This window comes from Galendromus occidentalis, unplaced genomic scaffold, assembly GCF_000255335.2.
Source record: "Galendromus occidentalis unplaced genomic scaffold, Mocc_1.1 scf7180000077471, whole genome shotgun sequence".
Lineage (NCBI taxonomy): Eukaryota > Metazoa > Arthropoda > Arachnida > Mesostigmata > Phytoseiidae > Galendromus > Galendromus occidentalis.
This window is the reverse complement of record NW_003805459.1, coordinates 1103917-1162223: the sequence shown is the minus strand read 5'-3', so window position 1 is coordinate 1162223 and position 58307 is coordinate 1103917. Positions and strand designations below refer to the sequence as shown.

The following is a 58307-nucleotide window of genomic DNA, read 5'->3' as shown; positions in this document are numbered from 1 at the left end:
ATTCCAGGAGTGGAGCTGCTACGACCGGGCTCGCCGGGAGACGGATTTCTGTCGTTGGGTTTGCCGTAAGAGGAATTTCCGTCGTCGTGCTCGCCGGGAGAAGAGCTTCAGCAACCGAAGTCACGGGAATCGGAGCTCCCACTGGTGGACATTCCAGGCTTGGAACTGCTACGATTGGGCTCGTCCGAAGAGGAACCTCGGCAACAGTCGGACTCGCCGGAAGAGGGATTTCAGCCGTTAGGTCTGCCCGGGGGGGAACTTCGGTTATCGAGTTTGGACGAGGAATTATGTCAGTGATTTCACTCGCTCGAAGAGGTGCTTCAGTGATTGAGCTCGTGGGTATGGGAGACTCGATCCTTGGACACTTGAGAATCGCTGCAGCGATCGGGCTAGCCGGGAGAGGAATCTTTGTCGACGGGTTCTCCGGAGGAGGATTCTCAGTCGTTGGGCTCGTCAGAAGAGGAGCTCCTACTACGGGGATGGCCGGAAGGGGAGTCTCAGTGATTGAGCTGGTCTGAGGGGGAATTACGGCGATTGAGCTCGTCCGTATAGGCTTCCCGGGCATTGTACTCGCAGGAATAGGAGCTTCGATTATTGGATGCTCCAGGAGCGGACTTCCAGCAACCGGGCTCGCCCGAAGCGGGATTCCAGTCGTTGAGCCGCTCGCCGCAGAAGAAGCCGGAGCTACCTGGCTCGCCGGGAGCGGTCTTCCAGTCATAACGTCCGCCGCAGAAGGACTCTCAGTGGTTGTGCTTAGCGGGGGAAGAATCTGAACCGAATTCCTCACTGGAAGAGGGTATTCAGTCGTTGGGCTTGCCGGAACAGGAGTCTGAGTCGTCGGCCTTCGGCGGAGGGAGATGTCAGTCCCCAAGCGAATCTGGCTTCCTTTTTTGGAAGCCCCGGCCGCCAGGCTCGCCGAAGTACGAGTTCCAGTGATGGTGTTCCCGTTCGTGATCGGTGCTTGCTTCATTCCACGGATGTTCGTGGACGCGAGCTCAACCTTGATGCTTAGTGTCTTGGTTGGCTCTCCGGTGGGCGGACTCTGCGCCGCAGCGTCTTGTCCCGAATGGACTTGCGAGTCTTTGACGACACGGCTGATAAAGGAATTCACAAAGTGTTGCTTCAGATAAGCCTTGAAATCACGCGTCTTCTGTCTGCCGATTTTGAAAATAGACCCTACAGGTGGGAAAATCCGTCTGTGCGCCACTCCGGTCGCTGGTCCTCCGAGTGAAATCAGGTGATTTGCGGCTCCCTCAAGCAGATTGGCTGCAATGAATGTTCAGCGGTCATCAATTATCAATGAATCGGGGACGCTCCGCGAGCTTCGGGACCAACACTTGGAAAGAATATTCTCTCAGTGGTAGAAACAAACCGGGAAGCGTCAGGGTCTGGTTCACGAGCGGTACCAAGATCGTCCGCACTAGTTGCAGCTTCCTCGCCGGCAAGAGAGTAGCCATTCGTAAAATTTCACCGCTCTGCTGCGCAGCGTTGGGGCGAGGTTCTGTACGAACCGTCGCCGCTGTCCCTGGAATCAATTTCCTGTGATGTTTCGTTCCGAAGAGTCTCGTAATCTGACCATCCGGTCGGAACGATCCTGGGTTGAGCGAAACAATTGATAATCGTGATCTTACTCATTGGTGCTCGATTGTTGGCAGCCTGTAGATAATATGCCCGAGCGTTCGCGGAACGATACATCGGAGCACTCAATGCCAAGGAATAGAGACACAAAAAGCTCAAAATTTTGATGAAATCCATATTAACCACAAATACATGGAGAGCGCTCGCTCCAGCTGAGCTACGTTCGATTCCCGACTTGTCGCTGTCGAATCATGTCGCTAGATATCCGGGACGTCGTCTCGCTGGGAGATGCACGTACGGATCGAGAAGCACAGCCTTCAGACAGCTTGGTTGAACTTCGGAATATGGATGGTTGTCTTTTGTGATGAATGTCATTATAAGCTGCCAAGATGAGCCTGGTCCGATCCTGAGAATCTGGGGGGCTCCCATCTCGCAACAGCTAGCAGCATTTTGAGAGCAAGAGTAGTCTCAATCAGCCTGACCATCTGCTGGGACGAGGTTGTCAAGAGTTTGGTAACTCCATGCACGATCGGCCCCTCGGACTCTCGGGCTGCTGCGGTGCGCCGACTTCGCGTCTGAATCTGCGAACTCTATTGAGACTGTTGTGAATGAGATTGGATATTCTTCTCAGGATTCGTTCCCGGAAGAAATCTCTCGTCTCGCTTGAAATATCTATCGTCATGAAAGTCGACTGTGAGAATGCTCGAGAGGTTTCTTGGGATATTCACACAAGAATAAATTGATTATTTATTGTCGCAGACTTGCTGTCATTAAGAAATGCACAATTCAGTGACTGTCAACAGTTCATGGAAGCTTCACAACTTTTCTCACTTCCGTATAATGCAGGTTATTCATGCAACTATTAAAATCATGCGAGTGTTTAGACTCATGAGGTTTCCAATATCAGCCCGTTGGGCCCACACATTCAAGCAGGAACTACTTCAGGCTCAACGAATGCGCAGATCGGGGGCCCTGCTACAGCGAGGCTCGCGGGGGGAGGAGGCGGAGGGGGTGGAGGAGTAGTGATTATTGGAGGTTCGGTCGTCAGAGGCTCCAGGATAGGGGGGTCAGTTATCGCTGGTGGTGGAAGTGGAGCTGCAGTGGTCAGGAGATCGTCAGCGCCTGCGGACTCCAGGCCCTCGACTGCAGCTGGGGTTGTGGTTTCCGCAAGGATCGGAGCTGGCGTGGTCGTGAGAAGCGGATTGGCAGAGATTTTGAGCTCGAGGCTCGCTGTTTTGAGCGGCGTTTTGATATCCAGGGTTTTCGTCATACCGTCCGGTCCCACGATGACTTCCTTCTTCTTGTAGAAAGGGCTTGCGAGCAGGCCTCCCAACTTCCCGAGGTGATGCTTCAGATGAAGCCCCAGAGCATGTGATTTGTGCCCGCCGAATTTGAGCACTGCCCCAATCGGTGAGACGATCGTTTTGTGCATAACCGCGGACGCTTGGCCTTCTACTGCAGATAGATTCAGATTGGGGTTCGCGACTCCTTCGAGCAGGTTGACTGAAATGGGATTCGAAGAGTCAGCACAAGCTCGATAGAAAAGCGAGGAACGCTATGTGGCGTTCCGCTGCGCCCCGCGCACACCCGTCCCACCGACAGGTCGGATTCGAGAGTATCACTGAAAAAGAAATCCCTGAATATGTCTCGTCTCTTTTTATTTCGATGAAGACGCACCGGGTAGCGCGAGGGTTTGGTCGACGAGTGGTACCACGATCATTCGGACCAGTTGCAGTTTTTTCGCAGGCAGCAAAGTGGCCATGCGCAAAACTTCACCAGTCCGCTTAAGAATACCCGGGTGGGGTTCTGCAATCTCAATCTCCTTGTGGATGACGACCGCTGACCGTTTCTCAACGTGGTGAACCGGTGGAGCGGGAGCCGCATCTCCTGAAATTAGATTTTGGTGGGTTTTTCCGTCGATTATTCCGAGGTAACTCCGAACATTTTGGCAATCCGGGCAGTCATGCTCCAGCTCGTGAGAAATGGTCGGAAAATCCGATCGGATACATCAAACAGAGTATCTCACCCGTCCCTGCTCGATTGTCGACGTCCGAGTGTGAATCCCGCGTGATCACCGATCCGAGCATCGGTGCAGCTGTCGCCACGGAAAGGAGACACAAAAAACACAAGATTTTGATGGAATCCATGGTACGCGTGACTTCTCCACAGCGTACGACCTTCGCGAGCGTCTTCCGGCTTCTGACTGGTCGCTTGCGAGGCATGTCGCGAGATACTTGAGCGTCAGATGCACGTCGCGACAGAGAAGCACGTTCCTCCAAAGGTCCCGGGCAAACCGTGAATAGAAGGGTGGACGCAATTCGGGCGGGAAGTCTGTAGCATACACTCCCGTATTCGTCGGATCCCTGATTATCCCTATCCGCTCCGGAACCTCTGGTTTCAACCAGCCGCTCCCTCTTGATTCCTCCGCGGAAGATTGATGAGCAGAGCTCCTCGAAGTCTTCGAAACGACGAAGTATGCTGGACGAGACATATCTGAGTTCCACTACTACGCCAGGTATCCGAAGTGTCGAGAGAAATTCCTGCTGAAACTCATGTGCGGATAGGTTGAAGCTTATGGAGTGATAATCGCTTTCCGCGGACGAATTACCTCGCAGGTGTTGTGAATCGTAAATCGTCGAATGTCAAGCCATCGACAGCGAGGGGGAACTCAGCCCCTTCTCAGGGCAATGCTCAACAGAATTCGACATCCACGGAGCCATCTGGCGGATTCAATCAAGAACTCTTGACTGAGGAAGCGGATGCCGCCCGTGCCTATATGAGGAGGTGTGTGGATACGGCTAGTATTTCCCCGAGCGATCCGCTTGGGAACGGAATTAGAGGGAGAGTTCCCTTGACGAGGCGATCTTGTCCGACACTGACAATCGCATCGATATTCACGTTCCGCTACACATCTTCCAGATATGTCCTCACCCACATACTGCTGAGAATTTTTTTCATATCGCTCTGCTTGTTCGCCTTCGATAAAGCCGATCCGGAAACAAGGTTCTTGGATTTCGTCCGGAGGGCGGAAAGGCCGAAAACATCCGCACCCGGAGTAGCAGCTCGGAACGGGACGAGATGGATTTATTACAAGATCGGGGAAGGCTAATCCCTCATTCCGCGTCGGTCCGAGCATGATGTACACATGGAGCACGATTCAACAGCTCTCACGGACTTCCCTCTCCCTACTAATACGAGAGGATTCCCTCGACTCCGCCGTCGCGGCGAACAATCGAAAATAGACATGCCTTCATTCATTAGTATACCGCGCTATGGATAGTGGAGGAACCGCCGCGTAAATTTGAGCGTGAGCTATAATAATTCGGAGGAGTTGAGCTCAGTTCTGCATTCGTCGCCAGGTACAAAATACAGCGTATGTCGAAAGTTTTCCCCGCGCTAGAAGGTAGTCCGCCCCCCCCCCCCACCCCCCGTTGGGGGAGCTGACACGGGAGTTGAGAGACTGAACGATAGAACACAATGATCTTCGCGTGAATCGTTAACCTTCCCGTAGCATCTGCAGAGAGAATACAGTGCTTACAGCATTATTGACCTTCTTGGGATCACTTCGCGCAATCGGGCCTCTTTTGGAGCTCAGCCGTCAGGCCCGAGGGAGCTTTAGCTTGTTGTTACTGGAAGTCGGCGATTCTCACTGCGGAATTCGGTACGAGATTAGTATCTCGAGACGCCAGCGTCGCGAATTCTCTCCGAGAGCCTCTGAGAAGCGAAAGACATGTTTTTTTTCGAAATTCAATGGAACGAACCTTCGGCCAGGTCCGAAGTTCCCATTCCCGAAACCCGACGCTTTCGAAGCTCTTGGATGGGAATCGAATTCACTCGGATCCCTGAAGAATCGATGTTTCTCGTCCCGCACCTTGAAGTTTTCCGTCAGAACTTCTGAGCTCTCGCATTGCGTGTCAGCATTCCCGACCTTCCAAGTCTTCCTGAAACGTCAGCTCCGGAAGCATCTGAATCCTATTGCTACGTCAACGTCAACTCTGATTCCTCTCAGCCTTGAGTTCCGCGGGTCCCTCCTTCCTGGAATGGACTCAGGCCCTAGCTAACACGTCCAATTCATAAATCACAAGTAGCCTATCGGACCTCTGACTGAGAGCTGGGAGATACCTCCGCATGGACACGGTCGACCAGAGGAGCACTCCTGAAATTCCTTAATGACAGACCTTGCGCCGAGCGCGCGAAAAAAAACTGTCACTCTGCGATTTTGCTACCGGGTGGGGCTCTGGACTTCCGAGGCGGAACGGCGTCTGAAGAGCCCTAACGCAAGATCGAGTACTGCTTATTCCAAACGGGACGAGAATAACGGGGTTCCCGACGATGGATGTCAGTGTTCAAGGTGAATAAGTGGCGACGGCCACGCCGGGGAATTCCGGATGAGAACTTTCTGTCCTATGTCGATCAGGTGATCTCCACGACGAGGATCTCAAAACTCCGCGAAGTATTCGATGCCGCCCCGTCGGGGGGGGGGGGTCCCAGTCTATGTAGCTCTATCTACACTAGGGGAGTCTGGAGTATCAGGTTCCGCTCGGGGAACGCCATAGCTAGACAAGGTGCTGCTACCTTCTCTGGAGAGAGCATATCATGAATCACCATCAATACTTGCCACAAAATCGCCACTAGCCTCTCATGCTGCGCAATTAATTGCGTGGCAGCAGTCCTCGAACTCCTCGACTGGGCCGCGTAATGATATCAGTCGAATCCTTCTCGGTCTTACGGAGCGGCTCGAAAGATGTAGTGGAGCGAGACAACAACATCATTAAAGGACTGCGTAGATGTCTTATTGTTTATTTTTCAGGGATCAGAGTCGAGCGCTCTCGGCTGCGTCCGTACTGCTAATTCGAGTCTTTCTCCCTGTGTGAGCGCTCCAGATTCGGATCGTCCCGAGCGACTCCTTTTGATAGCGCTCTCATCCGCACTGTCCAAATCTCCATCTTGTAGTTGATTCCTAGGCGGAAATTTAAAAGTCAGAATGTCCCGATGAGTACATCCACTGATTGACTTACTTTCATCTGCTCCCCGGTATTCACCTTTCCAAGAGATGATCGAGGGCCCTTCTCCTCCTCCTGAGCAATCCGTGCTCATCGTTTGGATTGTGGTGATGTATTTGCTGACGTAACATCGCATGGCTGGGCTGAACGTGAACTACGCGACGATGAACTTCAGTCACAGGGAACGGAGCGATCGGGAGCAAACCACTCGGTGAAAAGTGACGCATCGCCGCCGGGGATACGTGTCTGATGTCGGACGGAGCTACGGGATTCCTCTTCCGATTGTACGAGGAACTAATCGGAATCGCAACGATTCTGTCCGGTAGATGATGTTTGTGCAAGCCCTAAGGATATGGAATGATGGGGAATCGATTGATTTTACAGTTCGAATAAAATGAGAGATCCATTTCTCTGGGAGGGATTCGCATCCATCCAGAGAGGCTATTTCGGTTCAGAAACCCAACCAACTTCGTGACTGTGATGGTCTGCGAATTCGACGGAGACCGGCTGGAATACCGTGCGGCAGCGTGAAAGCGAGATGAAGCAGAGTGCGATCTGGAAACGGATAAACTTGAGAAAAGAAAAGATATATTGAAAATCTCCTAGCTTGCGATGAGCTCCGCAACATAGAGCTGAACGTTCCCAAAGCAAAAAATTACCAGACAGCCGCGTAGCGTAGACATAATCATGATTGATACTCCTCAATCTGGAAGCCAATATATCCGACACTTAAGGCGAGTGCGAAAACTGATCAAGCGAAAAGCAGTCCATGGTCAAGTGTTCGCCGGTTAAATTCCCGATATTCTTCGATTGCGCACCGTCGGAATTCCATTGCAAAATATTCTGTCCGACGTCGCCCTAAGCTTCAGCAATTAGAACCGTCTTGCTTGATCGGTTCACTGGAATCAAGAGCTTCTTGGTTTCTCATCGCGCCACGACTCTGGACCGCGTTGCTCCAAATATTGTTCCGGGAAGCTCCGGCCCTGACGATATGGGGAGAATGCATCTCTTGTAGTCGGCACGAAAACGTGATACGTCAACCGCTCTAGAACGGCACGAACTCAGAGCGCGTCTTCCTGAGAGCTCGGCTTCGGGGAAGATACGCGCGGTCCTTTCAGCAGAATGGCGAGAGATTGCCGTTGGCATACCTCTTAGTCGCAGTTGACTCATTTTAGTGGAAGTACTTACCCCAAGTTGCTGCTACTGCAGTTACTGTTGAAAGCGAGATATAGCCCCTAACAAGGCTCACCAATTACCCGTCTTATGGCATCGGCAGCAAATCGAATCATGTCAAGCCATTACCGGTCATAGACTCCTCCTCGAAGGCGGGCGCATCTGTCGTCCTGACTCCGCCCACGGCCGACTCCTGAAACTGTCGAGGATGATCTCTTAGAGCTCAGAGGCCCCAGCAAACATACGGACTCCCGCCATGGATCTACGGACGGATCGGAGTGACAGTCCCCAAGAGGTTCCTGCTCGGAGTGAAGAGCCGCCGAAAACGTCGTTCATGATAGAAGATATCCTAGGAGAGCGACAATTCAGTGACGTACCCTTCCACTACGTCGACTTCCGTCCGGGGATTTTCTACCCGGACTGGTTAAGGATTCCCAAATCGATGTCCAACTCTCCGCCTCAACTCAATTCGCCCGGTGAGTCGGTGCATCAGGATAATCCGAAAGATCAGAAGAATGTTCCCATGTATCATTAGGCTGAAAGCGAATATCCGTCGAGGACACAGAGCCGAGGTTCCTCCGCGGGATTTCCCACGGCGGAATCAGCATTCGAATATGATGAAATGCCTTCAATCCCAAAATCGAGACACTTCGATGAGCAGTCTGACTCGACGATATTTCCCTGTGGCGCGGAAAGTCTCGAGTTCATATTACGGCGTGAGAGCCTGTGGTGGGGCACGAGTGGAATGATATCCTGTGATGGGATAACCTGTTCGAGGCTGTCGTGTGGAATCGTGGAGCTCCAGGTGGAAACCACATCGATAGAACTCTTGATTCTAGTCAGCCATGGATGAGTCTGTGAAAATGATGCTGCGGGTCCGAACGGAATTCGCGAGGTCATTTCCTCGAGAGTTTCCGCGGTACACCGCCCGCCATCGATCATTGTCGGAATCCTCTGCCGCGGAGAGAAAGGGAGCATGAGCAGAAGCTCCTCCGATAATCAGAACCACCCCCGGAATCGATTGGCGCATTCTGAGACGTATGTATTCCCCTCTGCTGCGCACAGAATCGTAGTCGGAATCTGATTCCCAAGTCAATTGCGACGCTGTGAAGGTCTTGAGTCCTGCTTGACCTCTTGATGAGGTCCCAAGCCCATCGCCCGTTGATTGCATGCTATCTTCCGGGACTCAGTCATCCAGAACTGGGCTCTTTGGTCGAGCTCCATGCCGCGTCGCTCACCGAAGGAATTTCGAACCGCTCTGATCGCGGGATCCAGTGTTTCCGATTCCACTGAAATGTCCCGGTCGTGCCGTGAGGAGAGCAGTTGCACCCTCTTTCATGGAGCACTCGATTCTCTTTCGAAGCATTAGAATGCTAAAGTGTTGAGGTCAGACTCCCTTTTTGGATGATGTCCGTCAACTATTGTGAAACTCCGACCGCTACAGTTAGATCCTCTGATCTTTTGAGAGCTGCTATTGATGCCTGGTATTCGGCTCCGCATCCAAAGTTCTCCTGGAAAAAAAGGAATGCAAGCGCTGGTTATACATCACCGACAAACGGGTGGACATTGCTCTCATTCATCTAATCGTAACTCGCTCCGAAAACTGTGTTTCTCTACAGGGGTCTTCTAGATTGACCCTCTTCATATCGGCAAAAACAAGCTTGTCCAAGACTTCGGGAGTGATACAGGCTTTTCTGTTCTCTTTTTTCCCCTCTCGGTCGTCCTTCACACACAATAATCAAGGCGATCACTGGCCCGGTCTTTCGGGCTTGCCTGGGATCGGAATCGTGAGCAGACATGTATAATTGAGCACCGGCGAGCAGAAAGGCTCTGACACTGAGTTGTCGATTGGACTCACCGCATGGACATCGAGTGGGAATGTACGACTCGTACCGGGAAGCATATCGTGGTATCGGGGAGGATCTCAAATCTTCGTGACCCATTCGATTTTCCAGAACGCAGTATTCAATTAGTTCTGTGATGGAAACAACTGCTCTGCGGAGGAAAGCTTGCCTTATGTGCCATGATCTGAGCCGCACATATCGTTTTTTTAGGGAGGGGGAAGCAATTCGAGCCCCCGTGCCTCCCGACGGTCGCCTCTGACCATGATTCTTGTTTGCTGCCGCCGAACTCCGTCCCGTATACACAACTTTCACAACCGAGCTCAGAGTAATAGCGGAATCGAGCATCGGGCTAGCTTCCAAGATAATTTTGGTGGCGCTCCTAACATTAGACAGTGCAGCGAGGAGAGCGATTCCTGTATCACAGTCAAAATCAGAATTCATCACAGCCCTAGTGCTTCCCAAGAGGTTCGAGCGTTCAGAAAAGGCCGCGATTCGACAGGCCACGAACCGGGTGAACTACGCCGGCCTTCAACAAAAAAATAGAAAGGACGAAAAGAGCACTCTCGGGAAGTAGAGATGGTGAGGAGCCGGGTGCGACCCGACGCAAGACACACCGTCAATGCGAGCTGAAGAAATGAGAGCTATACGCAATGCGGACCGCTCTCACCTCAGGCTCATCTGTCGATTACGATAATTGACCATCATGATGAGCAGGTTCCATACTTTTTGGGAAGGATACTCCCTAGTGAGCTCCCTCGGCTCCACCGGCCTGCTCATCCGAAATGAGCGAGGTTGCCGTGGATCTCTATCATGACATTCTTCATGCATCTCGACGGCGGGCGAGGCAACCTCATTTGAATCATCAGCATTCGAATCCTACCCTCAAAAATTTACTCTACGAATAAAGGGCGAGAGCGCTGCCCACTAAGCAGCCATGTAGTGGGCGGAACTGAAGAGAGGTTGGAAGTCCTCTCTTTCCCCGATTTCCAACGATCGGCGGGCCATCGCATCGCTTCGGCAGACCGAGAGAAACGCGAGCAGGAGAGTTTCGAGACTTTAAGTACGAGAGGCTCAGGAGGGCAGTCTGGTTCATCAATTCCGTGGGCCTCAGCTCCCTCGAGCGATGACAAATTTCGGGATGCATGCTTTTACGCTCCGGAAAGACCGAGGATGCGAAATTTGCGATTCCGTAGGGGAAATCTTGCCGCTCTCTACCGGTTCCATTTTTCGGGGTTGAATGCACAATCTACCTCCAGCTGATTGACTGCTAAGGAGGTCGATGTAGAAATCAGAATTCGGTGATAGAGACTCCGATTCTCCTGCTACGAGCTCCGAGAATCGAGCTGAGCGCGGTGCTACTGCGGAATCATGGGAGTTATCCCAAGCATTCAGGAACCCGATGGGGGTATATTGCACGGCGAACGTTCTCCATTCAGCGTAGCCACAGTTAAAAGAAGGTTCCACCGAGATTTGAACTCGGATCGCTGGATTCAGAGTCCAGAGTGCTAACCAGTACACCATGGAACCACTTATGCGTTCCCGATGGCGAGAACAAACTTGATGAAACAATCAATCCGAGCCTATTCATTCCGTCGGTCGACCTTCTAGGAGCAATCTGCGTGAAAGAAGCTTGGGCTGCGCTAATGAATGAACGTCTAGTTCTATCAGGAACTCTCGATCATCACGCGCCCGAATTATCGAGGTCTGTCGGCAACTACGGGGCGACTGATATGCCGCTATCAGTGACGAGGAAAGGTGCTCGCTCAGCGCCTTCTCCGATCACCGTCAGAGGAGCCTATCGAATAAACAGATGGCACCAAGTATCCAGGGAAACGCTTTCCATTCCAACGGAGCTTTTTTGAAAGAAGCTTTAGTCCTCTTTTCAATTTCTTCCGGAATGAAGTATTCGTACCCGTAGGGCAAGGTAACTGGACAGCTGCCCCACGCGGGGAGTGGATGATTCTCGCCATATCCTTGCAGACATGCTTCGTGTTGCAGGTTGCCCGAGCTCATATGGGTTCATATTTTTTGAGCTTGTCGGGAGTGCTTTATTCTCAGCACGTGTTTCTTAAACACAATATCCTTGGGAAAAGCTATCTGAGGATGCCTATACGTAAAGGCATCAACTCGAACAAATTGGCTCGAAAATTGCTTCTTTGCTGTGGGCGGTCCGAAGTGGGAGACTCTTCAGCTAGCTGCGCGATGGAGCTGAGAGAGCTCTTCGCAGACGAGCGGGCGGGCGAGCGAGCCAGCGAGCGAGCGAGTCAGTCAGCACAGGACTTCACCAATATGCTTCCATTTCTCATTGTTCGCCATGATTCGATTTCGTCACTTTGCGAGAATGTCATTCAGCTGTACATTCACTCAGTGAGCTATCTCAGCCCCTCGCTTGCTCCGTCCCTGAGTGTCGTCTTCATCTTCGGATACTTCCCATTTTTTCGCCTCCCTCGAATGAGACAGCGTATGGTACGGGGTAGAAACGAAGTCCATCCGGGGCTTAGACCAGCGAGGTAAAATGGTCGGAGCTAGGGAAGAGCGACTCTGGACGCTCCAGGCGAGGCATCTTGTTATTCATGCCTGAGAAACTACTGCCCTGGAACTGAGGGCATCGTTTCCGGAGAGCAGTCGAAATTAATAATTTGTTCTGAACATCAAAGACCCTCCATGGAGTCGGATCGGAGAACGATTGGGTCGCAATGGAGTTGCGCCATTTGTCTTCGCACTAACAGGTAACTCGACACTTGGCCGTTATTTAGAAGGATCAGGCTAGCTGATCGCAGGCCCAGGGTCGGGAACGAGTCTGTGACGATAGATCGAGAGGAACACATGGAAATATCGGGGAAGCTTCAAAGACTAAGACTGAGGCAATTGAAGGCGGCAGCGACGGCACGTTGTGTTGAGATAATGAACATAAGAGGATTGGGATCATCTGGGATTTGCTCTGACTCTCAGGAGCGCAGTCGAAACACAAGAACATTGGGTGGGCTCACTCCGACCAGCCCACAGCCCACCGTTGAACATAATCGGCGAGTGAGAGGTACTCACAGCAGTGGATGCTGGCGCTAGAAAGCTTCGCAATCAATGTGTTTCCTGCCGGTGAGATGTTTTTCGACGACAGGCCCCCTCCGACTGGCTTCTACTCTGACTGTCCCGGGAGAATATTCCTCTCCGTAAACAACGACTGGGAATCGACTCCGATCGACTCAAGCTCCGAGGGAAAACAGCTTTCCAAACGAGCCCGAAACTTCAAAGGACTTCGAGCCTCTCTTCCTCCGAGACCCTGTCTTCATCTTACTTTCACTACGTGTTCGACTGGCTGAGTCTCTCTCGTATCGTTCGGTCGCGAGTATTTAAGTAAGCTGTAATGAGGTCACGGGCTCGCGCCTGAGTTCTGCGCGGGACTCTGAAGATAAGTTGGTCGTCTTTCGATCGAGGTCGTCGTCGACGTATCGGGCGCCTTCATTTGAACGTTTCGAGGCATATCTGCGCGGGGCGCGGGGAGACATCGGCTCCGAGGCGTCGAGCTCTCAGCCCAAGGCTCAGACTTCAACACGCAATTACTTTGGCATCCCTTGTGACGGCTGCGAGCAATCCATGCCTCCAGTGATGGCACCTCGTTCAAACCCTGATCCCGGGATGCTGACAGAAAAGACAACATTTTTCCTCGCCTCTAGGGGAATTGTCCGCTGGTGTTCCCAGCGATCGCGTGTTCGAGCATGTAGCGGAAACGGGCCCCGCAATCACTCCGGTCGGAAAACATTGACGTTTTTCCGACGACGTGATCGACTCAGACAACAACAGACTCAAGAGAGAGCAGTCCCGTAAAGCGCGGCGAACGATTGGGGCAAAAACAATTCTCAAGAGGAGTCGATTGCGTCTTTGAGCCCAACCGACCAACAAAGACGTTGGGATGCTCTCCGATGCTTCCCAGGCTTCGATTCACTCACTCTCGCAGTCAGTCATCTAGCTTCATAGACTGTTGGCACCTGCGGGTGTCGGGTTGCAAGAGTCCCCGGTCCCCGAGGCGGTCCTCGTTGAGAGAGCCATTCAGTTTTTAATGAAGCGGAAAGTTACTCAAAGAGAGAGGTTGTTAGCAGAGAGACACGCGACTTGATTTGGTCCTTGTCTAGGAATTAGGAGCGAAGCTTCCCGACCCTTCGGCCGCCTCCCTTCGGCTTGCCCGCCGCACACTTACTTGTCGTCTCGCTTTGGAATCGTTTAGGCTCGTTCGCTCGACTTTTCGTCCGCCTGCGTCGGGCTCAAATAAACAGTCGAGTCGTTGAACGAGTACTTTTCTACGCTGAAAATTGAATTTGATCCTTAGCTTCTTGAATGTGACTGATTCAATAATTTGCACCGCGTTCGCAGGGATCTTTCTATCGAATAGAGGTTGGGAACGAGTTTCTCCGGGACTAGGTCGAGAGAGACATCAGAACGCTGGCCATCGATCTCAAATATCGGCCGATATTCTTCAATTTGAAACTTGCCGAGAGCTCGGCGATCCCCTACGGACCCTTGTTCAATATTGTCGACCGGAAATCTTTCGGTATACCGGAGGACAGACTCAGCGAATACACTGTAATACTGGCGGATGAAACCGTGATTGGAACGCTGAGAGTTCGAAAACAAGGGGGCTCAAGTGATGTCCCGAGCCTGATTCCTGGCTACGACAGCCGAAATTCCCAGAGAAGAAAACATGCGGAACCTCGAACGCGGTCGACAGAATTATTAAAACTTGTGCGCGGAGACCGAAAGAGATTCCTAGTCCGTCGCCTTGACCGCTCGGCGCCGACTGCATACATCGATTTCGACGTCGCCTAACTCTGGGGATTGCGTATGTGTGGGATTCCGTGGAGATAGGGAAGTATCCTCAATCTCCATGTCGGGATCTGGCGGGGAAAGACACCACGAGGCCGATCTCTGCGCCGCATCGCGCATTTGCTCGGAATCGCGGTGGTCTGGAATTCCTCGGATCCAGCAGGAACCACGCGACCAGGACTCGCGATTGTTAAACCGTAAGAGAAGCTATCACCTTGAGAGATTCGAAATTTCCCCGCAGACTGACACGAGAGACTAAGTCGTAGGCTCGACGCCAAGCCACCGAAATTAGAATCGGGGAACATGTTCCGCGCTTCAAGCTTGTAGAAAATCCTCAAAAGGTCACGTGGAAAATTCCGGATTGGGCCAACTCTGCCTTTATGATCTCGTGGTGACTCAGGATCGTGATCGTCGGGGAAAGATTCGTTTCTCGGCGTCCGAGCGAGTGACGCGGTTCTCATAGGAACGTCGTCAACAGGGAGACCTCCAGGACAGGTTTCCTAGAAAGAATTCCGTCTGCGACCAGCTCAATCCAGTTTGGGAAAACTGCTGACAAGGGGGAAACGATGGAACTTGTTAGGAGCTTTCGAGTGCTCGAGTCTTGAACGAGCTTGTCTATTTACCCTTTGGCTGCGGATCTCCCTTGTTCTTGCCATCTCCCTCACTTTCGCCACTGCGTGGAGAGGCCAATTAGAGGCCTCTATTTTCCCCGAGGCACCTTCGCTGAAAGGCGGGGCTACGTGGCTTATCTCCTTCCGACTGAAGTCTGTAGTCGTCGTTCATGCCGACCGACCGACCGACCGACCGATGGAACGAGCGGCCGGTTGGTCGGCCACCCGCTGACGTTGTCCATAGTCTCCATGAATAGATCGGGCGAAGAATAATTGGACGACGAGGCCGCTGCTATTGCTCGCGCCGCCGCTGCTGAGTGAGCTGATATGAGAAACATCGGAAATATGATCACTGTTGTCACGGGGTCGGCGAATGCCTTCTTTTCGATGTTGGTAATGAGGCTAGTCACGGAAAGAATTCAGTGATGAGTGTTGCTGGTCTCTCTTTCCGCCCTGGTCGCATCTCCATCACGTCCTCGCTGGGGTGAGCGGCTTTTGGGATTAGGTGTACTAATCTCGAGTAGCCAGACAGCTCTGTACGAACGGAACGTCCCTGATGGGGCATATAAATGATTGAGGGCGTGTCCGAGCCTCATCGAGGAAATCGACATCATCCTTTCCCATTGTCGAGTTCCCTCGTTCCTGTTGCGGGAACTTCTCCCAGACCCCGTGGGAGAAATCCTCATTGTTGACGTGGAATTACGGTGCTAGTCTCGAAATGCTCAAATTGTTATGGAGCCAAGAAGTCGGGGACAAAAGACTCGGAAGAGAGATTAATATCGACTTTTTCACACACTCCGGCGAATCCTTGTCATTGCACGAAAGCCAATCGACTCGAAAGTATACCGAATCAATTTCTGATAGGCTTCGTTCCATCGCCTTCTTCTTATCCAAAGTCTGTGACGAACTTGCTCCACAAAAAGGGGGAAAATGCTCAGCTAACGTCCTGAGCGTGACGAGATCGCTCAGGAATAGAGATCGCAAACCGTTTCCGTGCAGCCCGGTTCTCTGACATATGGGCGTGACTAGAGTTACCCTCTGAAGTCTCTGAGGATGATTGGGCTCTGATTGAGTTCCCGACTTTCCATCTGATCTCCAGCCGTTAATCTCCTGCCCTCTGCAGGAATCGGAGTCACCTACTGCGGGGAAACGATAAACTCGCCTATGCTACATAGAGATCTGCCTTCTCCTTCGTTACGATGTAGAGGACGAAAGGCTCGGACAGTCTTTACCGATCGCCAGCTGGAAGGATTGGAAGCTAAATTTGCCACTCAGAGATACCTCTCGACACCGGAACGTCTTGAGCTTGCGAGTGCTCTAGATCTTTCTGAGACTCAGGTAAGCCCATCAGTGCACCACCCGAATCGAGCTTCCCCAGAGAGGATCACCCGACGCCGAGGGCTAATCGATGGTTTGTCACCGTCTGCAGGTGAAGACCTGGTTTCAGAATCGTCGGATGAAACACAAGAAATTGCTGCGGAAAGTCCGGACTCCCACCCACTGAAATGACTGGAAGGAAGGGAGGCAGCGCTTGTGCAATAACGTGGAGCTACCAAACACAGAGGAACACCCAAAGACTTGCAGAACTCGATCGATGGAGTTTGTCCCCCCGCGGAGCTTCGGTAATGCTCTCAGAGTTGATTGAGCGTCGAACATCAAATAAATAAGCATTTTCTTACGCTAGCATCGTCTCTCCCGGCTCTCGATTTACCGCGCATCCACAAGAAGATGCGGCAACTTGTGCTGGACTTTAATAAACGAGTGACTGGATTGAGTATTTTCAAGAGATTGACAGAAAAGAGGTTTTCACTGAAAGTCGAGGGAGAGCTGTCCTGGGCATCGATTGACTTGTGCTTTCTGCGATCCAAAAAGAATCGATGTTCCAGCCAGATCAAAGGTATGAATGACTCAGTGTTTGCGAGAGAACTCTCGGAATCCTCTAGATCGACGCCATGTGTGGATCCCGCACTTCCGCCCGCAAGGTAAGATTCAGCTGATCGTGAGATTATCAACTTACTGACAATTTATTCATTTTGGGCAAGGTTACCGTTCACTGCCGTCGGCAAGGAACTGTGGCGAAGCGTTGCCTTTTGGAGCTTCTGACGCTTCTGAGCTGGACCCATCCCGAGTTTCAGTCTTGGTCGTTTCTGAACTTGGAAGAGACTTTCTGCTCCCCAGATTCTGCCCGAGTTCCATTCCTGGAGTCCCTCCCTCGGGCTGAGCCCGGTGAAACGAATTTCGGCGCTCTGAACTTGTAGCGCCTCCTAGCGCCAAGCGGTTGATTCTCTGATGCTCTCTCTTTCTCAAACTGGGGCGGGTATCCTGTTCTTCTGTTGAGACGGGAAGAAGCATGTGGACTGTTGAACGTGATGTTGATTCTTCGACGGAGGCCGCATCTGTGTGATTCCGTGGCTGGTTTTGATTTTGTTGTTCAGTGCAGCGTCAAACTGTGCGTAATGGTGCGGAAACCGGTGCAATAGTTGGAATGTGGAACGCTCTAGATGTGAAACTCCGTGTGTCCCGTCCGCTGTTAACGGTGCTTCTCGATGTCCACCTCCTGGATGCGCAAAATAAACTTTCTAGATATCCGAAGAAATGTCTCCGAGCTGCGTGAGGTAGCCGCAAACGACTGTGCTGTCTCGGCAGCACATCTCCAGAAGGTAATTCATACAGCTTCTGCAGTTATCAATTCTTGGGTGCTTCTCTACCGTCGACAAGGCGCTCTAATCCGCAATGCTCCCTCGTCTTCTTGAAGTTTTCCGCGAGACGGTGCTGACCCTACATTTTCCTACTAATGTTGAAGAAACAGAATCGAACTTCTCTTCTGTCGTTGCGTTCAGAGGATGGTCTCGGATCGGCAAGCTTTCAATTTTCGGTACATCTCCGGTCTTCGGCTCAAAGGTAGAAGAGGTCATCCTTCAAGTGGGAGAGAGAGTCAAAACAAATAAACGGAGTTGGCGCAGAACGAGAGGTTCAGGGCTGGCGATGTCATTCTCGAAGCGAATTCGGAGGCATTCAAACTCAGTACCTTCAAGGGAATGAAGAGTGTCGAGGAGCTTTTGATCCTCTCTCATATCCATCCTGGAACCAATGTTTCTCGCAGAGTGGCATTATCATCATCTGAACAGAAGTCACGGTCGAATATACAGTAAAATTTCGTTGCAAGGAACCGGCGGAACCTGTTCGATGCGGTGAAAATTCGCTATAGCGAAAGTTGTTCAGCATTATCTCGATTGAGAGCTAGCCACGGGAAGGGGAAGGAAAGTGCTCGTTTAAGTCAGAACTCGCTACGAGGGTTCTCGTGGTGACGAGACTTCACTTCACCACCGCCGGTAGAATCTCGAATTCCCCGTGGTCGCTTTCCCCAGTCAGCAACCCCTCTCCGAGAAAATTACCCCCTGAACAAACTCGGCTGTTTGGACTGGAAAAGGATAATCTCGTCCCGTCTTGACGGGAAAATCCAGATCGATACTAGGAATGAACACCGCAGTGCGTTGTCGCGCTCCGAAAGAAAAAACTTCCGCTCGAGATCAGCCGAGCGTACCCTCTCGTATTCCGACTTCTCATCTGGGAATCGAGTCGCCGTCACGCTTTGACAGCGACTCCCAATTCATTACCGCTACGTTTGTTCCGGAAATGCATCGATAAACGAGGCTTCGAGTCTAGAGACGGAATTCCGCTGGGTTCGGACGGACTGCGAAGGTCTCGCAGTTTTCATGCGCAAATATTCTTTACTCGGGGCTTGGCAGATTATGAAATCGGAATCATCTCGCCCGATGTGCGATGATCCCGGGATTTTGAGTTAGCAGCGTGCATTCGATAAGGCAGCCGTCGACGGAAAAGATGTTCTTGATGTGTCACCGCTGCTAATCCGTTTCATGCTCACCGTTGATGTTATCCGAATTAATCTCGTATTGCTTTTTCTGGATGAGCGACAACGGTGGCGGCGCTTCGACCGACCACCGGACGGTCTGTTAGCCATCCACTGAACCCGCGAGCGGACAGTCACTAACCGTGACTCGGACATACAGGTGTTATTACAGACCCCCGGGGGCCCTGCCTACCCTATCTGACTCTATCTGACGACTGATCTCACTGAAGATGGGGCCGTGCGAACTTTTTGACCACGAAATATTGCTCGCCGTGCACTTTCTGAGACTTTCGGACTCGACAGTTCGTGTCTGTCCGAGACGGCGATATGAGGAAAGAAGAAATTCGCCCAGAATACCTGGACGAATTCGGTAGACTGACTGACTGACTGACAGACCGACCGACGCACGGACTTGCCGTCGGGCCGCTCCGCGGGTTGTTCGGTTGGGTGACCGAATCGACAGGCCCATGAACATCAGCAAAAGTTTATTGTTCCTAACAACATGCTCTTCTGATTTATTGCATCTGTCGGTCCTCTCCGAGCATGAATGACTGTTAAGGACCATTGTGCTTTCGACGCTTCAGCCAGCACAGCGAGGGGTGGCTTTTAATTTGCCGAAAAGCGGGTTGACGGAAACTTCACCGCCGTCGCGTTTTTCTTCCTCTAAAATATCATGAGGAGCGGGAGGATGAACTCTCCTCCCAATCGCTCCTCGGTAGAGTTCGGTATACCACAATCGAAGCTCTGGTGTTCCTCTTTATTGAATCATCGGATTCATCACTTGTGATCTAATTCTGTCGATCGGTTGTCGAGCCTCGCTCGAAAATCCATCTCAATTCGGATGATCTATGGGTAAGGCGGACAATGTGAGAGAAAAATTTATACCGGAGCTAGATATGATTGGACGCGTTACGCTCCGGTGGCTGATGTCTTCGATGTTGTTGTTGACGCTACCGATGCCGACGCTCCATTGGGGTTTGGTCGGCGAGCGCCTCCAGAAGCAACCCTGGACCTCTGTGTGATCTGGCGTTCCTTTCACCGACAGCAGAAGCAACACCAGCAGCGGCGGCGGCTGCAGGAGCCAAACGATATCGCCAAACAGAAGCCGGATCCAGAAATCATCTACCCAGTAGCCGGAGATGCTTCGAGAAGAGGCGAGCGAGCGGCTCTTCGGCCGACCCTTGTCGGGCTGCCTGTTCGGCTGGCTGGCTGGCTGGCTGACTAACAGGCAGCGTGGCTGGTTTTACTTTTCTCCGTGGTCCCTCCTTCTTGGTTTTCGTTTTCGCCGTCATCCGATGAGCCAACGAAGCCCGTGCTCGTTGTGGTCGCTTGCGGTCACTTGTTCGCTCGCTTGTCTGCGTGCCTGCCCGGACGCTTCTAACGCTTGACATGGAACTTTTCGACGTCAAGTAAAACGCATGACCGCGACAAGCCCAGAGTCTTCTCGCCAGGAGCCCTGATCCACGAACGAGATATTTAGAAAATTAGAAAGGCCACGGAGCGAAAAGAGTCCCACATAAATCTCGAGGTATTTTCCTTGCTCGGAATCAGTCTCCGTGCAGGTACTCTGGTGGATAAGAAGAGTTCGTCCTTCCCGAAGATTGCGCTTCAAAATCGAATCAGCCTCGAGGAGCCCGACTCCATTCCAAGGAATGATTCATGACGGACCGGATCTGAGCGGCGAGAAATTAACTCAACATAATTCTCGGAGAGACCTCAGGTGTAGATTCGCTCCGATCACAGATGAGTGACTAGAACAGGGAGAAAGAGATCAGCGCACCGTGATCGCAGAAATTCTAGATGGAGGGCGGTCGGAGCGAGGGGTGTCGTTCGAGATTGATGCTCAGCTCTCCGGGTCGTCGGAATCCTGTTCCTTCTACAAAATATGCCATTTTTTGCGGTATATTCTCGGCGATCAGCTCCAACACTCTGCCCGGTCAGGTTGTTGTCGTCGTCGGCATCACGCTCGTGGTGAAAGAAAGCGCGACGCTTTTCTCCCTCGTTTCGGTCAGATTAGACCGATGGACAGACTATAATGGTATAATGATGTAATGAGCTGGTCGCCTGCTCCGTGACGGACCGAAAGAGTGTCCATCAGCTTCAAATGCGAGTCGAGAGAATTTTCGACACTTGCAAGACTGTCTCGAGCGTCGCGTCGTCGCCGCATCGTGTACCTCAAAGCACGCATTTTGAACACTTCGACGCTGAAAAGCTCGGCCCAGGATCTCAGTTCTGCCCGAGCAGAAATTGCTCCTGTATTCTTCTTTGATGCTGCCCCCGTGGAGTCTTGTGGTGTAGAACGTGCCCAGAAAATATCGGATTCTCACATGAGTGCTGCAGTTTCTCCGGCATACTCTTCCTCCCGCTGCCGCCTCATCGTTGTTCATGCGAAGAGTCGGCTAAACTCTGGTCTTCCATGTCTTCGACGGCTCTAGTCGAAAAGAATCCGCACGCTCTTCCTCTTTCCTTTTCAATTTCGGAGAGCTTCTCGAGAAAGTCTATAATAAATTCTTGCCGCCTCTACGATTTCTCGCTGCCATAGCACGTTGTCCTGCATTATGGCCGAATGCTCAAGGCGTGAACAGAGTGCTGGCACTTGTGGTTGGATTTTACGTTGTGTGGTCGTATATATCTTCAGATTCCTTCCACCGAATCCCGCCGTGTCTCGGTTCTCCTCTTTCTCGTATCCCAACGGTGCCGACGTATTCAACTCATGGTCTCGGCGAATAATAATTTGACGCTCTGTCTCAACATCGTTGACATCGATGACGGAAGTTGGAACAGGGGAGAGATTCGACGCAAGAAACGGAGGGAGGGAGCGAGCGCGCGATGACAGAATGAAAAGACGCGAGAAGGTGACACCTTCGACAACGTCTCGGGCCGACGTCTCCTCCGGGCACAAAACGTCCCGCTGAGTGGCGGAATCCGAGACAGCCGAGTGTCAAGACTTTAGCGAAGGGGCTAGGCTCGAACTTTCCTCGACTTCCTATCGATCTTGAATTAAAACGACCCTGCATTTTCCGTCAGTAGACTCGGTCTCTAAGCATGTATAGTGGTGGATCGGGGTTCCGAAGTTGAGTCTTCGGCACCGGTAACGAGAAGTTCTCTCGCTCCCCGTCTGACTTCTTATGTTTCCGCGAGTTGTTTTCGATCTCTTGCACCACTGATCGATCGTCCGCAGTTGAAGGCTCGAGCTCTTCATCGACGACGCCGCCGCCCGCGCAGCCGGAACTGAAACCAGACTAGAAGGTTCCTGCCATGATCAGAAGAAGCCGATGCCGATGGAGGCGGCGAAGCCAGCGGAAGAGGTGTGACTTCTCGTACTTCAACTCGAACAGGGACCCCGTGCGTCGCGGCGGCTACGGCAGCTGTGTGTGCTATACCTACACACACCCAGACAGATTATTGAGTAAGGCTACCTACTCGTCGAGTACCTTTCCACCGACTCTCAGTCAGCCGCCCGAGTTCGCCCCAGTGGATGCGTGTGGTCTGTGGATTCGTGCGCGATCACGGAAAAAACAAGCGTACGCCTACCACTCGCTGCTTGTCGGTGCATTGAAAATTCGCAAGCAGGTCTTCAGGGACTCTCGGTCTCACTCTCTCCTCAGTCAGACATCTTCGGTAGGACGGAGTGTCGCCTCCTAGTTCTGAGAACCGCCATTGGGGCTGTTGTTCTTGTTCGACTCGATGATGGTTTCGTGCACGGACGAATTCATCGGTCCTGGTCGCTTGCTCTGGGAGTAATGTGGCGCCATGGCGCTGCGGCCATGGAGTTCTACGATCGAGCTTATTTTTCTGCTTCAATCCTGAAATCTCTCCTTGAGCGGCCAGACCGATGGATCTGGGAGTCGGTGGAAGACATCTTCAATACTTACTCTGATGCTAGATCTTTAACTAAGAACTTCGGCGATGACGCTAGCCGCCGACAGAAGCCGTGACGACTTGACCCGACGTTGCGTGAAGCGACGAGCGGACCAGCGACCGAAAACGCTCTTGTTGAATCACCCGACGTTGAATCATTTTCTTCCCCGGGTAATTGAAGGACTACTGAGCGCCGAACGTCAATTACGTATTGTTTAATGCCAGCTCAAAACAAGCTCGGCTACCGAAAGAAAAATTGCCGTCTATATCGATAGCGGGGAGTCGGGTGGCTTGTGAGTCGGTTCGAATCCGACCGAGCGTCTCGAGCTCCTCACGGCGACGGAAAGCAGAACCGCGACAAAAACAACAACGAGATTCTGCCGATGATGATAACGACGACGATGATGATGATGGTCGGTCAGTTGGTCGGTCGACATTGGAAGCAAAATGATCGATTCGTCGCTCGGTGGCCTCTCCTCTCAGTTCGTGATGGAAGAATCTTCAAGCGGATGTCAGAACAGACACCGACATTGTTGCTGCTGTATGCTGTGTCTGTTGTCATCGTCAAGGCGATCGTCGTCGTCTTCACTGACGGTCGACCGGTCTCTCGGCCGAGCCGGTCGACGTTGTTATGGATCCGCTCGAGCCATGATCTGACGGATTGCCTCGTCGGATCAGAGGACTCGAGCGGCAAAAATCCGTCGGCGAATTCATTCTCCAAACAACGTACGAAGTCAGTGTGCACACTCGACGGTGCTCCAGAACTATGAACAGAACATGCAAGCTTCACGTAAGGGAATCTCTCCGATGGACACCGTTCTCCAAGAGATTTCGACGATTTCTACTCGGAGCTCGAGATCTCATTGCCCTCATGATCCAGGAATTCTCGTCCCTTCTGCGATTCCGTCCCGATCCCGTGTATGTTTTCCTGGCGAGCCACAGCCCATCATTCCACCTCGCGTAGCGGGCTGTGCCAATTCCCTCGTCAAGCAGCTCGCCACAGTCATCATCAGCTTGACTGAATTTGTCGCCTTGGAAGTAATTTTTATTGTGGTCGAATATCAGTGGGTCGTTTTGTTGACCCAAATACTTCGCGACCAATGTGGTATCGACGAGCGCGCGCGAAGAGATGATGCGACGGAAAGCAAACTTCTATATTCGGCGCCTCCGGAATGTCATCCATGCTCCTCGGGAACGCCACCCAATGGAGCTTATCTGGCAGAATTTTCCATAATGGCATTTGGATGTGTCTCTGTCATGACGTCCGTGATCTGCGGTGTTACCGATAAGCAGCCAGAGGAGATCGGAATCCCATTCGATAATCGGAACGGCTGGCGATACACTCTCCCTCTGTCTCTCCCTCTCTCTTCCGTTTTCTCGATGAGATAAGCCACCGTTCTAGAGCGCCGGACAGAGCAGAACCCAACTCCGGGGTGGCCTGAATCGAGGATCCGCCAGGAGTGCACGTCTGATAAGAGTGTGTATGTATTGCTCTTCCATCCGAAGAGATCGAAACAAAAATCCCAAGTCTCGAACAGCGCCCCGCAAAGAGGAAAGGCTCTCCGATTATTAATCCGGGAGAAATCTCTCGTCGGGATCGCCTTCTGTCTTCGCCGAACCGACGGAGACGGCGGGAAAACTTCGTTACGCTATTGGCGACCGTCGCAATCCGAGCTCATCGAATCCTATTACATGAAGAGCATTTGAGATGCGCCCGATCCGATCGATGAGCCATGCGACGGCTCCACATCAAGAAAATCTGATTGTCATGAAGAATTACATTTCGAATAGCGAATTGCTTTTTTGAGTGCGCAACCCGGCTCCCTTAGACGATCATCGGCAGCTCGGGAGAGAGGAAGCCGAAGAGCAACGAAGATACGAGCGAGTTGCCGAGCCGCTCCGGACGACGTTTCCGTCCGATGGTCGCGCGGACCGAGACCTCCGAGGCTACTCTTGTTCCGCATTACCCGAACAAGATAGGATCCGATCATCGTCTATCCCTGGAACCCAATTCCGGATTCGAAATCCACAGCATTTTCCCGTAGTCCTCCGATGAGTGCCGCTCTCGGTCCGACTAAGGAAAGATCATGTCCGACGAGCCCCCGACGCCGAAGGAACTGAATTTTCGGATTCGCTCATCGCTCGAATTGAATTCTGGAGCCGTCACCTCTATCCGCACCCAGCTGGAAGATAGAGCGAGAGGCTTTGCCCATGAAGACGGACCGAGAGCTCTTCCAGACTTCAGTCTGATTACGATCGTCGGCGTCGCTTCCTTCGCCAACTACATATTATCATGACTGTGGGAAGAAGCGACGGTGAGAGACGATGGATGACTTACGAACCCGTGGACGTAATGATAGAAATTAGTTTTATGTCCTCAAGAGAGATGATACCAACGGCTGATTTTTTTCTGTATCGTTGTCCCAACGTTCTCTTCGTCTGTTTTTTTTTTTCGATTTAACGATGCCATATATGACAAACAGGAAAGAAAAACTTCCGTCGGCGCCGTCGTCGCGAGCTCCGACGCGCGGCTTATCAGCCGGCGAGGCCGTAAAGTTGGCCGAAGTCAAATTCCGTCGTTCGTTCGTCGGTCCGAGTAGCCGACGGGTCGGCCATTCGGCCCACCGCTCTTCGGAGACAAGCGACCGAATTCCCTGCCCAGTGATTTCGTCCAGCATCGAATCACACGCACACAGAGTCGAACTGACAGAAGAGAGAAAGCCTCAAAAGTTGCTTTTCGTATCTCCCCAGAAAGAAGGAGGAAAAATGAGACGAACACCTGATAAGATGATAAGTCTAGTCATAAAATTTAAATCAGCCGCATCGACTTCTTTTATTCGCCTATCGTGACTTCTACGAGGTGTCCGCCGCCCGCCACTGTCTCGAGGTGATTCTTTCATTCGGCTATCGCGGCAAGCGACGTCGCGTTGGAGAAGCCCTCGGCCGGCCGGCCAGCCAGTCAATCAGTCGGTCGGTCGGTCAGACGGTCGATTCACTCACGTCCCGCTCTCCGGTGTCGTTACGGATTTGAGAGCTGAGGACGGTGACGCGTTGATTTGACTTCGAGCCCAATTAATCAAAGCGATTCCCGCCGCGCCGATCTCCTTATCGTAGCTTGTCGGTCCCATCACGGCAATCTGTATAGATTGCGTTCGGAGGACGTCGGAAACCGTCATTATACTTCTTACAGACATCGTGAAGGGTCCTTCTTGGTGGGAACTTACGACTTGCGTCGCCGGCGGGATCTGCGGGTCTCCGCCTGAGAGATTCGTTGCATCTTGAGAGCTCGGCATTGAACATGCTGGGAGGGTTCAGCCCGAGGGATTGATTTCTGACTATTGTCAGAAAACAAGTATCCGGGTCTCTCGACCCCTCAGATAGCGTCGTCTCGCGCCCACGGGAAGACGAGCCTACGGGAATTCGCTAGCGAATGGGGAAATTATTGGGGAGTCTCCACGACTTCCTCGTTCTTCTCGGAGAGGCGAAGATTCGGGAACTGATACTGCATGCCGACGAATTCATCTGCAGCGCTTGTGCCTCAGCCGCTACAACGCTATCTGATTCTGTAAGCGACGAGGACCCGTGTGGCGAGCGGTATCTTCTCATCATTGTTGAGTTGTGGAAAAACAAGAATAAAAAAACGGCGTTCCGTGCTTCAGATTGGAGTTCTGTGGCGAAGTGTTTTTCCCCGTGTCGTCGCCAAGACGCGCCCGGGTCGTGACTGAGCAGCTCCTCCGATGATTAATGATCGAATAGATGAATGGATGGATGAATTTTGAAGATTGATGTTCCCTACCGAATAACTTAATGATAAGCGCTCACGATTACCGTGACGCTTTCTGGTCGCGGCAAACAACGTCAACTGAGTGAGCAGCGCCGACGGCAGTACCGCCGGATTTTTCAACGAAATTGTGACATAAAACATCGAGCTCAGTCGAGCGGATGCCAATCCTAATTTTCGTCGTTGAGAAGGACGGCATCTCATTACAAAGTCAGGGGAGGAATTTCACGGCGCTTTTCGTGGCTCAGCTAACGAGAAAATAAATAACGGAGCGTCTGGTGTTTGAATTATTGTTTCTCTTCTCATTTACTCAAGTTCTCCCCTTTTGTTCCACAGCGGTCGGAAATGCTGGAGATCTCAGATCCGGACCTCGGTGATGGAGGTTTGGACGGTAACGGCTTTTCGGAGCTTTCTCAGGACGACAGCGCTCCCGATTCGGCATTGCTCGCAGCCTTCCAGGAAAAAGTACACCAGGCCGCGATAGCTTGCAGTCAAGCGAATTTCGACACCGCGGTGCGACTCTACACAGCTGCGCTCCAAATAGATCCTCGGTAAGTAGGATTGAGGGGGAGAGCTTTCTGTCCGAACCTTAGGGATCTAGAGAGGGGTTCAATCGAATAATCCTGTAGTAATGATAATCCCAAAAATAATCGAATAATTCTGCCAAGTGACCCAGACGATGTCAATGACGGCGAGGGTCTTTTCCATCAACAGCAATCATGTCCTGTACAGCAACCGATCAGCCGCCCACATCAAAATGGGCTCTTTCCATGCGGCTCTGGCCGACGCCGTCCGCGCTAGGGAGCTGAGTGCGACATGGCCTAAAGCGTACTACAGGGAAGGAATAGCGCTCCAACATCTCGGTCGTCATTCTGAAGCTCTGGCAGCTTTCGCATCGGGTTTGAGTCAGGCGAGTGAAGTTCCATCTGGGCCTCCCCGAGGGTCTTTTCACCTGAGCTCCAATAAAAGACTAAATTTTTCATCCAGACTAATTTTTCGCTACTCATCTAAAATCTTTTGTCTTCCCCGAGCAGGATCCCAAGTCCGAGCAGATGTTGGACGGCCTTATAGAAGCGGCGCTGAGCTCTCCGTTGAAGACTACATTCGAGCCCATGTATCGTCAGCTGCAAGCGATGCGAATGGACCGTCAGGCGTTTGTGATAACCTCTGTGATAGGTAAGATCGATTTTCCACGAGCCCTCCCACAGAAAATCCCTGAATCCCACCGGGAATAAAGTTAATAATGCTATAAGATTCAAACTGACGTGACTTTTGGGATCCCTCTGACCCTTGGACATGACTCGATTCTAGGCCAAGAACTTCTTGACGCTCAAGAATTCGCTCCGGGCGCCATCGTCTTGGAAGCGGCGTTACTCGTCGGCTCCACGGCGTCGCTGAAATTGAGGGGATCCGTCCTCTCGGCTCTCAGCTCTGCGTATTGGGCTCTGAACGACGTCGATAAAGCCATTTCCTACATGCAGCAGGATCTCACGGTGGCGAAGGCTCTCAACGACATCCCTGGAGAATGCAGAGCGCATCATAACCTGGGATCGGCGTTTTTTTCCAAAGGCTTCCTCAACGAAGCCCTCCAAAGCCATAAAAATCAACTAGTCCTCTCGATGCGGGTTAAAGATACAGTTTCCGCCGCTCAAGCTCTCACCAGTCTCGGACACGTGTACACGGCCCTCGGAGATCTCGGTATGGCGTTGGCGAGTCACCAGCAGTGCGTACAGCTCATTCGGGAAAACGGTGATCGTCTCGAAGAAGCTCGCGAGACGGGGAACGTCGGCGCCGTCTATCTGGCGATGGGCGACTTCGACAACGCGGTTCAGTGTCATTTCACGCACGTGGCAATCGCAAAGAGCATCGGCAACCAGACGGAGGAAGCGAAGGTGAGGAACTTCGATCCTGGTTTCTTTTCCACGATCGATTCCATCCGTCCACGAGACTCAGGGCGACTCATGATTCCAAACGTGATGATCCTCAGGCCTACTCGAACTTGGGATCCGCGCATCATTTCCGGAGGCAGTACAACCGCGCAATAGAATTCTATGAGGAAGTTCTGCGTCTTTCCGTCGAAATCGAAGATCGAGCGTTGGAAGCTCGAGCGTACGCTGGTCTGGGACATGCCGCTCGTGCGTTGCACGATTCGGTGAATGCTCGACGCTGGTACGAGAAACAACTCGACCTCGCGTTGGCGAGCAAGGACAGGGTAGCAGAAGCACGGTGAGTTTGAACGGGCGGAATTTTCCGGAGCCTCCGGAGGAATGTTCGAAACCTTGATCCATAGACTGCAAGCCCGCGAAAGGTTGGAAAATGTCGCACCCTTTGCTGGCGGCGTCCAGCAAATTTTCCATTGTCGAATTTTCCAGGTCTCTGTCGAATCTCGGGACCGCTTTCCACATGGCCGGCGAGTACGGCGCGGCTCTCAAGCTCCACCAACAACATTTGCGGCTCGCTAGAAGTCTGGGCGATGTCCCAGCCATGGGGAAAGCTCTCGGGAACATAGGGAAAGCATTAGTCGGACAACGATGCCATAAGCAGGCCATAAAGTATCATATCGAAGAATTGCGACTCATGCAGGAACTCGGTGACCGAAGTCTCGAATCGACGACTCACGGACATCTAGCCGTAAGTTCTCCGACATCCTGGAAACTCCTTCGACCATGGCCGATAGAAACTTCGTACCTTCGCGGATAGAATTGTTCCTCGAATTCTTCCCTGACGAGTTTCAACTTTTTCAAGGGGGCTTATCAAGCGCTCGGAATGCATGAGCAGGCATTATCGCATCATCACGCACAGCTGAACATCGCTCGCGAACTCAACGACGCTCCCGGCGAAGCTTGTGCTTTGTGCAACCTCGGGAACTGTTACAGCTCAAAAGGAGAGTTCGCAAGAGCGATCCCCTACTACGAAAACTTCCTCCGGCTATCCCAAGAACTCGGTCTGACCACTAACGAAACGAGAGCCTGTCATTTCCTGGGGTACGCTCATTTCTGTCTGGGAAACCATTCTGAGGCCATAATCCACTACGAACGAGCTCTCTGTTTGAGCTCCGAAGACTCGATCGACTCGACAACACCGAATTCTTCACCGGACACCACGGTGACCACGGTCGATTCCGGCAGCGAGCACAGGCCGGGCAGCTCGAAGAGCTTCAGGTTGCTCAGTGAGAAACAGGATCTTAGTCGAGCCTACTGTAACCTGGGCCTCGCCCGAGCGGCAGTTGGGGACTTCAAGCTTGCCTTGGAGTGCCAACGGAGATTCCTAACCATAGCTCAAGCGACGCGTGACGTACAGGGTAAATTCCGCGCTCTGGGGAATATCGGAGACGTTTTCATGCGGATGGGCAACGGCCAAGAAGCGATCAAGGTGAGTTCGAGCGCCGGATCGTTCCCGATCGTGACATCGTTGGCCATTTGATTTCGAGAGTTCCGCATAAGGCTTCCGCATAATGAGTCCTGAAATTCTGAAGCCGAGCGTTCTCTCCTCCGAGTTCTAACACGATCAAGTGATTTCCAGGCCTATCACCAACAGCTGATATTGTGTCGCGAGGATCCGAGTCACAAAGATCTGGAAGCCAGCTCCTATTCCTCACTTGGGAACTGTCACCGGGAGATGAAGATTTTCGACAAGGCGCTCGTGTACCACGCCCAAGAACTGCAAATTCACAAGGAACTGGGGAACCTACAGGGAGAATGTCGAGCTCAAGCCAGTTTGGGTCAGACCCACACGATACTTGGGAACTTCGCCGAAGCCCTGCGATGCTTCCAGGCTCAGCTCGAGAAAGCGAGAGAGCTCCGCAGTTCTTCGCTGGAGTCACAGGCGCTCACCAATGTTGGGATTACCCGACTTCGGTTGGGACACTTCGACGAAGCCTTGGCGACATTCCAACGGCAAGCTGCTCTACTCGACTCGGTGTGTATCCCGCCTAATCGTTCTCGATTGCCTAACTAATCTGAGGTTCACCGACCCCTCTGGCGGATTCCCATGGGACAAGCTCTGAGGCTGGACTTTTTTTCCCAGATGGAAGGTCCGAACATGAGCTTGGAGCAAGCTCGTATCTCCGGCTATCTCGGCGAATGCTATCTAGGCCTCGGGGACTTCAAGGTTTGTTTGAACATTTTAGAAGGAATTCCTCTGCGGCACGAGTCTAGGAACGAAGTCATATCAGATTATCCCGCAGGAGGCCATCACACGTTTCCAACAATATCTCCGATCGTCGATACGCCTCAGTTCCCCAAAGGATCAGGAGCAGGCCTACCGAGGGGTCGGAAACGCGTACAAGAGCCTCGGTGACCTATCTCAAGCTGTGGTAAGCATCCTCAGTCCCAAGATGGGCTCAGGGCTCGGGACTCACGACTTTGACGTGCAGTGTGCAGTACTTACTTTTTGGGAATGGCCCGCTGAGAGAGAACTCCATTGATGGATTTTTCCTTTCACAGATGTATTTCGAGAAACGATTGGTGGTGTCTCACGAAATTGGCGACCCAGAGGTCAAATGCGGAGCCTACGGTGATCTCGGTGCCCTTCACGGGGAAATGGCGAACTACAGCCAAGCCATCTCCTGCCTGGAGCACAAAATGAGGCTGGCTGAGGACAGTGGAGACTTGATCTCCAGGGCTCAGGCAGCTGCTTCCCTTGGGAAAGTTTATGCCAAAATGCAAGAATTCGATAAAGCGGTCGAATGTCATCGGATGGATCTCCTCATATCCGAGGACAACACGCAGGACTTGCAGGGTCAAGCTCGAGCTCATTGCAACCTCGGGAATACTTTCGAGTTGATGAGGCGCTTCGATGACGCTATCCGCCATCAGGAGGTGCATTTGCGTCTGGCTTCCCAGCTCGAGGACAAGGCTGCCAAAGCTTTGGCCTTCAGTAGTCTAGGACGGATCTACCACGCCAGGGGCGACCTGGCGAAGGCAACCGAATACCTCCAACAGGTGAGGAGGATTATGAATGGGATCAGCAGGGAAGTCGTGAGCGTTTCATGTTCCTATTGTCAGGATCGGGCGAGCAGTTTTGGAAACGAAATCCTTTCCATCGCCAGGGTCTTTCGATGGCCGAATTGCTAGGCAAGCAGGACGAAGAGGCTCAAATCCGGAGACGTCTGGCATTCGCGCTCTGGGCCCAAGGGGATCTGGATGGAGCTTGCGTGGAGCTCGGGAAAACCGCCGATCTACTTGAAGCGAGTCGATATCTGCCTCACAGCGAAGCGGACCAAAGGGTAAGAGACAGTCGGACATGATATTTGTTTGCATTCGCCCGGCTCCGAGAAACGAGATCGGTTTTGCTTCTAGTCCTAGTTGCGGAGTGAAAAAATCCGTCTGACTCGGATTCGATTATTCTCCCGGTAGGCGACGTACGCTGCTCTTCAGCGAGCTCAAGTTCTGATGAACCGCCACGAGGACGCACTGACCACGGCTGAACGCTTGCGGGTCCGTTTCGACAGACATTCTCTCCGACACTCCAACACTCACGCGTTTCCCTGTTCCCAAGTGACCACCGAGGCGATCGTGGACACGGTCGACCGTCAAAAAGCTGCGGTTATCTACTTCAGTGTCGTGATGGGTTCGTTGTACTCGTGGCTCATCGTCCCGCAGAAAGGCGTCGTGAAGTTCGCCGAGACGACCATTTCCGAAGCGAGTCACCTTCAATCTGGAATCGACATTCCCGATATCGAGGGCCGCACGAACTTTGCCAAGAGGGACGATTTGATTCTGAAGCATTTGAACAGCGTCAAGGAAGCCCTGGGCGTCGGCTCCGATGGAAACAGTGGGCGCTCGGACGAAGATGGAACTGAATCCGATTCCGAAGGTTTCGGACGCTTACGACGGAATCATCTATTGAACAGCTCGAGCTACAGCCTGAGTAGTGTTTTCTCGGTGGGGAGTGTGAGCGTCGCGTCGGCGAATATCAACCGGAACGACACGATCAACCGAAATCGTTCTCCCCGCCCGCAATGGACCGGACCCCCAGCCCTACATGCGCTCTACGACATTCTGATCGCACCGTTCGAAGAGGAACTTTCGTGCGTGCACGAGATCGCGGTCGTTCCAGATGGCACCTTATATCTGGTTCCGTTCGCGATGCTCCGCGGTGAGAACATTTCCTATTTGGGAGAAAGGTTCTCGATAAGTATGGTTCCCTCAATAACGGCACTGAAAAGCGGCCAACGCGCGAAAGTCATCCGCCACGGAAACAACAACACGGCTAATAACCTGAACGGGGGGACCTGTGGGCCGGAATCAAACACCGCTCTCGTTATTGGGAATCCCCGTCTCACGCCCGGAATGCAAAAGATGTTGGATCTGGGCGATATCCCGCGAGCCCACGAAGAAGCCGAACTCGTCGGTGAGCTGCTCATGACCGAGCCCCTCTTGGGACTCGAGGCAACGAAAGAGAACGTCATGTGTCGCCTGGAAAAAGCAACTATCATCCACATCGCCGCTCACATCTCGTGGAAGCTGCCCGGAATCGTCCTCTCGCTCGGCAGTAACGTACTCGAAGGAGAACACCCCTATATCGCAGCGGAAAACGCCGAGGACGACGACGAGGAGGAGATTCCCGTTTCGTCCGAGTTCCTGCTCAGTCCTCAGGATCTGAAGAGCCTCCAGCTCCGGGCCAAGCTCGTGGTTCTCAGTTCTTGCCACACTCGATCGGAGCACGGTGAGATCAGAGAAGAGGGCCTCACCCAGATTTCGAAGGCTTTCCTCGCGGCCGGTGCGCAATGCGTGATTCTCTCCTTGTGGCCCGTGACCGATACCGCGGTGAAAATTCTCTACAGAACCTTCTATTCGTCGCTCCTGCAGGGCTCGAAGGTGGCCGCGGCCCTTGCTGAGGCCATGAGAACGATCCAGACCACGAAGCAGTTCGCTCATCCGGCGAACTGGTCGAGTTTCATTCTAATCGGCACAGATGTACGAGTGGCTTATCAGGCCGCTGCGATGGGTCAAGCTTTGGTGGAAATGCTCAGAGAACCGGAGAAGAGCCGAGATGCCCTCCGGGTCTGTCTGCACCTCGTCGAGAAATCTCTCCAACGAATCCACCGCGGACAGCGGAACGCTATGTACACAACACAGAAGTCCATAGAGAACAAGATCGGCTGCTCGGTATCAGGCTGGAAGGAATTGCTCATTTCCGTGGGATTCCGATTCGAACCCGCGGCAAATAATCTCCCGGCAGCCGTGTTCTTTCCTCAAGCCGATCCCGGGGACAGGCTCAATCGATGCAGTTCGAACCTCCAGGCGCTCCTGGGACTCTCGGCGCAAACCCAAGGCGCCATTGCCAAGGTCATGTCGAACGGAGAGCTCATAGATGACATCGTTCATTTGATGAGACGTGTTGTCAGCCAATTAGGGGAGGCACGCGTCGAACAGAGCGTCGAGTGTCCGGTCAGCGTGAAGCTGTGGAGTGTTCCGGGCTGTCACGAGCTGCTGGCGTCCCTCGGATTCGACCTCATGGAAGTGGGACGAGACGAAGTGACGCTCCGGTTGGATCGAGCCGCGAACCCGAGGACGATAGAGTTCGCTTTACAGGCTCTCCAAGCGCTTCTCGATCCTCTCGATCCTCAGGATGAGATCCACAGTGTCCAGGACGATCCCGAGAACAGTGTGAACACCGATGAAGACGACGGATCGCTTGGGAGCCATGCATCGCTGCGCGCGGAGCCTTCGGCGGACTTCCAGCCCGCCCCGAGCTCGATGAGTCGGCGGAGCCGGATAATCAGCGTCGGTGACGGTGCTTTCTCCCATTTTGTGAAAACTCGAGGGGAACCCGACGGTTTGAGCGCGACTGCCGGCTGCATCGAGGTCGATGGCTCCGCTGAGCATCCCCGTCGTCCGAAGAGCAGCAAGTCGAACTGGAGTCTCAAAGAAGAACACATCTACGCCTCCGCTAGCTCTCACGGATCGCTCCAGGACGAAACTCTTCGGTCACGGATCGACGCTTTATCTCTGCGTGACAACTTGGGAGAACAGCGCAGAGGCAGGAATATGAACGAGCGAGTCCTCCCACACCACGATAACAGAGCAGACGCTGGCATCGGTTTGGCTCCCTCATTTCTGAACATATTGAGAAGTGATCTGAGACACGTTCACGCACCCGTGGCTCCGAGTCTGCTGACAGGTCCGCCTGGACCAGAGCCTCCTCGGGCATCGCGACCTCCCCCGCCACCCCCACCGACAGAAAGACTCCGGGGCAGGGCTCCTCTGAGAAGCATAAAAAGGAGCACTGTTGAGAAGGGTTCATTGAAAGAATTGAACCGCAGTCCAGATTCGGAAGAAGACAAGACCATAAGTTGCTTCACGAGATCGGCCAGTGAGGTTCGTCGACGATCGGGGATTTTCTCGGCGTCTGTTTTTGGCAGGAGCAAAGATAGTCTCGTGTGAAAGTTCCCTCCTAGGTGATCCTCGAATGAATCTGTAGACCTGCTGTATCGATATAGCGTTTAGACTAGGTACGAAATCTGTAAATAAAGTATCCACGACTGTACACTCGATCGAAGCCCCGGAGTGATTCTTGTCCGAACGATTGGCGCTTAATGATTGTCTATCATTATTATTATTATTGTTGTTATCAGCCGGCTCATGTGGTTTTCGGGTATCCGGGCTGATGGGTCGCAATCAATCCGGACGGGGCAAGCTCGAATCGACCGGCTCGGAATGAGCAGGTGGGACATTTCATGTGTCGATTGAAGGAATCATGAGCTCATTGATGTCACCCGGCGGTCAAGAAATCTATTCTGACACCACTAAATCACTCGACTCACTCTAATTTCGCCGGAGTCGTGACTCCCGCCATCTGGCCAGTGCCACAAAAGTCTGCTCAAAAGTCTAGCTGTCCAGAGGTATGTGAACATGCGGGCTGGAATGACTGTTACTTTTGCTCTTGTTTCGCTCTTGGTTTTTCAATCGGTCCTTAGTTGTGCTCCGCCATGCGAGGTGAGATTCATGATCTGGTAGAGGTTCCCGACCTACCTCAGGCATATTTCGACTTTCAGCTGCAGGGGGAGGGGATAACCTTCGGAGCAGTGACGCTTTCGAAATCGAGCTTCCATATTACGGCTTGTTCGCGCAGGTGTGTGAGGAGAACGTAGACTGCTGCAGTCTGGTGTGCAGATTCAGAGGGAATGGAACGAAGATGTGCATGTACGATATCGGGTACGACAGCGAAACTCTGGAACAATGCAGAAACTGACACGACAGTCCTCGCCGAGAGGATTTCCTCCCTAATTGAGTTTGCAATAAAATATCAGGATTCTGGAGCTTATATTCTTTGAGTGATCGTGATCTCATTTCGTCTAAGATCAAGAAGGGGGCCTCAACTCTGAGTACTATATCCGACAGGCCTCCTGGGCGCCCGATGTGCCTAACAGAATCGATATGACAGCGAAAAGGTGCTCGATTAATCCTGAAGAGGCAGGAGACCTCAAACTCCCTCCCCGATCTCGAACTTCCCGAGCTCCGAATTTCTCAAGCCACCTGTATCAGCTCAACCATCTCGGTCTCGGCGCAGTGGCTCGTATCAGATAGGTCCAGCGAGAGAGGTTTGCATGGAGGTGCGAGATAGTCAGCTATAATTGATTGAGCTTGATCAGATCCGCGGAAAGACGAAGCGATACACTCGTAGCACTTGAGAGCAGCCTCGGATGTACGGGAATCAGAACACTTGAGAAAATTATATCGAGCAAAGTATTGCGTCATCCAATCATATCCCAACGCTCGATATTGATCGAAGAATATTATGCCGCTAGATGATCCGGAATATTCTCTCCAGTAGATTGATTCCTCTCCGGATAAACGTCAAGCGGTGATAGGTTCCCGAGGGGAGCAAAAGTCAAGCCTTGCCTAATTGCCAAGCGGAAAACAGTCACCCCGAGAAATGGTAGGCGCAGACACCGAACGTATTCGGCTGCCCGTCTTGAGCCCTCGGCGAAAGGGAGATATCGGAGTTGCAGCCCGGGGCCACGCCGGCGCCGTTGGCTTCTCCAGGAACCCCTCGTACCCCAAAGGAAGGTCGTCACGACTCTCAACTATTCTGCAGCGAGGCAAGGAAAAGAAGAAATACTTATTCTCTTTTGCGAACAAATATTTCCAATGACGGGTGTTTTTCTCGAGAACGTCTGAATCTACCCGCCCGCTTCATTCGCGTGTACGTATTCCGCGAGTTGCGCAGCGTCATTTCAAAGAAAATTCTGTTTCACTCTCCGAAATAGTTTCACGATCAAGACTGATTTTCATCTATACGAGCAAAATGAAGGAAAGAGGAACTACGTTCGCCGAAGTGTTCCGCCGTGGTAAACATTCTCATCCCTTGTTTGCAGGAGTCATCTGACACCTCGCAGCATATCTGCGCTCGAGAATACATCCTTCGTCTCGTAAATGAAAGAGAAGAGTCGCCGTGAAGGATCATTCCGGTGAATATATTCGTCGGTCTGGTGTGACTCGCAGAACGTCTCTCGAGACAAGAGTCATGATGAAAGCGATTCCGCTCATGCAATTCTGCTTCATAGTGAGCGTTTCATCCCAACAGATTCAAAACGATGGAGAAATTAAGGTGAGTTCAATATAATGACATCATGACTCTCAAGAGACAGATACACTCGTAGGCAGTCTCCCTCGGTAGAATATCGCCCTTTCGGGACACGATATCGAAACGTCGAAGGGCGATTTTCGGAGAGGAATGAATTCGTGCGGGTGATGTTCCATTAGAAAATACACATGTTTATTCTTTCAAGCTCTGGAATGCCCTCGGGAATTTCGGCCATAAACTGAGTCAAAAACTGGCTTCCTCAGAGCCTCGTGGAAACATCCTTGTTTCGCCGCTCTCAGTCGCCACAGCCTTGAACATGGCCCTTGTAGGCGCAGGGGGCTCAACGAAAGGGGAAATGATCACTTCGATGGGCCTCCAGGGTATCGACGAGCTGTCGCTCAGAAGAGCTTTCTTGTCGATCCTGAGTCGTAAACACGATAATCCGACAGATCCAGTGGATCCAAACCCGCGTGAGTTGTTGGAGCCGCTGATTCTCATGAAGATTGATGCCCACTAGCATATGCCGGAATTAGAGAATCAATGACTTCCGGGGAGAGGTCGAATCCCGAGACGAACCACCGAACCCACGTGTTTAATATCTTGCAGGCACATCCTTCACTCTGCTTGCCGCGAATCGTCTCTACATAAGCTCTCGTTTCCCGACCCGGAATGAATTCAAAACGGATATCGCAGAGAATTTCCTCGCGGAGGCGCTTAATGTTGATTTCCTGAAGAACGGCTCGCAAATCCAGAACGAAATCAATGCTTTTGTCAGCGAACGTACCAGAGGACTCATCAAGGACGTATTGAAGCAGCCATTGAGTCCGAGCACGATGCTGGCTCTCATCAACACCGTGTATTTTAAAGGTTTTTGGACGCATCGCATGGACGAGGTTCCCGGTTCCTGGATTTTCAATGAGGGCTGTGCGGAGCTGCAATCACAGCCTGAGAAGCGTCTGATGGTGACATCGAGGTGATGACTTTTATTCTCTGCACAACCACCGAAAGTTCTCCACGCACATGAACAAGGAAAAAATGAGGCGTCTGTCTATGCGTGTGTGAGAAGGAGCGCTCGTATGCGAATGCCGGAGCTCGCTCGAATACCTGATTGATCCCGATGATGACGGTCGATTGACTAAAACCCTTCGGGATATTCAGGTACAAGTACCTCGACTCTGCCAACCTGCAAGCGCAGATGATTCTGCTGCCCTATGTGAGCGACGACACCGTCGTGGAAATGCTCATCATGCTGCCCCACGAAGAGCACAAGTGCAACACACAAGCTTGGTTCGAAAGAATTTCGGGGGAAGCCCTCCGATCTGAGATTAGGAACATGTCCCGTGAGTAAAATCTAGGCATGGGTCTCAATATGCTAATTCGAGGTAAAGGCCCCATTTATGGAACGAGCAATTTTCCTGAAATCCGGAAACTCCACCTCGGCCCACAGATACGAGAGTTCATCTGACTATGCCCGCTTTCGAGCTCGACGGCCGCTACGATCTCGAGAGAGTGTTGCCAACCATGGGGATGCCGTCGGCTTTCACACCGGGTCAGGCGGACTTCACCGGCATATCGAGCCAACGAACCAACATCGATAAAGTGATCCATCAGTCAAAGGTGCTTTATTTCCCAGGGGAGAATCCCTTGGTGATGAGTAACTAACAACGATCATCAGGTAGTCAAGAGTCCCGAACCAGGACGACACAACGACGTGATGTAATCCAGAAGCTCAAATATTTCCTCTGGATTTCCTAGATGATCGTGACCAGATTCGGCACCGAAGCTGCAGCGGCCACCGTTTTAGCGATAACTCGCTTTGCCTCTTTCCCATCGGTGGAGCCGATCCCCATGGTTGTCGACAGATCCTTCTATGTTTCGATCATTTATCGCGTCAACAGAGATAGCGAGACCTTCCTGCCGTTGTTCACCGGTTTGGTGCACCGGATCTGAGAGGACTGCGACTTTCGAGCTCCGTAATCACCGGATCAACAGTCGTCCCCACGGAACCCGGTAATAACTTTATCGAATGATCCCTGGGCTGAATTCTTCTTACAGCTCAGATTTCACTCAGCGCATCTAGGAAATAAAACCTTTTATCCCAAGCATTTGCGACTCCTTTTTCCTCTCGGGACGTGGGCATAGCCTCCGAATAGCGGGGCTCTCTGCGCGTGCTACATCCGTAGATGTCTGATGGGACGAAATCCCCCCTTGGTGTTTGGTTCCGATGGTTTCGATGGTTGTTGTGTTCGAAACTTCTCCCAAAAATGAAGGGACCGTCAGCTGACTCGTCCGGTGAAGATGGTGAAAGTCGGAGGAAAGAAAATTCAGCTATTCTCGAGTCCTGGCCGCGGATCGGTTTTTGAGAACAGAAATCAAGTGCTCAATGTTGGCTCTCAGATGTTGTTCTCTTTGCTCCTGTGCGGGCTGGCCGAAGTTTGGCTCTCCGAGCACACCGAAGAGCACATAGTGAGTGCAACGATAAATACTTGATGCTTTCATCTATGTGCGGTAAATGAGCTCGCTCAGAGACTGGATTGGAGATATCGACGCACGGTATGGTTGTTTTGGGTTGATTTGCGCACTCCTCTCCTCGAAAGGAGACAGAGGAGCTTCGAGATGAGAGCTGCCAACAAATATCAAGATTCGGATTGCAGTCGTTCCTCGGCTTTTCCTCTGAGACCGCATGCAGTAGATTCAGCTTCAGCAAGCTTAGGCTCCGCGGACGACGATGTCGCGAAAGTCGAGGGGACCCTCAGCAGAATCGGATGCCCTGGCATACGACAGGGGAAACAACCAGCAGTTCGTCGCAGAGTCACACTTGGACACTCCGGAGGAACAGTTGTCGGCCGAGGGAGATTTTTCCTCAGGAGAATGGGAATCCATTCTGAGGTGCAAGCAAGCGAGGTCGATCGGAATCATGCCGACTCGGGACGAAAACATGGCTATAATTTCATTCAGCAAACAAGTCCTCGAGGCTATGAAATCTCTTTACTGGACGGTAGTGGTGCAAGTCGGTTTCCTTTTCGTCACGTTGAGCTTCGAGCTTGTGTTTCTCCCTGCAGCTCGATGCGCCCTAAACCGAACGACAGCTCCGGAGAAATGAGTCCTGGGACCGACTATTCAAGCGAAGGCAATGAAAGTCCATTGCGTCATCGTTCGCTCGTGATTGCTCAGATCGTCCGCGCCCTCTCTACGGCAAATAAAAGTAGTATTTTCAACAGAACTGAGAACGTGTGGCTTCGTTTTTCTGAGGATCCAAGTAGAGAGCGATGTACCGGACGACTCCTTCTACGCCATCATAAAAGATAAGTCAGTATTCCTTCACTTTGGTTTCAGATGCAATATCCGTGGCTCCACGAAGAAGAATACCTGAAACGACAGCTTCACGTGGCACTGGCCTTCATCTCGGTTCTGTGTATGATGAGCGCTTCGCGGATAAGCGCTGCCTGTCACGTACATTTCTGTCTGAAGGAGGACTCGCAACAAGGTGATATGAGAGCGCTGAGCTACGCTGCGAGCCGCACGCGATCTCAGCGCTTCAGAGCGATCCTGGCAGAGCTCGCCCTAACAATGGTTAGGGAACCATGATGAGTTTCTATTCGAGATCATACCGCCCTGCATGTTTAATAAATAATGATCCCATCCAAGGCTCTGAGAGAGTCCCCTCTATATTTGTTTTCAATTCTCAGCTACAGGGAACTTTGTCTTCGGTATTATCCCCGTTGATCGTGCTCCTTGTTTACGTCATCACCATCGGCGCCAATACTCTCCTTGGTTTCCACTACAAGTTACATGAGCACCTCACTGTCGAGGCAGTGTCTGATCTGATATACGTTTCCCTGCAAGCTGCAACTGCCACAGCTTTGACCCTCTACGTCCCCTTGTACTCGCTGACTTACGCTCTGAGAGCCATCCGTCTGGACCCCGACATAGTGGTTGTGCCACTGGCCAGTGTTGCCGGCCACTTCGTTTACATGGAGCTTTTTGTGATGATCCATCGTGCTCCAAGCTCCGGTGAGCTCCAGCTATTCTCATGATAAAATTTCTGATGATTCCCATTCCTGAAAACTGACAACAAACTATCGCTGATTACTTCAGAGCTCCTAGGAATCTCATCACGGCGAATGCGCTAATCTGATTTTTATCCTCGAAGCATCAGCCTTCCTCCTGACGATCGATATCATACTTTCGCTGTGCTATTTCGCTACGAAATCATCTCATGGCATGTTCCCGATTGGGGATCTCGTTCCGGCGATCGCCATGACAGCCGTGCTTTCCATGTGAGTCACTCAGCTCGGAATTTCGCCTGGTGCGATTGCTTTCGGCCGAGAATGGAATGCGCACAATATTTTGCTCCATTCGAATCTTGGTCTCTCGGAGGACCCGATGCTTAATGAGCTATCTTCTCATGAATCATTCGTTCCACGGGAAGGCAATTCGCGACGGTGAGTTCGGGAGTCTACGAGAAATATCCCAAGATCGAACTCATCTTCTCGTTGACTGGATTCCTCGCCATCATCCATGCGTCGCACGTCAGTACCTCCCTTCAGGTGGAAACAGCTCGATGCACTCCGTACAAGTTTCCTGACGCGACGCTCTTCGGGAGCGAGAATGAACTACTACGAGTTGCCCTCAGCCTCCTGGTGACACCATTCATTGCACCGCTTCTTTCCCTTCATTCCGGCTTGACGAAGAGCGGCTTCTCGAGCTCTGATGTGCTCCTCCACATTGGATTTTGTTTGATTTGGCTCCCGATCGTACTCTTGATCGCGAGATGGTCTAATCATTTTATACGACATTACTACGGCAAAGCCGTAAGAGCCGGCTGCCCGACAATATCTTTACTGGAGTTGACTCAACGGCTGATGCAGAGCACGATCTACGTTTATATTGTATGGGCAAGAGGGAGTTTTTCCGAGGAGATCGCGAAACCGTAAAGCCCCGCCAATAGAGTCAACCAGTCAGATGAACTTTGAAGACTAGTTTCGATGAAAGTTGTCAAGATTACTTGCTTGTAAATGTGTAAATATGTAGACATGTCCGACGAGGATCTTTCAAGCGGTCTCTTTCCCCAGTAAGCCGCTGCGGGAAGGATGACCGGAATAAACGTTTAATAACGCGAGGTGCCCCGCTTTCTTTTATTTATCCGACAACATAACATTCTCCTCCACAATTACGATATCGAGACAGTGCTCTCCGTCTCTCTTGCTTTACAACGCGAGCAGTCCTTCGTCCAATCAATTAGCTACGAGCAAAAACTATGCTGGGAACAAGGCAACGAAGAGCTTGAGTGGTGACTTCCTTGCAATAATTTTTTTCTACACAACGGCGATCACAGTTTTCGGGCGGGAATCTGACGCCAACTGTTGGAAACCAGAGGAACTCTCACGGTGAATTCAATGTGCTATTACTAAAAGCTGCGGTCGAGGTCGAGTAAACGGGGACTATCGAGGTGGCGTTCGGGTCTCCCAGGACGCGCAAGATATAGAAACATAGGGTCAAGAGCGAAACGCCCAAGAGATCGCCCAGCGCAGTCAGATACGGTATGGACGTGCTGTCGGTGTCCAGGCCCTTCTGCCAGAACCAGAATACCATGCAACGAGCAAGATACAACAGGATGGCGACTTGAAAGAGTGCGCACGCCAGATAGAAGCCGAGGAAAGGCACAGTTAAATTGAGATTACCCACGAATAACGACAGGAAGAATGTGAATATCAAGTGACCGGGGATCACCATCGCGAGTAGGATTCTAGCCGTCCTAGAATTGCGACCTTTACCGAAAAATACCGAAATGGGATCTACGCACACTCGCGATGCGTCGAACTCCGAGTGAGCGTGTAGGAAAGTTGATATTCTCGAAGATTGTGTGGCGACAAGGTTCCCTGCCACACCCGCTATCACCGGCTGCAGAGGGGGGAGCCGAGGGAAAAGATGTTCATGCATGTCCATGATGGAGCCGGCGGCGCTGGAACGAGATTAGAGACGACTGATGATTACTGGCCACAAATCAGTTAGCTCTTAAAAATCAGCCGAGTGAGCGACGAGCCACTGAGCCGGAGAAACCGGTCAAGAGAGACCTATCAACAGTTATCGTGATGTAACACAAGACAGCTACAATCGCCTCCGTCCGGCTTCTGGTGCCGGTAGCGAGCCGGGTGTCGGGTGAACAGAGTAATAAACAAACACAGCCTCCTCCGCACAGTTTTCCTCTTTTCTGAGACGACCAAGCGGGGAAAGAACAGGCCAACGCCGGAGAGCAAGATGGAATTATTTCGCACGAAAACACGAGACGGCTCGGAGATAGGTGGGCTTGAGAGAGATTCGAGGAAGGAGTCACATGCCCTTGACGCTGTTATAATTTGAACTCATTTTCAAGGACTGTAACGAGAGACGGAAATTGCGATTTTTTATCGAAACAGCTTATAGACAAAAGATACATTCAATGACACGGAAAATATGTGTCCTTGAACCGGGAGACCAGTCTGAGTGATCTCAATCGTGTTCGCTCGGGACACAATTGTCAATCTGCGAAGATGGTCGGCATCGTTCTCAACGCGAAGCGAATCGCGCATCGCGTCTCGTGGCCGAAAACTCCGGAAAAGGAATCGCCTGCGCGGAATCTTCTGCTATCGATTATTCATCAAAGCCGAAAATGATTTGGATATTCCATTGAAAATCAATGAGCAGTTCAAGTGCCTTCTCATTGGCACCGACGAATCTATTCCAGAGACGGAAGCCCAATTGCTTCTACCTCTGACTCACCTGGAAATGAACATGGCCGAGATGATCGGCACCCATCCAGGTCCCAGAACGTCTCTCGTGTAGACGTTTCCGCGAGCGATCTGAACCCACAGCGGCACGAACAATATGAAGAAGATCACAATGCAGATGTACAAACGCACATCGGCTGGAATCAGAGATAAATTGTCGGAAGTTCACATCGATATAAGCAAGCATCTGAGACTGGGGACAGCCAGAAGAGGACTCATCAATCCATGCGCGTCTGATCGATACTTCAATCCATTAATTTTGTGAACTCACTGGCGCCCGTGTAGAGCATGTCTCCGGAGCCGGCGAGCAGGGCAAGAGTTGTTATGTCACCCAGAGAGGCCGCTATCGGTATTGAAACATTGTCGGGGTTTATGTTGAACCTTTTCGAGACGATGATAATGACTGACATCACTGCTCCTAGCACCAGTGAAGCCACGGAAGCCGTGATGAGAGCAGACGCCGTCAGCAAGAGTCCGTGGTCGAGACGTACCGGTGATTGACCCTGGATCGCTCCCATACCGATGGCGAACATGGACGCCAAAAAAGCAACGACCGTGGCTTGACACTAGTCAGGGGAATCGGAATGAGAGTCTACTCGAGTCCAACTGAATTCCCTCCGCGGCCTGGGAGACTTCATGAGCGATAAATTTGACCCCAAAGGAGTCTCGAAGAGGTTCGAACCTGGGTCAGAGCGAGGTTTCCGGAAACGAGAATCCACTGTTCTTTCAAGGTATCCATGCTACCGGTATTCATCTCGGTCGACATTCTGGCTGCCATGGTCATCTCGAGATTTCCCTTCAGACCGAGGAGTGCGGGTACCAGAACGATGAACGTTTCGACTTCAGTGAAGACTTTCCAGAGCTGAGAAAGAAGAGATAAGATTTACTCATCGCCGATGCCAATCGAAAATCGAATATCCGGCTGATCAAGGGGATCTCTGACAAAACGAAATCCTCCGGCATGGGAATTGTGACCGCGGTGTGGGAACCGGCTCGTTATTGATCGGCTCTAATTTAAAGCGCGTTTCTCCGACTACGGCGGAATTTCACAAGGATGTCCAGATCCGTCTGCTGACTTTAGTGTTACATTTTCGGCTATGAATAAAACTTTTCCCACGGATTGAGTCACATTTGGCAACGTTCTCCCATGGGTCGTCGACTCTAATTGTCTTCGTTGCTCAGTAAGAAATACGTTTCCATAGTGCGCGTGACCGCGGCGATCGTCATGATTATTGTTCATCGCGATGCGATGGTTCGGAAACGATCCATTCATTAATCAATTCACTCATTCATTCTGCTCGAATTGTGGTCAGCGATTCGATGACGATCTCCGGTGATCCGTCATCGTTTGGGAAGTAGCCTCATTCATCTCCCGGCGTTCCGAGCGGAGCGCATTGATAGATTGAGTGTATGTCACCGGTGAGTGTGTCCGATCGTGCTCGTAGTCCACGCAACTCCGATTGCTGTTGGAGTTTTCGGGATGGACATCTCTGCCCAATCAGGAAGAAGTCCCGGAGCGCAACGATTCACGTACCGCTGAAGCGTTTTATGGTCGGCGCGAAACTCACGAGAACATTATGTAGGAGCACTCCCGCGGCTACCATACCCAGCCCAGCGGCCAGGAACGGAATGAATATCTGAATTGCGGTAGCCTTGGCGGACTCCTCGAAGTGCATTTCTTTCGTCTCGGCCTCATCGAGAGTTGTCCGCCGAATCATTTGGCGTCCGTTCAGGAGGTTGATATTCAGAGAATGTTTGCGGAATGGATCCGGCACGAGCGAGTGTCGCCTGGAAATACAAGTAGAACACTTTTGAATGGCTATACTGGGTGACGAACCTCTATCGAAGAGCGAGTTTCATGGAAGGTGGAACTGTTCAGTAAGACGAGTACGGGTTGGGCTGGAATCACGAATTCTAAGAGGAGAGGCTCCGTCCATCGGTTCGGAAACTGCGCAGAATGCGGGCGCGATCCCCGAGGGCCAAAGTCTCGCACTAAGCGCTCCATATGAGTCGCACAACGCTTGAAACTTCGGAAACTCCATTGAACTGGATCGGGGAACGCATATCGCGTGTTTCCTACGAGGCTCCCGATCTGTATTGGAGATCCAGAGATGAAGAGGAGAGAAGGAGAGACAACTCGAATGAATAGCCGACCCGTTTCACTCTGGGAGAAGCACATTCCCTCTGCGAATCGTAGCCGCCTTCCGAGCACGGGCACGATGAGTATTGCGACGAAGGTCCTCGAGAAGCATCAGCTCCACCTGATGTGCATTCTCGTGCTGCATTCCAGACTGATTTCGTCAACAGGTATCGACGGGGCTCTCAAAGAACTCTGCAGAGCGGTCATCCCGCTTTGCTCGGGCGAAGGGAACGAGTCGGAGTGAGTCCAAATCCACTCACTCCACTAATCCAGAGGTTTACATCGCCCTCGTATAAGCCGTACGGTAGAGTCTAAATGCTAGTATCGCGGATCCCAGATTTCTCCACCGAATGCAAGAAAACCTCTCCTTTGTGGGGCATTCCACAGAACTCCATGGACCACCTTATTTTGAGTGAGATGCACTTCTTAGCAGACGGCCTCAGATCCGGCGCAGTCCAATCTGGAGAAGCGTCCGCCGCCTTCTCTCAAATATCCTCCGCCGCGCGACCAACCTCAGGTTCACCTAAGCTCGATGCATCCAAAGAAGCCGAGTCTCCTACGATGGCCGAATCCTCCCGGAACTTCGGAGTGGAAGCTCTCTATATTCTAGCTCGCAATCTTCGCACAAGACTGAGCGAGTTCCTTGTCGACCAGGGAATGATTTCCTCAACCTCACTGAACGATCCGATCCCCGCGAGGCAAGAGCGATTGTTTTCTTAGGCTACCTGAGCTCTAACGGAATGAAATCCTATAGCAGAGATAATCATGGTATGGGTTGAGTCTTTCGGGGAGATCTTTTCGTCGCAGGAGAGACCCACCTGACTAGATCTTCAGATACTCTTCGCATGTGGAAGCGTTCGAGTCCTGTGACATGTGAGCATCGCCGACACTGCCCCACAGGGAGGCCAAGGTCTGTGGTGGCTACGGCTGCGTAAAAAACTTCCCCAACGGCCAGAGTATCCATCGGAGCATCGGTTATGATTTCCTCGAGTTCCGGAGAGCGCTTCACGTGAACGTGCGACATTTCGGCACCGGGAAACCGTCGTCACCAGCGACGGACGACTGCGAGAACCCGTGAAGATCTAACGTCCGTTCAGTCAGCCGCGTGAACTTGAACAGGGGAATTGGAGTAGATGTATGCGACGGACGGTAGACAGACAGTACAGACAGAACTCTGGCTGGGAACAAGAGAGGACAGCGTACGGTCTCTCTCTCGTCGAGCGATAGTTGTCCGTTACGGCGTGTCGACCACGAAACTCGCGGCAGCATCACCTACTAATCCCTCCAATAAACATGCGCCCATAAAGAAGGGACAACTCGGTAATATCTGTAGCCTCGGGTCGTCGCAGAACAGGCCACAGATCACCGCTCGCCTCCTGGAATGTTTCTCCGATGCGGCTCGATCCACTGGTTCTTCACATTCGAGCTCAGAGCGCTCGGCGTTCATCTGCTTCTGTGCTCTTCCTCTCCGTTTTCCGTACAGCCCCATGCTTGAAGTCTTGCTTCTATCTCAAGTTCCGAACGGAGCTCGCGCTAAGACCCTCAGTACCCTAGCGTTCCATCCACCAACGCTGAGCGTGGGTCCGAACGAACTGGATAGAATCGACTGTCTCACTAGCACGATTAGCGCTTCTCCGCCCCAAGAACCTTAGAGAAAAGCTTCTGGAATCCTCATGACGCATCCCTTTAGAGAAATGCGGCAACGCATTCGCCTCGCTTTGAGGTTGAAACCCCGGGTCGCTGATTCGTGAAATCACGATTTCTGATCGACGAGGAGCCGAGGACATTCTTCCTGCACAAGGACAGATCTCTTGTCTCCTCCTTTCTTATATCCTTCACTTCTTTCGGTGGTCGCCTGATGTTCGAGTTGAGTATCGGGAGAAGGCGACCGCGAGATGAGACTCTGAGTGAAGCCACTTAGCGCAAACCTCGTTTTTTCTCAACGTCCGTCTTCGAAGCTACTCCCCCAGAGTGATCGTACGTAGGCATAGCGTCTTCGATTCGGGAAATGTGACCGCTGCTCCAGCAGGAATGTTTCGGAGTCTTCATCGATGATTCAGCGACTCTTCATTATTTAACTTCATATTTTTTGAAGAAAGCAGCTCCAAATAGGCTCCTCACGTCAGGGGCACCGTACAACTCGTTAACCGATAAGGACTTATCAGAGCGAGCCAGAGCACGATCAAACTACAATCCCATAATAAGTATACCGAAAGGGATAGGGGTGAAGCTATGATACTAATAGATGGCGGGTGTCGAACAGCCTTGACAAGGTCTCCCGTCCGACGGCACCCGTGGCAGTCTCTCCCTCTCTCGTCAAACACACCGTCGGGCGATCTAACATGTGACCGAGCGACGGCGATCAGTCATAAAAAGTGATTCATGGGCGAAGGCTCGCTCTCAATTGTCATTAGCTTGACTAAAACAAGAAGAAGATGTGTTTCCATTTATCAGGGCGCCACTCGGTCTACTCAACGGGTGGGTGTGGTCATTCGATGAAATAGTTCACGACTACGTTGACGACGACCGACGTCGCGTCGCCTGTGCTGACATGAACAAGAACAACATCTTGGACGACGATTGACTCCTCCTCGCATTATATTTTCAAGGTCGTTCCGATATGTGTGCCGGTCATGACCGTCCGCTGCTCATTACGCAAGCAAAGACGTGAGCATTGTTAAGATCGGCTTCAATATCGAACATTTATACGCAGCCTCGACCGGACCACGCGTCGTTTTGTGATACCGGCAGACAATGAGATATTATTTTTGACGCTGTATCTTCAGACCTCGAAGACCAGTCGATGCAACTGCAATTGATTGCTTCTGCCTCAGAATCTTCCGACACAATGTGCATGAGCGAAGATCCCTTTCGGCCCTCAGTCAGCTTCCGAGGAACAGGTGGAAGTTGATCAATGGCTGATCCTGCAGGTGAATTGACCGAGCCTCATTCTTCAGGCATAGCATATGGTGGCGCTTCCGCTCATCATGAGGAGAATTCGTGTTTCTTTGTTCCGGAAGCCGAGATGCGGAGCGCGATTCCCGGGCGGTCCACCCTTCGGAGCAGCTCCTTGCAAATCGCTTTTCCTCCGACCGCCGAAAATGCGGCGATTGGGATCAGGGGATTCCCGTGTTCGTTGCGTCACTCATCCCGAACAGCTCCTTACGATTGGCGGATTCGGTCGTTGACGAGACTTCTCGAGCAATGTTCGGAATCCCGGGGTTTTCGGAAATCGCTCTTCCCAAATCGGGGCTCTCCGAGCAAGGGCCGAAATCATCGCGATGCGCCACGGGTGGCATGTCCCACGCCCTTCGCTCAGTCTCAGCAGACACAGGGAAGTTTGAAGCGGATCCGCCCGGACGGAATGTCCCTGAGATTTCCCTCCGTGGCGGACGTCAAGTACGGCGTGAAGGAGTGAATATAAGTTAATTAGCCTCATCGCCGTACGGAGAATGAAGTACACATATGGTCGTTGCCTCGCGAGGGAGTACTTGGAGTCCGCGGAATTTCCCCTTCCCTGCTTATGGAAAACCGAATGTTTACCTGTAACGACGCCTCGATTTGAGGTTCTCTGGGCCGATGATCCAGGTACCACGAGTGATCGACTTGATATCGGAGAGAAACCATGTGTCGCCAACTCTTCCTCTGCGACAGTGATGGAACGAATTCTTAACGAGAATCGAATTCACAGGACACTTATTCAGTACTGGCACCTTCGGCCTGCGGTCCAGAAAATATTCTCACTTTTCCCTAGAGAATAAATTTACCACCAAAGCTCACTTGCAAATGCTTGAGCGAGTGCGCTCGAACGAGATTGATAGACAACTGAATCTGAGAAGATAGCGGGAGGGCGATCACGGAATTCGTATCTCGCAACAAACAGATATAGCTACTGAGTACAGTCGCGCTCCACTGGAAGCATCGACCTTCACTGAAGCTAGTGTCAGGAAGACCGCATCGCTCGCCGAAGACGATATTCATGCGTTTATTTTTAAAGATATCGCTATAAATGTTTTGTTCTCCGTCATTAGCGAATTCTGCCGAATCGTCACTCAGTCGTTTCCCAGAAAGGCGACGAGGCAGCTACCGACTCCAAGTGCACGCCTGAAGGATCCTCTCCGTGCGGTAATGTTTTGTTTGGCAAATGCACGTTCTTCCCATCCGCTGACAGCAGTGAGACGCGCAGCGTTTCACAGCGGAAGCCAGGAGAACACGATTCGATTTCTGTTGCCACCGAAACGACTGATCACAATGAAGCTCACCGGAGCCCTGATTGTCTTGTGCATCGCGCAAGCCATCGTCGTCCACGCAACGTTGAGCGGAATCTTGGCGCCCTTCCGTCACTTACTGGGCTGGGGGAAGTCGGCGAATCAAACAAAGACGAATCGACTTGGGGAAAAGAGTCCAGACACCGTCACCTTTCGACCCTCGGTGAGTCCAAGCAAAGTGACTGCTCGTAATGGTGCATGAGTCTGCGTAATTCCCTCGTCAATGATTTGACTTCTTGAGAAAAATGGGCTCCAGACAGGAAATGTTTGTTGTTGGTCGGAACGCTTCCACGGATTTCCGCCAGAGCTTCAATGACGCGAAAGAGACTGCTGAGCGTTGGCAACAGCTAGCTCAGTCTCATTGGACGCTGCCCCAGTCGGGAAAGATTGTAGTTTTTGGACCGAATGGTCTTCAGAACTCTCCGCAGCAAGTTGCTCCTGGATTCGCCGCAGTGGCGAAGGGCTGCTCATCGACTTTTTTCGTCCTCAACCCTGCAGATCTTGTCTTTCACTCGGACAGGAGCTTCTGCCAACACCAAGCTCTCGCTTTCTCACCTCGGATCACTTACCTTTCAGGTCGATGGACTTGAATCGATCGGGACAAAGAAGCTGATAGGGGACAAAACAGTCTTCGTCGGAGAAGATGCACAAGGACATCCGATGTTGCTGCTTGAAGACTTCAAGACAAGTGAGATTTCGCGGAATCGCCCATATCCATCGTCCTTCATGTCTCATGTCACGCGGAATGACTCATGTAATATAATTGCCAGGGAGGCGTCTCTCACCGAATTGGTCTCGCATTCAAGACGAGTCTCGGATTTGCGAGATTCAGAGGTCTCTCATTAGCGATGCTGATTTCTTGAATCACGCCGCGTGCGCTGCGCCGACATTGCGAGAAATTCAAGATCAGGGTTAAAAAACGTAAAATCTCCCAAGATCAATTAATTCTACTTCTCCCGAAAAACGAACCAGTCTGAGAAGGATTTTTTTCCCTGAAAGAACTTCTCATGGTTAGGAAATTGGTTACAACGCAAAAATCAGAGCTTTCTCTCAGCGGTCCCAATCCCAACCACGTTGGATCCCCGGATCCTTGTACATGAGAGGGCTTGTCAGCACCCCAGAGAATTTTTCCCATGAAAAAAATTGCCTCACACTGGGATTCTCCTATCTCCCATTCTGTAATTTTCGATGAGGCTAGTCAATGTATAGAAGGGAAATATGAAACCCAGGATTTCCCTCATTGGCATCTACCCGTCAAGCAGATCCTCTGTCCCATGACCGTGATTGGAATCGTCTGATTCCACAATCGATTCTTCGGATCAATTACAAAATTGAATATGAATGATTCGACCATTCACGCGGTACGATATAGTTGAATGAGTGAAACATAAGGGTGCCGCACTCTTCTGCAGCTATGACGACAGAATCACCGAAAGTGTCGTTGCTAGTAAGCTCACCGAGCCTCACAACATCCACATCGGAATTTACGACTTCAAGTGCGGCACCTTCCGGCCATTCGACTTCTGTGGAGCCTACGACCGACCACACGATTTCCGACGGCAGTGTCGCCGCGCCAAGCACTGAAGCCAATCGTTTCCATCTGATCGATCTCAAGATTCCTGGCGGTGAGGATCCCGACAGCGAAATTCTGCCGGATGTGGCCGGTAAGATGTCCAATATGAAGGGCAGCATGTTTAAAGCTCCTTGATATGGCTGCAGAATTCAGACAATGCCTCTGAGCGAATCAGCTAGCATCCTTCTGGTTTCCCTGAGAGGTTCCCATCATTGAAATTCGGTTCATGATATTTCTGCTATGTTGTTGGGATTTTTCAAGTCTAGTAGATCGTCCAGGAGCCGGAGAAGGGGAAACCAGGAGCCCCAGCATTGAGACGCACAATTATTAACTTCTGATTATCTGTTCCAAGATTTCAAGCCGCTCGATTCGAAGGATATCGAGACAAAAGTCATAGATGCCGAGTCTCAAAAAACAGACCACCGAATCGCATTCTCTTCCACACCGACACCTACGGACGGAACCACGGCTTCGACTTCAATGGCTCCAGCGAAAACAACAGCGTCGACAAGCGAAATCGTGGTTACAGCCGGGTCCCCTGAGACAGTTCCCATCTCAAGGACATCGACGGAAGAACGAACACGACAATCTGATCGATTTGTTCAAAGTATTCACATCCCTGAAAAAAGCGTAGTGGTTCAAGACGTGAACGATCTCTTCCAATCTGAAGACTGAGAAATCACTCCGGCGAGTGCATTTGTACACTGTCGGACCGTTTTACTTCTTTTCATTTCTCATCTGTTGTAGATGACGTTCGCAAGGTCTCGACGTCGCATCGGACGGATTCATTGTATTTGTATATCTATCGGGTGAAGTCCCGAAATCTGCATCATTCCACCGATCATAACCCCAACCCGTATGACGTGTATATATGGAGAAACAAAACCCTATACATATACTCGGAGCCCGAAGAGCAGCTAGCACATCTATATCGAGTTGTCGTGCCATAAATCAAGATCCGCTTTGATTTGCTGATATACCTATTGAATACTGATAGGCATAGGTCGTGTCACAGTTCCCCTAATAAAACGAATTCGTATTCTCATACGACGAAAATCGTGTTCGCTCTCATTGATGACTTCTCTGCGTCTACAGCTTTCGCGCTCGGTCGGAGAATTCCAGTTTGTCTGGTTGTGGGTGTACTCGCAATCTTATCGACGCTGGCAGGGGCATATTCCAAGAATCCGCCATCATTGGAATTTTCACAACGGTAGATTGTACGGAGTTTCTGAGCTAAACAGGGCACCGCTCCGCGCTCACGGCATGGGAAATGGCGACGGGCGCGAAGCATTCGGCCACAGCAGAAAAGGCGTCTGAAGTTACTGATTGGAAAGTACCGTTCGCTCTGCCCTTGCCCAGCTATGAGCATTATAAGGGGACCCCAGATAGCTACCGCAAAACGACGCTGAAGACAAATCCAGGTAAACATGAGGCTCTTTCAGGTGAGTTCTTGAGACAGCAGACGGTTTTGTATCATATTCGGGGTTTCCCAGCGATTTTATGCTTGATCGATTTTTTTTCTGGCCAGACTTCCAATAAGATGCCAGATAGTTTCGATGGATAGCGATAATATCCCGAGCATATCATGATAGAAGAATGAAATCGAGGTGTGACTTGTGAAGTTCATCGGTGCAGTCCGGGATGCCACCGTAGTGGATCAGTGCCTACGCGCGCTTAGAGGACAACAGATCCAGGATTCCCATCGAAAATCGCTTTGTGTTTGTTCAAGTGCGACCCGCAGGATGGATTGGATACTCTTGTGTCGTCGCTGCTTATCGGAGCAGAAATTGCGTGACTTCCGCCGGTGTTGTGAACGAGCTCGTGCTGCTCAAGTTGTCGGAGCCTTTTGTGGCGAAACTCGGGACACTTATTCGAGAGAGCAAAGTCATGCGTCCCTCCACTTCAGCGAAACCGCAGACTAATGGGAGCTCTGCGTCACTGATTCGCACGAGCCATCCCTGGGCTTCCCGTCTCGCGCAGCTGCCTGGTTCCTTCAATGACTTCTCGTATTTCGCGAACATGCGCAAGGTGTGCGTATCTCGCATGTGCGAGTCTCTTGGAACAATGGCCGACATCTCGATATTATTTTCCGAATGCTGGACTGTAGGAAGAAAATGCGGCGTCGATCCTCTCCCGACGACGGCCCGGTAGAGTCGAGCGAAGATTAAGTTGACTTTTCATGACATTTTATCCGTCCGCTGTCGGCTCTGTCTAATTCCTCAATCATCGCAGATCGGCGGCGTCTGCGCTATTCCGCGTGGAATTGCCGCGACGATGAATTCATGTCCGATTCAAGGGCGTAATTCGATTGCCTTCCATGGCGATCATTGTCACAGCAATGATCGTTTCAAAGACTTGGATACTGCCGCGATCTCACTAATCACGGCCGATAAGCACGTCGAGGTTCCAGGAGCAATTAACCGGTTTCTTCTCTGGATAGACTACATGGTAACCTAGACCGTGCCAAGTAGTTCGGTGCAATCAAGTCTGGATTTGCCTTGGGTTCGAGGCTTCGACGCCGCATCTGGCGAGCTAGCCCGTCGCCAATAATCTGGCCTAATGTTGAAGCCGATAGTAGTTACCTCACTCAGACTCCGTCCGACCCAATAGGATCGGGCACCTATGACAACGTTTGGCCAAGCCCCTTGGAAGACCGGTTTCTGACCTTCGCACACTTTTGTGCAAAGCGAATCATTCACGCGCTGATCGAAACAATTCTGGCGGTAACCATTTTCCCTTTCCCTCGTCACCGCCGCTCCGTCTTCTTCGACTATTTCATTGTTCCGAGGGATTGGGAAAAAAAGTTTTCCCTAAAGCGCCGAACCGAAGAAGAATGAATCACGTAAAAACAGAGTGTCCTTTCGGTTCCGACCAAAAATTGTCAAACGCTTGCGCGATTGCGTCTCGGCTCCGCAATGGCTGCGGCATTGTGGACCGGCTCGATTTTTACTCTTGCGTACAAGTAGGGGACGAAAGTTATTATTAGCGCTCGATTGTAATGTATGCGGAAAAAATTCCATGCGTGGGATGATGACGGAAGCTCGAACAGGATGCTGAGCAGCTTCCCCAAGCCATGTTGCCTCAATCGGAGGAAAAACGTAATCTCTGTGTTTGGATCGTGTTTAGTCCCCCTTCCGATAATCAAAGTCGCAATTGTTCGAGCGAATCAGTTGAATATATTCTGAGCACAAGGACAGCCGCCGGCAAGAAGATCCTTGAATTGTTCGTTAGCTAGATCATCTAACGGCATGCGCGGCTTTCCAATCGGCCAATTCTTCATTCCGATGATGATCCAGATAAGTTCGGAACGCGGATCCCCCGAGACGATCAGCACTGAGCATCTACAGCACATCGCGGAGCTTCACTCGTGCAGTTGCTTTCGAGCTGGCGATTGACACTTTGTGTTCGGCCATCGACGGATGGTGGAGTCCCGATCGCCGCAAGTAAAAACATCCCGTTCTAGGAAATTGCTCGAATTACAGCTCCGGGGAATTTCGCGGTCCTGTCCTTATCAAGACGAAGCTCGAATTTCATAACATGAAGTCAACATGGGAGTTATTGCGTCATGTCGCGAAGGGTCTGATCGCAGGGAGCTGGTTCCCCATTTACGTGGGCTGAGCATTCTCAATCTCCCGGATTCCCAGAGGACTACCCGCTCTGTTCTTGTTGGCTTCCATAATTGAGCACTAACCACACGGATGAAACAGTGTCAGTCAAGTGAGCTGTTTTTCCAGCTATTAACGGCGACGCCGCTCGTGTTAGCCGAAACCGGCGTTGAACATTTTGACAGCCGCGTAGCGTCATCAGGCCCGCCCGATTTGTCCTTGGAAGTCTTTGTGACGATTGCGCCACGGGTTCGAGTCGCGGCAGGGCTGGAAGGTCTCTTCAGTGTATTAACACACCGCCATCGACCATAAGTCAAGCTCTCCTGATCCACTTGTCCACTTTCGACATCCGATCCGTTTGAAGAAGAAAGATCAAGTGCTTGAAACGTCGACATTTAGGGAATTCTGTCAAAAGTCGCGTTGAGCGTACGCCCCGGTCCTTAAGACGCCCATGCTTCGCGAAAATTGGTTCTGATGTATTCGATCGGATTACACGCTCACAATATATTATTTCCCGTGTTTCAGTGTTCTGTGCTGTTGGCTGTCACTTATGTGGCCTATGCTAAAGACGACAAGGACGATGACAAGTTTTCGATTGGTCTCGGAGTGCTGGCCCCGTCTTATCGACAGAAGGTCGGGACCGGCAAAGAGCTCGGCGCTCAGATCGACTACAACCAAGAGGGCAAAGGTTTCTCCTACACCGTGAGTCAAGGGGATCCCAACTCCGGTAAGCCCTACACATCGATCCAGATCTCCCGACCCGCACCCCAGGAAGGCCCCATCGATTCTGCCAAATCCGCTCCTCCTCCCGCTTCGTATCAACCCCCACCACAATACGCCGCTCCTGCACCCCGCTACGCTGCCCCAGCTGCTGCACCGGCGGCCCCGCAATATCAAGCCCCTCAGTACCAGGCACCCCCACCCCAGTATGCCGCTCCGCAGCCCCAGTATGCCGCCCCAGCTCCTCAACCCCAGTACGCCGCCCCCGCTCCCCAGCCTCAGTACGCCGCTCAAGCTCCTCAATACGCTCCTCCTTCAGCTCCCCAGTACGCTCCCGGTCCTGTGCAGTACGCTCCTCAATACGCTCCCGCGTCATCCCCCGGAGTGCAGTACGCCCAACCTGCTCCGCGATACGTCTCTGAACCTCAATTCGCCCCCGCGGCTCCGCAGTATCGGCCGAGCAGCATCTCGTACCAACCTCAAGCAGCTCTCCCTCAAGTAGCACCTCAGCCGTTCGGAGGATCCTCCATCCAATCGGAGCCTCAATACGTTCCTCGATACCAGACTCAACCCTCGTCTACTCGACAGCAGCCGTACCCGTCATCGCTGGCTGCTCCGGAAACGTACAACGCTCCGGCGAGCGGTGCACAAGTCGCGCCACAGTACATTCCCGCCATTCAGAACGTGAAGTACCAGTTCGGTTCAGGCGCCGAGCCCGCTTTCGCATCGCAATTGTCGATCTTCGGAAATCAACATGCGAGACAGTAGAACTCGAGCCCCGGCTAAAGTGTATATGAACATACATAGATCGCTAAGAAACTCAGACTGTACATACATCGTGTAATTCCAAGCGTGTGCAAGAACCAGATCGCCTCAAGAAGCTCGAAAATACGGGAGGGAGAGAATAAGCTCAAATATCCCAGTCGGAGAACGTAGCGGGATCGACCCCTCGCGGAACGGGAGAAGACTGATCAGGGAACGGAGCGGTTGCAGCTGGGAATAGAGACTCCTAATATCTTATTATGGGGGAAGCGCGAGCTCACGGAGCACCCGGAGCTGGAAGCCCTCGTTCCTTGCTCAGGTATACCGTCCGCATACGATATTGCTTTTTCCCAACCGGGTTTCGGGATCCGGGGCCAGAGTTTTCAATTATCTTAGAGCTCTCGGCAGTCGCTACGGAATCGGTACGCAGGTCCCACTCCGTCATTCAAGTCGCTTCCGAGCTTTCGGGCGGGAAAGAGATACTCACTGCAGGAATTCAACATAAAGCGTTGTGAGAGTCTTCATCGTTTCGGAATGACGAGCAACTCGAATAAACAAAAGATAGGTCACGAAGATCGAAAGCAGGAGTTTTTCATTTTACTCGTCTCTCGCAGGCTGGAAGTCAAGCGCTCGAATTATAGAGTTGCGATATGAGAGGATATTTTTCACCCGAAAAAAGGACAATGTCCTTGCGGACATCGGGACGACGAGCAGACATCGAGCGCGGACACTCTATTCCATGCTGTCAACCCTTTCTATGGAATTATTTCAACTACCCAACAATTTTCCCAGTGAGCAACACTCAAGTGAAGTTCGATGTCCATAAACGATCATTCATAGACAATTCGCAGAGGGAAAAGTTTCCGACTCAACCCCTAGCTCATGCTCGTGCAGCCGAAATTCCGGAGAGCGGACATTTCCTACAGAGAGGCTGACAAGAAAGGATGCGTCCTTCTATATCGCAACTCTAAGTCTCATTATTCATTGCGACGTCCGTGACTGAGTCTCGAAGACATTGGTTGCACGTTTCGATCTAGGAGTCCGAGATCGCTCCGCGGGAACACAAGCTTCGTTTGGTATCCGTCTGAATAAGTTCACATTCCACTACGGAATTCCGAATCCGGGCGATGAGAAAAGTCCCTTTGTCTAGCTCTCAGTGTTCCTCAGATACGTGCGTGACTGGCTTTCGAGGAATCGATGCCGCACGAATATTTTCCGCAGGGAATCGACCCGCATAGCAGACCGACATGTCGGTCGTGTCTGTCGCGACAGTCTAATGGCGCGCATCATTCAAGCAGGGAGGAGGGAACCTCAGTCATGATGAGGTTTTCCGAGATGCGAAGCAAGCTATTTGAGCGACCAAAGCTGATTCGGATGATCGCGATGTGTATGATCA

The 58307-nt window shown here is 51.8% G+C and overlaps 7 protein-coding genes and 1 non-coding gene across 8 annotated transcripts; 5 read left to right on the top strand and 3 right to left on the bottom strand.

The window, feature by feature from the left end:
* Positions 1 to 2289: 2289 nt before the first annotated feature.
* Positions 2290 to 3777, bottom strand: LOC100900837 (proline-rich protein 36). Its single transcript, XM_003744615.1, has 3 exons — positions 3605 to 3777; positions 3256 to 3465; positions 2290 to 3081 (listed from the first exon to the last, which is right to left on the bottom strand). Exons 1-3 carry the CDS (start codon positions 3723 to 3725, stop codon positions 2504 to 2506), a joined length of 909 nt encoding a protein of 302 aa, XP_003744663.1. The 5' UTR covers positions 3726 to 3777; the 3' UTR covers positions 2290 to 2503.
* Positions 3778 to 11053: 7276 nt separating this feature from the next.
* Positions 11054 to 11125, bottom strand: TRNAQ-CUG (transfer RNA glutamine (anticodon CUG)). The gene has a single exon. It is a non-coding gene; the product is annotated as a tRNA-Gln (tRNA).
* Positions 11126 to 26189: 15064 nt separating this feature from the next.
* Positions 26190 to 34930, top strand: LOC100898361 (tetratricopeptide repeat protein 28). The gene is made up of 14 exons (XM_029111834.1): positions 26190 to 26324; positions 26877 to 27091; positions 27255 to 27450; positions 27575 to 27716; positions 27852 to 28432; positions 28528 to 28766; positions 28913 to 29171; positions 29286 to 29912; positions 30063 to 30458; positions 30567 to 30650; positions 30727 to 30855; positions 30986 to 31483; positions 31591 to 31767; positions 31898 to 34930. The coding sequence occupies exons 1-14, from the start codon at positions 26190 to 26192 to the stop codon at positions 34928 to 34930; spliced, it is 6711 nt and encodes a 2236-aa protein (XP_028967667.1).
* A 1913-nt stretch (positions 34931 to 36843) lies between these two features.
* On the top strand, positions 36844 to 39170 carry LOC100900552 (serpin B6). Its single transcript, XM_003744614.2, has 6 exons — positions 36844 to 37097; positions 37279 to 37543; positions 37680 to 38046; positions 38232 to 38413; positions 38521 to 38690; positions 38829 to 39170. Exons 1-6 carry the CDS (start codon positions 37014 to 37016, stop codon positions 39021 to 39023), a joined length of 1263 nt encoding a protein of 420 aa, XP_003744662.1. The 5' UTR covers positions 36844 to 37013; the 3' UTR covers positions 39024 to 39170.
* A 201-nt stretch (positions 39171 to 39371) lies between these two features.
* LOC114828295 (uncharacterized) lies at positions 39372 to 42010 on the top strand. Its single transcript, XM_029111833.1, has 5 exons — positions 39372 to 39539; positions 40410 to 40646; positions 40763 to 41087; positions 41227 to 41353; positions 41506 to 42010. The coding sequence occupies exons 1-5, from the start codon at positions 39372 to 39374 to the stop codon at positions 42008 to 42010; spliced, it is 1362 nt and encodes a 453-aa protein (XP_028967666.1).
* A 175-nt stretch (positions 42011 to 42185) lies between these two features.
* On the bottom strand, positions 42186 to 47131 carry LOC100900411 (solute carrier family 41 member 1). The gene is made up of 6 exons (XM_003744613.2): positions 46802 to 47131; positions 45412 to 45631; positions 44526 to 44705; positions 44115 to 44409; positions 43836 to 43980; positions 42186 to 43038 (listed from the first exon to the last, which is right to left on the bottom strand). Exons 1-6 carry the CDS (start codon positions 47005 to 47007, stop codon positions 42459 to 42461), a joined length of 1626 nt encoding a protein of 541 aa, XP_003744661.1. The 5' UTR covers positions 47008 to 47131; the 3' UTR covers positions 42186 to 42458.
* Positions 47132 to 49999: 2868 nt separating this feature from the next.
* LOC100900269 (uncharacterized) lies at positions 50000 to 52880 on the top strand. The gene is made up of 4 exons (XM_003744612.2): positions 50000 to 50414; positions 50828 to 50939; positions 51664 to 51915; positions 52177 to 52880. The coding sequence occupies exons 1-4, from the start codon at positions 50112 to 50114 to the stop codon at positions 52497 to 52499; spliced, it is 990 nt and encodes a 329-aa protein (XP_003744660.2). The 5' UTR covers positions 50000 to 50111; the 3' UTR covers positions 52500 to 52880.
* Positions 52881 to 53251: 371 nt separating this feature from the next.
* On the top strand, positions 53252 to 56917 carry LOC108864433 (extensin-like). Its single transcript, XM_018640052.1, has 2 exons — positions 53252 to 53266; positions 55955 to 56917. The coding sequence occupies exons 1-2, from the start codon at positions 53252 to 53254 to the stop codon at positions 56915 to 56917; spliced, it is 978 nt and encodes a 325-aa protein (XP_018495568.1).
* The last annotated feature ends 1390 nt before the right edge of the window (positions 56918 to 58307 follow it).

What these genes read in the sequence shown, in the direction of transcription:
- LOC100900269 (XM_003744612.2), top strand. Translation starts at nt 50,112, where the DNA reads ATGTTTTGTTTGGCAAATGCACGTTCTTCCCATCCGCTGACAGCAGTG. An exon ending in GCTTGAAGACTTCAAGACAA is followed by an intron (nt 50,940 to 51,663) that starts GTGAGATTTCGC and finishes ACTCTTCTGCAG; the next exon opens with CTATGACGACAGAATCACCG. An exon ending in AATTCTGCCGGATGTGGCCG is followed by an intron (nt 51,916 to 52,176) that starts GTAAGATGTCCA and finishes ATCTGTTCCAAG; the next exon opens with ATTTCAAGCCGCTCGATTCG.
- LOC114828295 (XM_029111833.1), top strand. Translation starts at nt 39,372, where the DNA reads ATGGTGAAAGTCGGAGGAAAGAAAATTCAGCTATTCTCGAGTCCTGGC. An exon ending in CAGAGCTCGCCCTAACAATG is followed by an intron (nt 40,647 to 40,762) that starts GTTAGGGAACCA and finishes TTCAATTCTCAG; the next exon opens with CTACAGGGAACTTTGTCTTC. An exon ending in CCATCGTGCTCCAAGCTCCG is followed by an intron (nt 41,088 to 41,226) that starts GTGAGCTCCAGC and finishes TTATCCTCGAAG; the next exon opens with CATCAGCCTTCCTCCTGACG.
- LOC100900552 (XM_003744614.2), top strand. Translation starts at nt 37,014, where the DNA reads ATGATGAAAGCGATTCCGCTCATGCAATTCTGCTTCATAGTGAGCGTT. An exon ending in CGTCTGATGGTGACATCGAG is followed by an intron (nt 38,047 to 38,231) that starts GTGATGACTTTT and finishes CGGGATATTCAG; the next exon opens with GTACAAGTACCTCGACTCTG. An exon ending in AAGTGATCCATCAGTCAAAG is followed by an intron (nt 38,691 to 38,828) that starts GTGCTTTATTTC and finishes TGGATTTCCTAG; the next exon opens with ATGATCGTGACCAGATTCGG.
- LOC100900837 (XM_003744615.1), bottom strand. Translation starts at nt 3,725, where the DNA reads ATGGATTCCATCAAAATCTTGTGTTTTTTGTGTCTCCTTTCCGTGGCG. An exon ending in CGACAATCGAGCAGGGACGG is followed by an intron (nt 3,466 to 3,604) that starts GTGAGATACTCT and finishes ATCTAATTTCAG; the next exon opens with GAGATGCGGCTCCCGCTCCA. An exon ending in CCAAACCCTCGCGCTACCCG is followed by an intron (nt 3,082 to 3,255) that starts GTGCGTCTTCAT and finishes ATCCCATTTCAG; the next exon opens with TCAACCTGCTCGAAGGAGTC.
- LOC100900411 (XM_003744613.2), bottom strand. Translation starts at nt 47,007, where the DNA reads ATGTCGCACGTTCACGTGAAGCGCTCTCCGGAACTCGAGGAAATCATA. An exon ending in GTATCTGAAGATCTAGTCAG is followed by an intron (nt 45,632 to 46,801) that starts GTGGGTCTCTCC and finishes TTGTATTTCCAG; the next exon opens with GCGACACTCGCTCGTGCCGG. An exon ending in CATGCTCTACACGGGCGCCA is followed by an intron (nt 43,981 to 44,114) that starts GTGAGTTCACAA and finishes CTCTGATTCCAG; the next exon opens with CCGATGTGCGTTTGTACATC.
- LOC100898361 (XM_029111834.1), top strand. Translation starts at nt 26,190, where the DNA reads ATGGGGAAATTATTGGGGAGTCTCCACGACTTCCTCGTTCTTCTCGGA. An exon ending in CTACAACGCTATCTGATTCT is followed by an intron (nt 26,325 to 26,876) that starts GTAAGCGACGAG and finishes TTTGTTCCACAG; the next exon opens with CGGTCGGAAATGCTGGAGAT. An exon ending in GTGACCTATCTCAAGCTGTG is followed by an intron (nt 30,856 to 30,985) that starts GTAAGCATCCTC and finishes TTCCTTTCACAG; the next exon opens with ATGTATTTCGAGAAACGATT.